Genomic DNA, 60,948 nt, shown 5'->3' with positions numbered 1-60,948 from the left:
CGGGGTCAAAAAGACTCCTTTACACCTTGGGGTATTTCCGACGGGATTAACAACTGCCCACCACCGCCTCCTACACGTGCTCAGATCCTGGGAAAGAAGGGAAAAACAAAAAGGGAAACTGCCAGGACTTAAGATGTCTGCTCAAAACCACTTCGATTTCCCAGGAAGGGCCTACCCGCTACCAAAATGTCCGTCCGCAGTCCTAACGTCACTTGGTCGGCTAGATCAAGCTAGAAAGCCATTGCGCTCCAATCAGGTCTTAGCCCCCTCACCCACTGCCCTTGATTTGCGTCACTTCCGGTGGTGCAGCAGCCATTTTGTCAGTCGCCAGCGGATCCCGCGCGCTGGAGAAGTGCAGTTCCTCTTGGTTACCAACTCGTCAGTTCTCCCTCCACGGTGCGGGCGCCCTCGAAGAGCACTCACCACAGACACAGCCAGTCCTCCCTACAGTGCCGCCACTGCTGTTGCATCCGCCCGGAACTAGTGCGCTGTCTTCCTCCCTTGCCACTGACAGGCGCCCTCGGGGAGCCGCCGTCAGCGATGTCAAGCGAGGAAAGCTACCAGGCCATCCTGCGCTACCTGACGAACGAGTGCGAGCCGTACGCGCCGGGCACCGAGGGTAATGTCAAGCGTAAAATCCGCAAGGCGGCCGCCTGCTACGTGGTGCGCGACGGAACGCTGTATTACCAGCGGAGGCAGCGGCACCGCAAGACCTTCGCCGAGCTGGAGGTGGTGCTGCAGCCCGACCGGCGCCGGGGGCTTATCGAGGCTGCGCACCTGGGCCCGGGCGGCACTCACCACACCCAGCATCAGACCTGGCACGACTTGTCCAAGACGTACTGGTGGCGAGGTAAGACCTCGCCCGCGGTAAGGGGGGAGGGCGGGCGGCTTGCTCCCAGAAAAGGCCCGCAGCCAGAGGCGGGCCTGTCTGGGCACCCGCGAGTGTGAGGGTCCGGCACCCTCCTCCCGGACGCCGCTCGCGGGCCCAGCCTAGCCCGTGCCCGGCGGCGGAGCAGCTGCCAGGCGGAGCCGAGAGGGTGGGGGACGCGAAAGGAGCCGCACTTCCCACAGGAAGGAGGCCGGGGAAGCTGGGGGCGGGCCCTGGCCCGGGGTGGGGCGAAGGGGGCTTCGCCGGGGGCCGGCCCAGCCGCGGGGAGGGGCCGGGACGCGCGGGGTGCGCTGGGCCCGCCTCCTTCGGCGGCGCGGGAGGCGGTGGCTTCTTCCCTTTGCGGACGCTTTTGGGCGGCCGTTGCAGGTGCAGTGTGTGTGCGTTTAAAAATTCTGTTTGTGCGGATGGTTTGGGAGCGGCGCGGTCCGCCCAGAGCCCGGCCGCTTTCTGCAGTGCGTTCCGCTAGGGTGTTGGCCAGCGGGTTTGAGCTTCTGCTGATCCGCTTGCCGGGGTTCCTCTTTGTGCTACTGCGGCGTGAATAAGGAATCATACAGTGGTGTGCAGAAGTGATTTCGAGTGACTGTGTGGAAACAGTCATTTGAGCCTAGTTTTTAGGACAAGAATTTTAAAAGCAGGTACTCTCAATTCTGGGTATTTTAATATTCTTCCGTTTGCCGTAGTGAAGAGCGATTTGGACACTGTGAGGCACTGTGTATACCCCAGAAAAGATGAGGTTTCTGGGACTGTTATGGTTCGGGAGTGTGGCTTTAAAGTTTGACTCCTTGGGAACCAGGTTAGGGAAGGAGAGAAAGGGTCCTTCGGGTTTTTGTTTTTGTTTTTTACCGTCCTCACTCTCCAAAAAGTTGATGAATATTCAAATCGTTTATAATTTGTAAAAGTTTGCAGGCCTATAGAATAGGTTTCGTCAGGAACGATTCCGTATGGTTCTGCAGAAATTAACTTATGGAACTTAATCTGTGAGTAAGGAAGTTAGACTACTGAATATGAACTTTTCTGGACAGGTCTTTTTGCATCTTAAATAATTTCTTCGTGTTTTCAAAAACAGTCCAGCTCTCTATATTCTTCTTAAAAGCTTTTCCTTATTTTATATTTTAAACCAATATCTGACTTAAATTCCTATAGCGACATGACTGAAGGGTAAATATGGAGTAATTGCTGCATTTTGTTAGGATTGATTTGGTCAGACATAGTTTTGTTGAACAAATGTCTCAGGTTTAATATTTTATGACATGTTAAAACGATAATTATAGCTAAAGATAACACGGATCAAGCTTTTACATGCAGGCATAGTGCTGAGCACTTAATTTATTTTTACATAGTATTTAATCCTCATCAAACCTTGTAAGATGGAAACATTTGTCTCTGTTTTACAGATGGGAAAACTAAAAGCACCAGGAGCTGACCTTTGGGATTTCAAACTTTTCTTAATCACTATTATATGGTGCTAAATGGGCTTAGTGTTCAGAATTTTCCTTCCCTAAATTGATTATCTGTGAGTGATAATCTAATCCAGTATTTTGTTTGTTTGATTTTTGTTTTAGTGTGCAGTGTCTTAAAAGACAAAAAAAAAAAAAAACCTGAGACTGTGTTGATGTTTATTTTTTTTAATGAGAGATACATTTGTGGATAAGTAGACTTTTGAAGTCCTTAAATGTCCAGAACAGCTGTTCTCTAAATTTGGTACTAAACCCCTGAACAGGGAGGCCCTGAGATCCTTTCAGAGAATCCCCAAAGTCAAAATTATATTCATAATAATACTAAGGCATTATTTGCCTTTTTACTTATTGTATGACAAGTATACAGTGGCGTTTTCCAGAGGCTACATGACATGTGATAATATGGCAATAGATTGAATGCATATATGATAATCTGTCTTCTGTTAAACCACGCATTAAAAAGACTTGCAAAAGGGGCTTCCCTGGTGGCGCAGTGGTTGAGAGTCCGCCTGCCGATGCAGGGGTCACGGGTTCGTGCCCCGGTCCGGGAAGATCCCACATGCTGCGGAGCGGCTGGGCCCGTGAGCCATGGCCGCTGAGCCTGCGTGTCCAGAGCCTGTGCTCCGCAACGGGAGAGGCCACAACAGTGAGAGGCCCGCATACCGCAAAAAAATAAAAAATTTAAAAAATTTAAAAAAAATAAAAAAAAGACTTGCAAAAATGTAAAGTAGCACACTTTTCTCACTAATTTTTTTATGTTTTGGTAAATAGTATTTTTCGTATAAATGCTATTTTTGTTAATATGTAATGGATTTATGATACTATTTTATATCATTATTTTTATTATTTTAATATTTTTTCATTTAAAATGAGAATTCATAGCATCAGAGAAGTTTGCCCTCGATTATTAGCTATTCATTTTGATGTTTATTACATTAACACTTTGCTCATTTTACTTGTTTGTTATAGGCCTATTAAAATTATCAACACTGGGGACTTCCCTGGTGGTTCAGTGGTTAGGACTCCACGCTTCCACAGCAAGGGGCGTGGGTTCGATCCCTGGTTGGGGAACCAAGATCCCGCATGCTGCTTGGGACTGCCAAAAGGAAGAGAAAAAAAAAATTAACAACGCTGCATAGACAGAAAAATAAACATTCTTGGACCTGGAACTGATAGCTGATAAAACATTCTTAACTGTCAGTTTTTAATGTGTCATACACTACAAATGGACCCTTTTTATAACAAACATACTCCAAAGCCCTGTAGATGTTTATCTGGGAATTAATAAGATCTAATCAGTGTAGATGCCAAGAAAAAAACGATTCCAAAGTCAGGGGTAGTTTACTGGGATTTATTATTTATGCTGCTTTTTCTAGAATGTTGCCATCATAAGCAATGCCATTATATCCTGGTAATCAAGCAAGTTTGTAGCAACTTCACTTGTTTGAGCACAGTGAAAAACTGGCTCAGTGCCTAAAGTTGACATATAGCAAATTTATTTCAGAACGTAAAATGTTAGTAGATAGTCTCACTCTCTCAACCCCTTATTTTATCCTGTATTATAGTTGTATGCTGGAGTTTCAAAATAAATGACTCTCTCCCCTGCCTCAGTCAAATGCTGACTTACGGGGATCTACAATTAATGCAAAATGTGAAGAGAAAATTAAATTAGTAGGAAAAAAGATTAAACTACGAAAATTATGTAATAGGTTAAATTAGCCACCTGCAGAGGTTCCTACCCTAAGAACTGATTTGTTTTATGGGGATAAATTGATGCTGACATTATCTAATCTAGAAGAGGAGGGTGTAATTTCTGAAAACCCAGCAAGAACTGGGTCTATGTTAATACAGCTATAACTGATCACTTTGTAACCTCTTTGAAAAAAAAAATCTGAATGACTAATATGTGTGGAGAAATAGAAATAGGAGCCACTATTCTCTGGGCCTCATCACTGATAGGGAGGGAGGGAGGTTCTTGAACAGCTAACAGGAGCAAATTGTTCAATTTGGCAGATCTCCGGAGTAAGGGTTCTCAACCCTGGACAGTTTTGCCTCCCAGGGAACATCTGACTATGTCTGGAGACAATACTGGTTGTCATAACTGGTGGTGGTGTTTGAGGGGCTGCTCTTGACGTCTGGTTAGGTGGAGGTCAGGAATGCTCCTAAACATTCCACAGTGCACAGGACAGGACAGTCTACCCACCTCTCCCTGCCCCACAAAAAGAATCATCTGGCCCAAAATGTCAACACTGCTGAGGTTGGAAAACGCTGCTCTAGAGTGAGAATCTGTTCCTCGAGTTGTTTTATCAGAGGTTGTTTACCCACTAAGTCTATGCTCAGTAAAGAACCTTTTAATGCTAATTTGGTATTTTATGTGGACTTTCTTTTTGGGGGGAGGGGCTGCATTGGGTCTTCGTTGCTGCGTGCGCTTTCTCTAGTTGCGGCGAGTGGGGACTTCTTTTGGTTTCAGTGCACAGGCTTCTCATTGTGGTAGCTTCTCTTGTTGCGGAGCACAGGCTCTAGGCGTGCAGGCTTCAGTAGTTGTGGCATGTGGGCTCAGTAGTTGTAGCACATGGGTTTAGTTGCTCCGCAGCATGTGGGATCTTCCTGGACCAGGGCTTGAACCTGTGTCCCCTGCATTGGCAGGTGGGTTCTTAACCACTGTGCCACCAGAGAAGTCCCCTATGTGGACGTTTTTATGGAGGTTGACCATTGAGCATCATTTAATGCTTACGTAGTAGTTACCTTGTCTCAGACACTGTTCAAAGTGATTTATAAATATTAATATTTTATCATTATAACATGCTGTGAAGGTAAGTGCTCTTATCCCCATTTTGGCACAGAGAGGTTAGGTGACTTGGACATGGTCACAAAGCTAGTCAGTGGATTCAAATTTTCCTGCATAAAGTAATTTCTACCCCTTGTGGTAATTACCCACTCTTAAAATAGTAAGTTAACTACCTTTACACATTTATGTCTTTTCAGTGATTAATTTGAGTCAGATTCTTTCAGCTTAATCAGCTCTGGGCAAGCTAAAGAGGTCAGGTTCATGAATCTGTAAAGCTAGATTTAAGATGCATCCCATCAAAACACTAACACTAGAGTTAAAGAACTCCTAAAATATGATAGGATGATTTTTTTCAGACAGTTGATCGACTGTCATACGTTAATATCTTTTTTTCTATAAATTTATTTATTTTTTCATTTTTGGCTGCGTTGGGTCTTCGTTGCTGTGCAGCGAGCGGGGGTTACTCTTTGTTGTGGTGAGTGGGCTTCTCATTGCAGTGGCTTCTCTTGTTGAGGAGCAAGGGCTGTAGGCACACGGACTTCAGTAGTTGCGGCACGCGGGCTCAGTAGTTGTGGCGCTTGGGCTTAGTTGCTCCGCGGCATGTGGGATCTTCCCGGACCAGGGCTTGAACCTGTGTCCCCTGCATTGGCAGGCGGATTCCTAACCACTGCACCGCCAGGGAAGTCCCGAGAATATAATTTTCCGAATTCATTAGTCCAGTGTGTACTTCTTTTAGTAAGTATGGGATATCATACAATTTGAGGAATATTGCTTAAATACTATCTGAAGGTTGATGTGCAAGTAATTTGGTATAATTTATCATCTTGAAACTCTTTTCAGGAATTTTCTATATACCTCTGTATCATTTTAGCTAATTAACAGCCTTTTCATTGGCATTTTACTTGGGGATTGTGGGGGAAGAAGTTTCTGTCACAGGGATTGATAAATGTGTTCCTGGGTAAGTAGCATAGTATCCTGAAAGTCACATGACTTCTGGAGGCCCACTTATGCAGTTTACTAGGTGTGACTTTGGACAGGTTACCTCTTAGGGCTTCATTCTCCTTGTCTGTAGAATGGGAATTAATTGGTCCTCCCTTACAAGTATGATGGAGAGGGGGGAGTGTGTGTTAAGTGTTCCTCCCTGCTTCCTACCCCATCCCAACATATTGAGTTGAAAGTTGAAATTCAAGGAGCTTCCCTGGTGGTGCAGTGGTTGAGAGTCCGCCTGACGATGCAGAGGACACAGGTTTGTGCCCCGGTCCGGGAAGATCCCACGTGCTGCGGAGCGGCTGGGCCCGTGAACCATGGCCGCTGAGCCTGCGCGTCCGGAGCCTGTGCTCCGCGACGGGAGAGGCCGCAACAGTGAGAGGCCCGCGTACCGCAAAAAAAAAAAAAAGAAAGTTGAAATTCAAAGTAGGGTTTTATGAGTGGCTCGTGTATAATCAACTTTTGATAGATTGTGTATACTGTTATTTAATAAAACTCTAAAAGCTCATAGCTTTCAAAGACAAGAGATATATTTTACACTCATTACAAGTTTTGGTTGTGGTCCTTTTCAGGTTGCAGATTGGCTCCACCTGTTTTTTTTATCTACATTTCAGGCTAAAGGGCAGTATCCATCTGGAACATGCTGCTCTTTGACAGAGGGGACATAAGTCAGGGAACCGATGGGAAACATTGCTTCTTAAAGCTTCTGGTGACACATGGTATCCATCATATTCATTCATATTCCATTGGCCAAAGCTAATTGCATGGTGAAGCCTGATGGTAGTAGGGTGGAGAGTTATTAGCGTGAACCACATTATTATATTACTGTTTATGAAGGTCAAAAACAGTTGAATATTGGCAATTTCATATAGTTCCTATTGCATGAGTGAGTTGAAACTCACATGGAGGTGGATGGTGCTACATAATCATACAGCGAGTAAATGAATAACTAAGAGTGAACAACAAAACAGTCTACTTCGGCATGGAGACAAATTGTCATTATAACATATCTTTGAAAAAAATGTATCTTAAATTCTAAATAATTCACTCTACATACTTTATGGGCATGTGTGTGTCTGTATACATGCACTTGAATATACATTAGTATACACAGATTAAATAATGAACAGTATAATCTTCAGTTTTCACATGAGAGCAGTATTAAATTTAACTAGTTAATTTTTGTTTCATTGTAGGTATATTAAAGCAAGTCAAAGATTACATTAAACAGTGTAGCAAATGCCAGGAGAAACTAGATCGATCCCGTCCTATATCAGATACTTCAGAAATGTTGGAAGAATTGGGACTAGACCTTGAATCTGGAGAAGAAAGTAATGAATCAGAGGATGACCTGAGCAACTTTACTTCGCCTCCAACTACAGCTTCCAAGCCTGCAAAAAAGAAGCCAGTATCCAAACATGAACTTGTATTTGTAAGTGGAACTTTCCATTCAGCTTAACATTGGTAACTAGTGTGTTAGTATTTATAGTCTTAACTGAATTTTTTCTTAAACCACTAAAACTGCTTCCCTTTTGGCACTGTCATTGTCATGTTGTTATATGCCCTAAAAGTTTGCTAATACTGCCTCTTCCTTAATCATAAGTATTCCTGTTGTTTCTTCTCATCAGAATGTAACTTGTTGGTTTGTTGTTAATTACTCCTCCTCTCTTCTTTTTAATAGTATATTGGTACAGGTAGACAGAATACATTTCTGGAAGTAGTCTCTGGGTCATGCAGCAAGGTAAAATTAAGCTGACTAGGTCTTTGTTTTTTGCCTGCATTAGTTTCTTATATCATCAAATAAATTTCTGACTAATAAGAGGAGGCAGCAAGAAGTGAGATGCAGATTTTCATTGGATCAAGTAGAATGAACATAGCAGAAGATAGTGAGAACAACGTATCTTTTTATTGAAATACATAGGTAATAAAGAATATCAGGTTATTTCTTCATATTAGTGGAATCTTTTACAAGGGAATAATATGTCTTGTTTTAAATTCTGTTAAGGGTAAAAATACAGATGATATGTAATGCAACTCTTGGTCTCAAACTTATTTTGATAGGTTGACACCAAAGGAGTGGTGAAACGTTCTTCTCCAAAACATTGTCAGGCTGTCTTAAAACAGCTGAATGAACAGAGACTCTCTAACCAGTTCTGTGATGTTACTTTGTTAATTGAAGGAGAAGAGTACAAAGCTCATAAATCTGTTCTGTCAGCTAATAGCGAATATTTTCGAGATCTTTTTATTGAAAAAGGAGCTGTTTCCAGTCATGAGGCAGTGGTGGATCTTTCTGGTAAGAATTTTCTGATATTCTTGTTTTTTGTTAATAAGTATATACTGGAAGAGGGGTGTGTATATCTTACAAACTCAGGTTTTATGCTCAAGTGAGAGAAGCCCACTTACAGAAACAGACTAAGCTGAACTGTAAGGTCCTTCCTTTTAGTAGGGTTTCCAAGACAGAGTTATGAAAAGGCTGTCATTTCCTATCACTATCCGTTAGCGGAGATGATTGTAGCAGTAGTAGAATTTCTGGGATTTACACTGTTAAAAACAGTTTGAGAGAAATCCATAATTGCACCAGTGTTATTACACTAAGTAAATATATTACTTTAAAATTGACTGCCTGAATCTTATGTTGTGCAACATGAAATTGTAGAGCACTTATGTAGGTCTGTTGTTTTTCATTTTTTAAGATTAATAATCGTCATTCATTAGATTCGATAATCAAATTGTCAATATAGAATAATCAGAATTCCAGATGTGGTTTTTTCGTTTCTTTGGGGCTGCTGCTGTTGTTGTTATTATTATTAAATGAATAATTTGACTTTCTTTTGGCCTCACTAGAATTTATGTATTGGCTTAGGAGTCAACAAATGAAAATTTAGGAAGCATTAAAATAGGTAACCTTATTTGTACATTTCCTCATAATATTAATTTGCTGTAATTCTTGAATTACTGACACCACTGTGTGAAATGTCATTTCCCCTTTCTTAAACAAAAAAATGACTTTATCCAGATATATAAATACTTACCTAGTTAACCACTGATCCTTTTCTACCTTATACTTGTTAAAACTCACCTTCTCTGGAAAGACAAATTCATATATTTTTCCTTAACAGTAGCTATATGTTTAATTACTAAAAAATATTTCTGAAGCATCCATTGTTTGCAAGGAACTGGCCTGGGCTATGGGGATACAGTGGTGAACAAAAACTTTTACAGAGCATAGAGTTGCATTACATCCTAGATTCGTGATATTTACTTTGGTGACTCAGAGGAGAAAATACATCTTATTCTGGGCCATCTGAATAATAAAACCTATCACAAGTGTAGTCTTGATGTGTTAGCTTTGGAATTTTTTCCTTATCTTTCATGCATCTTTTTTTTTTTTTTTTTTTTTTTGGCGGTATGTGGGCCTCTCAGTGTTGTGGCCTTGGGCCCAGCCACTCCGCGGCATGTGGGATCTTCCCAGACCGGGCACAAACCCGCGTCCCCTGCATCGGCAGGCGGACTTTCAACCACTGCGCCACCAGGGAAGCCCTCATGTATCTTTTTTTTTTGCTGTATGCGGGCCTCTCCCACTGCGGAGCACAGGCTCCGGACGTGCAGGCTCAGCGGCCATGGCTCATGGGCCCAGCCGCTCCGCGGCATGTGGGATCTTCCCGGACTGGGGCACGAACCCATGTCCCCTGCATCGGCAGGCGGACTCTCAACCACTGCGCCACCAGGGAAGCCCCTTCATGCATCTTTTATGCATCTGAAGCAGAAAGAAGAGTGTGTTGCTCTTTTCCAGTTTCTCAGCAGCTTATAATAGCAAATGAAATGTCTGCCCCCAAATAACTGCAGCACAGCATTCTATTATTCCAACAAAATATCTCATTTATTCTTCATTCTATATGCTTATTTTTATATATTGTTCAGCAAATATGGTGTAAACCAATAGCAGGTGAAGTAGACATTGTTAAAAATTTTGTTTGATTTTTAAATATTTAGTAGACTAATTATAAAATATGTGTAATGTATAAAAAAGCAATGATAAATGACATCTGTTTTCTAATTACCTAGTTTAATGGTTGTTGAATTCATCAGTATTTTCCTTTATGTTGTTTATGCTTTAAAAAAAAATTCTTCCCTACTCAGTCGTAAAGATATTTTCATATACTGCCTTATAGTTTTCCTTTCATATTTAACTTTTAATCTATTTGGAATTTTTTTTTTTGATGGTGTGAGATAGGTGTTTGATTTCATTTTTTCCCATTTTGTTTCAGAACCATTTAGTGAAAACTCCCTTCTCTTCCTACCCATCAGCCATGCAAATTCTCTTAAAAAACACATTTTCACATGTTTGGTACTGATTATAAGCTTTTTTCCAGTCTATTGGTTGTCTCTTCTCACACTATTATTGCTTGGTCTTAATGACCTTAGCTTTATAATAATGAAAGTCTCCCACCTTAATTATTCAGGTGGGTCTTAGTTATCCATAACTCTTTGCTGTTCCATATAAACTATTAAAGCAGCTTGTCTGCTTCCATAAAAAGAAGAAAAATGTATTTTGTTAGGGATTACATCGAATTAATAAAGTTTTAGAGGTTTTTCCATAAAAGTCTCACACATCTTTTGTTAGATTATTCTAAGGTAGTTTATACTTTTTGATACTACTATAATTTGTTTTCTTAAAATTATATTATTTCTGATTTATTTTTGGTAACTGTTGATTCTATATACAGTAGTACTGAATATAGAATCAACAAAGTAGTACTGTATATAGAGTACTGTATATAGTAGTACTGTATATAGAATCAACAAAGAATCTATAGATAAATGTCTGAATGACTACTAGTCATTCAGACATTTATCTATACTCTTTGAGATTTTCCATATAAAACAAATACTGAATATATTAATATATTATCTGCTAATAGTAATTTTTTTTTCCCTACCTTTCCAGTCCTTATATTTTGAACTTTTTTTTTTCTCACTTTACAGTGCTGTTTAGGACTTCAAAAGAACCCCAGCAGTTAAATAGAGGTAGTGATAGAGGGTTCATTTATTCCCATGGTAAAGAAAGACATGGGAATGCTTTTTTTTCTTTTTTAACCATGAAGTATATTATTTGGTGAATGTTTTAAATAGATAACCCTTTACCCCCTTTAACATTAAGGAAATTCCCTCTGAAATAGGTGTGGACTTACCACATACTTTTTCTGTATCCGTTGAGACCATCTTTTTTTCATTAACGTGGGAAATTACATTGGTTTACTAATGTTAACTCAATTTTTCATTCCTGAGATAAATCCAGTTTAGTCATAATATATCATCTTTTGTACAAACTGCTGTGTTTGGTTTAGAATGCTAATATTGTTAGACTGTTTCCAAGTGTATTCATGAGTAATTTTCCTTTTTCACACTGTTTCTGTCATGTTTTGATATCAGAGTTGGTTTAGTCTTATAGATTGTGTATTCCCTCCAATTTTTTACATTCACTGAAGTAGTTACTATGAGATTAGAATTATTTGTTTCTTGAATTTTTGGTAGAATGGTGGCTAAAATTGACTGGACTTTTGGGGGAAGATTTTTAGGTACTAATTCGACAAGTTTAATGGTTAGGGAATTCTTTAGGTTTTCTATTTCATCTTGAGTAATTTATAGAAAGTTTTGCCATAATATGTCCATTTCATCTAAATTTTCAAGTTTCTTGGCACAATTTTTGTTGTTGTTGGTGGTGGTGCCACGCGGCCTGTGGGATCTTAGTTCCCGACCACAGACTGAACCTGGACCCTCGGCAGTGAAAGCGCAGAGTCCTAACCACTGGACTGCCAAGGAATTCCAGCACAAAATTTTTTAATGTTCTCTTCTAAATGCCTCCAGTGACTGTAGATTTGTCTCTTTCATTCCTTCTGCCTTCTCTCTCATTTCTGAATTTTTTTTACTAGAGGTTTACTGACTTTTTAAAAAAAAAGTTGGCAGACTATAACTTGTAGGGTGGCCCACTGCCTGCTTTTGTAAATAAAGTTTTATTGGGAGACAGCCACACCCATGTATTTATATATTGTCTGTGGCTGCTTTTGAGCTTACAAGGGCAGAATTGAATAGTTGCTACATAAACTAGTGACCCACAAAACCTAAAATATTTGCTTATCTTGCTCTTTACAGAAAAACTCTCCTAAGCCCTATGCCAAAGCATAATTTTTTAAATGTTAAAAACCTAACTTTTATGCAAATACTATAGTACAAGGTTTTATATGATTAATTTAGGAAACCAGTAAGATGTTAAAACTGTTTCTAATAGAATTCTGAAGAAAAGAATTGTATATATTGTCTTTCAACCAGAGGAATGAATTTGCTCAAAATGAGTTTGCTAACAGATTGGTTAATACTCTATAGAGAAATGAACTGTAAGTTTTGGAGTTATATTTCCTACCCTGATAGAAAAAGCTTCTTAATCTTTCACATTTCATTTGCATTTGCAATTACTTTTCTGTAAATTAATTTTTAGAGTTATAAAATAATCTAGTCAATAGCAGTCAATCAGTGGTGCCTGCTCAACACTACTTTTTTAAAAATTTTATTTATTTATTTTGGCTGCGTTGGGTCTGTTGCTGCGCGTGGGCTTTCTCTAGTTGCAGCGAGCAGGGGCTACTCTTTGTTGCGGTGCGCGGGCTTCTCATTGCAGTGGCTTCTCTTGTTGTGGAGCACAGGCTCTAGGCACACAGTCTTCAGTAGCTGTGGCATGCGGGCTCAGTAGTTGTGGCACATGGGCTCTAGAACACAGGCTCAGTAGTTGCGGCACACGGGCTTAGTTGCTCCACAGCATTTGGGATCTTCCTGGATCAGGGCTTGAACCCGTGTCCCCTGCATTGGCAGGCGGGTTCTTAACCACTGTGCCACCAGGGAAGTCCCTCAACACTACTCTTAAAGAACACCTGACTACAAGGATATATTATACAGAACAGAAAATATAGCCAATATTTTACAGTAACTATAAATGGAGCATAACCTTTAAAAATTGTGGAACACTATGTTGTATACCTGAAAATTATGTAATACTGTACGTACACTGTACCTTGATAAACAAAAACCCAATATTTTTGCCTGATAACCAAATTTTTCTTTATTGAAGTAGAGTTGGTTTACACTGTTGTGTTAATTTCTGCTGTACAGCAAAGTGATTCAGTTATACATATATATATACATTCTTTCTTTCTTTTTTTTTTTTTTTTTGTACGCGGGCCTCTCACTGTTGTGGCCTCTCCCGCTGCGGAGCACAGGCTCCAGACGCTCAGGCTCAACGGCCATGGCTCACGGGCCCAGCTGCTCCACGGCATGTGGGATCTTCCCGGACCGGGGCACGAACCCATGTCCTCTGCATCGGCAGGTGGACTCTCAAGCACTGCGCCACCAGAGAAGGCCCCTATACATTCTTTCTTAATTCTTTCCATTATGGTTTATTACTGGATATTGAATATAGTTCCCTGTGCTATACAGTAGGACCTTGCTGTTATCCATTCTACATATAATAGTTTGCATCCGCTAACCCCAAACTCCCACTCCATCCCTCCACCACTCCCCCTCCCTGTTGGCAACTACAAGTCTGTTCTCTATGTCTGTGAGTCTTTCTGTTTCGTACACAAGTTCATTTGTGTCATATTTTAGATTCCACTTAAAACTGATATCATATGGTATTGTCTTTTGCTGTTTGACTTACTTCACTTAGTATGATAATCTCTAGGTCCAACCATGTTGCAGCAAATGGCATTATTTCATTCTTTTTTATGGCTGAGTAGTATTCCATTGTATATATATGTACCACATCTTTATCCATTCATCTGTCAGTGAACATTTAGATTGTTTCTATGTCTTGGCTATTGTAAATAGTGCTGCTGTGATCATAGGGGTGCATGTATCTTTTTGAATTATAGTTTTGTGTGGATATATGCCCAGGAGTGGGATTGCTGGATCATATGGCAACTCTATTTTTAGTTTTTTGAAGAACCTCCATACTATTTTCCATAGTGGCTGCACCAATTTACATTCTCACCAACAGTGTAGGAGGGTTCCCTTTTCTCCACACCCTCTTCAGCATTTGTTATTTGTAGACTTTTTGGTGGTGGGTGGGGCGGTGGCACAGCATGGCTTGCGGGATCTTAGTTCCCTGACCAGAGATTGAACCAGCAGCGGTCCTCAGCAGTGAAAGCACAGAGTCATAACCACTGGACCGCCGAGGAATTCCCATTTGTAAGCTTTTTTTTTTTTTACATCTTTATTGGAGTATAATTGCTTTACAATGGTGTGTTAGTTTCTGCTTTATAACAAAGTGAATCAGTTATGCATATACATATGTTCCCATATAGCTTCCCTCTTGCGTCTCCCTCCCTCCCACCCTGCCTATCCCACCCCTCTAGGTGGTCACAGAGCACCAAGCTGATCTCCCTGTGCTATGTGGCTGCTTCCCACTATCTATCTATTTTACGTTTGGTAGTGTATATATGTCCATGCCACTCTCTCACTTTGTCACAGCTTACCCTTCCCCCTCCCCATATCCTCAAGTCCATTCTCCGGTAGGTCTGTGTCTTTATTCCTGTCTTACCCCTAGGTTCTTCTTGATATTTTTTTTCTTAAATTGCATATATATGTGTTAGCATATGGTATTTTTCTTTCTCTTTCTGAGTTACTTCACTCTGTATGACAGACTCTAGGTCCATCCACCTCATTACAAAGAGCTTAATTTCGTTTCTTTTTATGGCTGAGTAATATTCCATTGTATATATGTGCCACATCTTCTTTATCCATTCATCTGATGATGGACACTTAGGTTGTTTCCATCTACTGGCTATTGTAAATAGAGCTGCAATGAACATTTTGGTACATGACTCTTTTTGAATTATGGTTTTCTCAGGGTATATGCCCAGTAGTGGGATTGCTGGGTCATATGGTAGTTCTATTTGTAGTTTTTTAAGGAACCTCCATACTGTTCTCCATAGTGGCTGTACCAATTCACATTCCCACCAGCAGTGCAAGAGGGTTCCCTTTTCTCCACACCCTCTCCAGCATTTATTGTTTCTAGATTTTTTGATGATGGCCATTCTGACTGGTGTGAGATGATATCTCATTGTAGTTTTGATTTGCATTTCTCTAATGATTAATGATGTTGAGCATTCTTTCATGTGTTTGTTGGCAGTCTGTATATCTTCTTTGGAGAAATGTCTATTTAGGTCTTCTGCCCATTTTTGGATTGGGTTGTTTGTTTTCTTGTTATTGAGCTGCATGAGCTGCTTGTAAATTTTGGAGATTAATCCTTTGTCGGTTGCTTCATTTGCAAATATTTTCTCCCATTCTGAGGGTTGTCTTTTGGTCTTGTTTATGGTTTCCTTTGCTGTGCAAAAGCTTTGAAGTTTCATTAGGTCCCATTTGTTTATTTTTGTTTTTATTTCCATTACTCTAGGAGGTGGGTCAGAAAGGATCTTGCTGTGATTTATGTCATAGAGTGTTCTGCCTATGTTTTCCTCTAAGAGTTTGATAGTTTCTGGCCTTACATTTCTGGCCTCTGCATCTGTTGAGATGATCATATGGTTTTTCTCCTTCAATTTGTTAATATGGTTTATCACATTGATAGATTTGCATATATTGAAGAATCCTTGCATTCCTGGAATAAACCCCACTTGATCATGGTGTATGATCCTTTTAATGTGCTGTTGGATTCTGTTTGCTAGTATTTTGTTGAGGATTTTTGCATCTATGTTCATCAGTGATATTGGTCTGTAGTTTTCTTTCTTTGTGACATCCTTGCCTGGTTTTGGTATCAAGGTGATGGTGGCCTCGTAGAAGGACTTTGGGAGTGTTCCTCCCTCTGCTATATTTTGGAAGAGTTTGAGAAGGATAGGTGTTAGCTCTCCTCTAAACGTTTGATAGAATTCACCCGTGAAGCCATCTGGTCCTGGGCTTTTGTTTGTTGGAAGATTTTTTTTTTTTTTTTTTTTTTTTTCAGTACGCGGGCCTCTCACTGTTGTGGCTTCTCCCGTTGCAGAGCACAGGCTCCGGACGCACAGGCTCAGTGGCCATGGCTCACGGGCCTAGCCGCTCTGCGGCATGTGGGATCTTCCCGGACCGGGGCACGAACCCGTGTCCCCTGCATCGGCAGGCAGACTCGCAGCCACTGCACCACCAGGGAAGCCCTGTTGGAAGATTTTTAATCACGGTTTCAATTTCAGTGCTTGTGACTGGTCTGTTTATATTTTCTATTTCTTTCTGGTTCAGTCTCAGAAGGTTGTGCTTTTCTAAGAATTTGTCCATTTCTTCCAGGTTGTGCATTTTACTGGCATAGAGTTGCTTGTAGTAATCTCTCATGATCATTTGTATTTCTGCAGTGTCAGTTGTTACTTCTCCTTTTTCATTTCTAAATCTATTGATTTGAGTCTTCTCCCTTTTTATCTTGATGAGTCTGGCTAATGGTTTATCAATTTTGTTTATCTTCTCAAAGAACCAGCTTTTAGTTTTATTGATCTTTGCTATCGTTTCCTTCATTTCTTTTTAATTTATTTCTGATCTGGTCTTTATGATTTCTTTCCTTCTGCTAACTTTGGGGTTTTTTTCTTCTTCTTTCTCTAATTGCTTTAGGTGCAAGGTTAGGTTGTTTATTCGAGATGTTTCCTGTTTCTTAAAGTAGGATTGTATTGCTATAAACTTCCCTCTTAGAACTGCTTTTGCTGCCTCACATAGGTTTTGGGTTGTCGTGTCTCCATTGTCATTTGTTTCTAGGTATTTTTTGATTTCCTCTTTGATTTCTTCAGTGATCAATTCGTTATTAAGTAGTGTATTGTTTTGCCTCCATGTGTTTGTATTTTTTACAGATCATTTCCTGTAATTGATACCTAGTCTCATAGCGTTGTGGTCAGAAAAGATAATTGATACAATTTCAATTTTCTTAAATTTACCAAGGCTTGATTTGTGACCCAGGATATGGTCTATCCTGGAGACTGTTCCATGAACACGTGAGAAAAATGTGTATTCTGTTGTTTTTGGATGGAGTGTCCTATAATATCAGTTAAGTCCATCTTGTTTAATGTATCATTTAAAGCTTGTGTTTCCTTATTTATTTTCATTTGGATGATCTGTCCATTGGTGAAAGTGGGGTGTTAAAGTCCCCTACTATGAATGTGTTACTGTCGATTTCCCCTTTTTTGGCTGTTGGTATTTGCCTTATGTATTGAGGTGCTCCTATGTTGGCTGCATAAATAGTTACAGTTGTTATATCTTCTTCTTGGATGAATCCCTTGATCATTATGTAGTGTCCTTCTTTGTCTCTTCTAATAGTCTTTATTTATTTATTTTTTTTTGCGGTACGCAGGCTTCTCACTGTTGTGGCCTCTCCCGTTGCAGAGCACAGGCTCCGGACGCGCAGGCTCAGCGGCCATGGCTCACGGGCCCAGCCGCTCCGCGGCATGTGGGATCTTCCCAGACCAGGGCACGAACCCGTGTCCCCTGCATCGGCAGGTGGACTCTTAACCACTGTGCCACCAGGGAAGCCCTAATAGTCTTTATTTTAAAGTCTGCTTTGTCTGATATGAGAATTGCTACTCCAGCTTTCTTTTGGTTTCCATTTGCATGGAATATCTTTTTGCATCTCCTCAGTTTCAGTCTGTATGTGTCCCTAGGTCTGAAGTGGGTCTCTTGTAGACAGCATATATATGGGTCTTGTTTTTGTATCCATTCAGCCAGTCTGTGTCTTTTGGTGGGAGCATTTAATCCATTTACATTTAAGGTAATTATTGATAAGTATTGTTCCTATTCCCATTTTCTTCATTGTTTTGGGTTTGTTATTATAGGTCTTTTCCTTCTCTTCTGTTTCTTGCCTAGAGAAGATCCTTTAGCATTTGTTGTAAAGTTGGTTTGGGGGTGGTGAACTCTCTCAGCTTTTGCTTGTCTGTAAGGTTTTAATTTCTCCATCAAATCTGAATGAGATCCTTGCTGGGTACAGTAATCTTGGTTGTAGGTTTTTCTCCTTCATCACTTTAAATTTGTCCTGCCAGTCCCTTCTGGCTTGCAGAGTTTCTGCTGAAAGATCATTAACCTTATGGGGCTTCCCTTGTGTGTTACCTGTTGTTTTTCCCTTGCTGCTTTTAATATGTTTTCTTTGTATTTAATTTTTGACAGTTTGATTAATATGTGTCTTGGCATGTTTCTCCTTGGATTTATCCTGTATGGGACTCTCTGTGCTTCCTGGACTTGATTAACTATTTCCTTTCCCATATTAGGGAAGTTTTCAACTATAATCTCTTCAAATATTTTCTCAGTCCCTTTGTTTTTCTCTTCTTCTTCTGGAACCCCTATAATTCGAATGTTGGTGCGTTTAATGTTGTCCCAGAGGTCTCGGAGACTGTCCTCAGTTCTTTTCATTCTTTTTTCTTTATTCTGCTCTGCAGTAGTTATTTCCACTATTTTATCTTCCAGGTCACTTATCCATTCTTCTGCCTCAGTTGTTCTCCTATTGATCCCTTCTAGAGTATTTTTGTTTTTTTGTTTGTTTTTGAGGTATGCGGGCCTCTCACTGTTGTGGCCTCTCCTGTTGCAGAGCACAGGCTCCGGATGCGCAGGGTCAGCAGCCATGGCTCACGGACCCAGCCGCTCTGCAGCATGTGGGATCTTCCCGGACCGGGGCACGAACCTGTGTCCCCCGCATCGGCAGGTGGACTCTCAACCACTGTGCCACCAGGGAAGCCCCCTTCTAGAGTATTTTTAATTTCATTTATTGTGTTGTTCATCGTTGCTTGTTTCATCTTTAGTTCTTCTAGGTTCTTGTTAAATGTTTCTTGTATTTTCTCTATTCTATTTCCAAGATTTTGGATCATCTTTACTATCATTATTCTGAATTCTTTTTCAGGTAGACTGCCTATTTCGTCTTCATTTGTTAGGTCTGGTGGGTTTTTATCTTGCTCCTTCATCTGCTGTTTGTTTTTCTGTCTTCTCATTTTGCTTATCTTACTGTGTTTGGGGTCTCCTTTTTGCAGGCTGCAGGTTCATAGTTCCCGTTGTTTTTGGTGTCTGTCCCCAGTGACTAAAGTTGGTTCAGTGGGTTGTGTAGGCTTCCTGGTGGAGGGGACTAGTGCCTGTGTTCTGCTGCATGAGGCTGGATCTTGTCTTTCTGGTGGGCAGGTCCACGTTTTGTGGTGTGTTTTGGGGTGTCTGTGGACTTACTATGATTTTAGGCAGCCTCTCTGCTAATGGGTGGGGTTGTGTTCCTGTCTTGCTAGTTGTTTGGCATAGGTTGTCCAGCACTGTAGCTTGCTGGTCATTGAGTGAAGCTGGGTGCTGGTGTTGAGATGGAGATCTCTGGGAGATTTTCACCATTTGATATTATGTGGAGCTGGGAGGTCCCTTGTGGACCAGTGTCCTGAAGTTGGCTCTCCCACCTCAGAGGCACAGCACTGACTCCTGGCTTCAGCACCAAGAGCCTTTCATCCACATGGCTCAGAATAAAAGGGAGAAAAAGTAGAAAGAAAGAAAGAGAGAAAGAGAGGAAGGAAGGAAGGAAGGATAAAAGAAAATAAAGTAAGGTAAAATAAAATAAAGTTATTAAAATAAAAAAATATTTAAAAAAAAATTTTTAAGTAGAAAAACAAACAAAAAACTGGTCGGATAGAACCCTAGGACAAATGGTGAAAGAAAGCTACACAGACAAAATCTCACACAGAAGCATACACATACACACTCACAAGAAGAGGAAAAGGGGAAAAAATAATAAATCTTGCTCTCAAAGTCCACCTCCTCAATTTGGGATGATTCGTTGTCTATTCAGGTATTGCACAGATGCAGGGTACATCAAGTTGATTGTGGAGCTTTAATCTGCTGCTCCTGAGGCTATTGGGAGAGATTTCCCTTTCTCTTCTTTGTTCTCACAGCTCCCAATGGCTCAGCTTTGGATTTGGCCCCGCCTTTGCATGTAGGTCGCTGGAGGGTGACTGCTCTTCGCTCACACAGGACGGGGTTAAAGGAGCCGCTGATTCGGGGGCTCTGGCTCACTCAGGCCAGTGGGAGGGAGGGGTACGGAGTGCGGGGCGAGCCGGCGGCGGCAGAAGCCAGCGTGACGTTGCACCAGCCTGAGGCTCGCTGTGCGTTCTCCTGGGGAAGTTGTCCCTGGATCCCGGGAACCTGGCAGTGGCGGGCTGCACAGGCTCCCGGGAGGGGAGGTGTGAATAGTGACCTGTGCTCGCACACAGGCTTCTTGGTGGCGGCAGCAGCAGCCTTAGCGTCTCATGCCCATCTCTGTGGTCCGCGCTTTTAGCCGCGGCTCGCGCCCGTCTGTGGAGCTCCTTTAAGCGGCGCTCTTAATCCCCTCTCCTTGCGCACCAGGAAACAAAGAGGGAAGAAAAAGTCTCTTGCCTCTTCGGCAGGTCCACACTTTTTCCCGGACTCCCTCCCGGCTAGCCGTGGTGCACTAACCCCTTCAGGCAGTGTTCAAGCTGCCAGTCCTCTCCCTGCGCTCTGCTCCAACTGAAGCCAGATCCTCAGCTCCCAGGTGAGCTGACAAGCCTCTCGGGCTGGTGAGTGCTGGTCGGGCTGGTGAGTGCTGGTCGGCAACGATCCTCTGTGCGGAAATCTCTCTGCTTTGCCTACTGCACCCCTGTGGCTGTGCTCTCCTCAGCAGCTCCAAAGCTCCCCCCGCTCCGCCCCCCACAGTCTCCGCCAGTGAAGGGGCTTCTAGTGTGTGGAAACCTTTCCTCCTTCACAGCTCCCTCCCACTGGTGCAAGTCCCGTCCCTATTCTTTTGTCTCTGTTTATTCTTTTTTCTTTTGCCCTACCCAGGTACGTGGGGAGTTTTGTGCCTTTTGGAAGGTCTGAGGTCTTCTGCCAGCGTTCAGTAGGTGTTTTTTAGGAGTTCCACGTGTAGATGTATTTCTGATGTATCTGTGGATAGGAAGGTGATCTCTGCGTCTTACTCTTCTGCCATCTTTCCCCTCCGAGCACCCATTTGTAAACTTTTAATGATGGCCATTTTGACCAGTGTGAGGTGGTACCTCATTGTAGTTTTAATTTTCACTTCTCTAATAATTTAGCAATGATGAGCATCCTTTTTTTTTGTTTGTTTAATATTTATTTATTTGGCTGTACCAAGTCTTAGTTGCAACATGCAGGATTTTTAGTTGTGCCATGCAAACTGTTAGTTGCAGCATGTGGAATCTAGTTGCCCAACCAGGAGTCAACCCCAGGCCCTCTGCATTGGGAGTGTGGAGTTCCAGCTCCTGGACCACCAGGGAAGTCCCTTGAGCATTTTTTCATAAACTTATTGGCCATCTTTGTGTTTTCTTTGCAGAAATGTCTCTTTAGTTCTTCTGCCCATTTTTTGATTGGGTTGTTTGTTTTTGTTGAATTGTATGAGCTGTTTGTATATTTTGGAGATTAAGCACTTGTCAGTCACATCTCTTGCAAATATTTTCTCCCATTCCATAGATTGTCTTTTCATTTTGTTTATGGTTTGCTTTGCTATGCAAAAGCTTGTAAGTTTAAGTCCCATTTGTTTATTTTTGCTTTTATGTCTATTACCTTGGGCGACTGACCTAGGAAAACATTGGTACAATTTATGTCAGAGTATGTTTGGCCTATGTTCTTTTCTAGGAATTTTAGGGTGTCATGTCTTTTTTTTTTTAATAAACTTATTTATTTTTGGCTGCATTGAGTCTTCGTTGCTACGTATGGGCTTTCTCGAGTTGTGGCGAGTTGGGGCTACCCTTCGTTGCGGTGCACGGGCTTCTTATTGCAGTGGCTTCTCTTGTTGTGGAGCACAGGCTCTAGGCACGCAGGCTTCAGTAGTTGTGGCATGCAGGCTCAAATAGTTGTGGCTCACAGGTTCTCGGGTGTAGGCTCAGTAGTTGTGGCGCATGGGCTTAGTTGCTCCGCGGCGTGTGGGATCTTCCCGGACCAGGGATCAAACCTGTGTTCCCTGCATTGGCAGGCGGATTCTTAACCACTGTGCCACCAGGAAAGTCCCGCCCCTTTTATTTTGATTAAAATGTTTTCCAGAGTGTGTGTATGTGTACATAAAAAGGCTAGGAGTAAAAACAAAATATCAAAATTATCTTGTGGCAATAGGATTATGAGTGGGTTTTTTTTTTTTTCCCCCGGTACGCGGGCCTCTCACTGCTGTGTGGCCCCTCCCGTTGCAGAGCACAGGCTCCGGACGCGCAGGCTCAGCGGCCATGGCTTACGGGCCCAGCCGCTCTGCGGCACGTGGGATCCTCCCGGACCGGGGCACGAACCCGTGTCCCCTGCATCAGCAGGTGTACTCTCAACCACTGCGCCACCAGGGAAGCCCCTATGAGTGGTTTTTTTATCTTATTTTCTTTTGTGTTTTATAGCATTTTACAGTAAACATTTGACTTGTATCTTTGGGAAAAAATGGTTTTTGATATTTAAAGTTACTTGGAGCAGAGTTATTTCTTTCATGGAAAATTTTTCTTATGACTTCAACTTAGAAATTAAAAAGGTACTAGGTAAAAGACCAAAATACATTATTTTGTTGGTATCTGTTGCTTTTTTTTTAAGAAATATTCTTTCTTACCTCAACCTTATTTAACCCGGTTTCATAATTTGTAGCAGTATTAATATGACTTTAGCCTGCTTGATTATCAGCTTTCCTAGGAATGGCTGAATTAGCTATGATGGTCATGTTGATGTGTAGTCTCCCCAGCTTTCAACCTGAATCCTAATAGATCTCACAGTTTAAGGTTTCCCTGTATGCTTGTTACTTGTTTATCCACTATTTGCCTATATAAAAGGACCACATTTTATGTATCTTGAGTCAAAACTGAAAAACACAGCAAACATGAGTTTTTTGGTTTTGGGGGTTTTCTGGCCATGCTGCATGTCTTGCGGGATCTTAGTTCCCTCACTGGGGATTGAACCCGTTCCCCCTGCAGCAGAAGCGCAGAGTCCTAACCACAGAGCCAGCAGGGAATTCCCAAACATGAGTTTTTAAAAGGTTGCTTTGGCTCCCTGTATTTTAATAAAATATCTCTTAAGATAAATTATTATATGAGAAAAGCAAGGCACAGAAAAGTATGTGTAGTATAACACCTACTATAAGAAGGAGGCATAAGAGTATTTGTTTGACTGTATAAAGACTCTAAAAATCTGTACAAATTCTTAATCATTCTGGTCATGGAGATGGAGTTGGACTTTTCACTGTGTAATCTTCTGATATTTGAATCATGTGAATTTTAAAAATAGGTTTCGAAAGTGAAGTACTGAGAACTTAGAAATAAACTGATCTTATTTTCTCACATAAAATGAGAACCTAATACCTCATGTGTATAGTAATTGTCTTATTCCTTAGAACAAAGATAAGCAAACTATAACCCAAAGGCCGCCAGTCCTCCTTTCCCTCCCTTTTTCTGAATAAAGTTGTATTGTACCATAGCCATGCCCATTTGTATACATATTATAATATATGGCTTCTCTTTCCAGCTACAATGGCAGAATTAAGTAGTTGCCACAGACACTTTATGGCCTGCAATCTTTATTATCTAATTCTATACAGAAAAATTTTGCTGACCCTCTGCTGTAGACCTTGTTTTAAAGTTTTTAATAGTAGAACCCTCTGTTTACAGTCAAATTTTTATATGGACTTCTATTATTAAAATATACAGCTGTACTTATTGCAGTGAGGTTAGGGGACAGGTTGGTTGAACCCTGCCTACTCACCTGCCTCCCTCTCTTTTTTTACCCTCCATTCTCCAGCAGATGATTCTTGAGGGGAATTTGAGGAACCCCCGGGGTTCTAAGGAGTACATTTTGAAAATGACTGCCTTACAACAACTCTTTGAGGCAGTAAGTGTGATATTATTTTCTATTTTAGGTATTGAGAGACTCGGCGCATAGAAGTTAGTTAGTCAAGGCTTAATAAGCAACCAGAACTCAAAACAAATCCAGGGTATTTAATTGCAGAATAAATGGTCATATTTGCCTTTATATTCTATTTTATATTGTCATAATTATACGGTAATTGTTTCTACAAGGTGTTTTAGTGGTGATTTGACTTTTTTGTCTTTCATCTTTCTTGTTTCGCATAGGCTTTTGTAAGGCAAGCTTCCTTCCTTTACTGGAATTTGCCTATACTTCTGTGCTAAGTTTTGACTTCTGTAGCATGGCTGATGTAGCCATCTTGGCTCGTCATCTTTTCATGTCAGAAGTTTTAGAAATCTGTGAAAGTGTACATAAACTAATGGAAGAGAAGCAGCTAACAGTATATAAGAAGGGTGAGGTACAAACAGTTACATCTACACAGGACTTACCAGAACAAAATGGAGGTACAGCACCTCCTGTGGCTAACAACGAGGGAACCACAACAACTTTATCCACTGAACTTGGGGATTGTGAAATTGTACTGCTGGTGAATGGAGAATTGCCAGAGCAGAATGGAGAGCTAGGACAACAGCCTGAGCCCCAGGTTTCTTCACAGACCGAAGCTGCTCTGTCACCTGTAGGCTGTGTAACTGATTCCCATCCTGAAATGGAGTCTGTTGATTTAGGAACAAAAAACAGCCAGACAGAACTAGAAACTTTAAACAGCAGAGAAGATGGCACAGTCTCTAATACTCATCCTAAGCTTTCAAAAGAGAATGTAATCAGTAGCTCTCCAGAAAACAGTAATATGGGAAATGATACAGCAACAGAGGATATCTGTGCTGAAGATATCTCAGAGCATAGGCAGAAGCTTGGCCAGTCTTTAAAAGATCAGGAAAATCTAGTTGAACCGACAGCACAGACAGACCATAGTCCCGATGATGATGATACTTACAGAAGCAGGCTTCGGCAGCGTTCTGTTAACGAAGGAGGATATATCCGACTACACAAAGGAATGGAGAAGAAGCTGCAGAAACGGAAAGCCATTTCCAAGTCAGCAGTTCAACAGGTATGATGAAAAAAGAGTTTACCTTTGTAGTTTTAGCTTTAAGTTGAAAACATTCTGCAGTTAAACTTATGGTGATAATTATCTTGGGGGGAAGGGGAGTGGATGCAGGAAAGCAATTTAATGTTTTAAATACCAATATTAAGATAATGTGAATTTGAGATAGTTAATTTATTTAGATTGTGTTTTCTGTTCTTTAATTAGGTGGCTCAGAAATTAGTTCAAAGAGGAAAAAAGATGAAACAACCAAAAAGGGATGCTAAAGAGAATACCGAAGAAGAAGCATCCCATAAATGTGGGGAATGTGGAATGGTTTTTCAGAGACGATATGCTCTTATAAAGCACATACTGAAACATGAAAGAGCTAGAGATTACAAGTGTCCAGTAAGTATCTGGAAAGCTAATTATAGATGGCTATAATTTCATTATAAATAGAATCCAATTTACTGCTTCATTTTTATCCTGCCATTTGTGTTCTCTCTTCTCTCTGTCTCCCTTACATTGCCGTAAGAGTTATCTTCTGATTTGTACATGTCATGTTCTTGCCAAAAAATATTTACCTCTGCTGCTTCTTGATACCCTAGTAAGACAACAGTAAAACGATCTTTTTAAAAAGCTCATAGAAAGGAAAAGAACAGGAGACCTTAGCAACTAAATTCTGGATTCTGATAAATAGATGGAGTGTTTTTTGTTTGTTTGTTGGCTGCCCCATGCGGCATGCGGTATCTTAGTTCCCCAACCAGGGATAGAACCTGTACCCCCCTGCAGTGGAAGCACAGGGTCTTAGCCACTGGACTGCCAGGGAAGTCCCTAGATGGAGTCATTGATTCAGCAGATTTGAAAGGGCTCATTCCCAGGCTTTCAGTGTGGAAAGCTAAGAATCAATCTAAATTGTATTGCAGAACTACCAAAAGGCTCAGAAATTAATGGTACTAGCTACCTTGAAAGTAGAGATGAGTCTGGTTGTTAGAAAGTCTGTTTTGGTTTTTTTTCTGGCTGCGTTGGGTCTACATTGCTATACATGGGCTTTCTCTGGTTGCGGCTAGCGGGAGCTACTCTTCATTGTGGTGCGCCGGCTTCTCACTGCGGTGGCTTCTCTTGTTGCAGAGCATGGGCTCTAGGTGCGCAGACTTCAGTAGTTGTGGCGCACGGGCTTCAGTAGTTGTGGCATGCAGGCTCTAGAGCACAGGCTTAGTAGTTGTGGCACACAGACTTAGTTGCTCCACAGCATGTGGGATCTTCCTGGACCAGGGCTCAAACACGAGTCCCCTGCATTGGCAGGCGGACTCTTAACCACTTTGCCACCAGGGAAGTCCCTAGAAAGTCTTTCTAAGAAGTAAGTAAATCACTACCACCATGCCTTCAGCCAAAGATTCATCTTCTACTCTCTGAAAAAGATAAAACCCACCACTGCTCTAGGGAACACTGTGAATAATGAGGGTGAATGTACTATATACCAAACAAGGGAAGGTAAAAGCATATATACTGAATATTGAATCCTTTCAAGCTCTCTTTCCCTACTCAAGTTCTAGAATATTAACAACCAAACCCTTAATCTTAAAATAGAAGGATTTCTTAAAGGTGAGAAATCCGAAGTCTGATAACAAAAGATCTAAAGATACTGCTCATTAAAGCCTGTGGTTAATAGTTTACTCCTCTGCTTACACACAAGTTCCAATCGGTTTTTAAATGTCTTATTTTGAAATGTGAATAGACATCAGGTATACAGACTCACAAATATTTGAAGCAAAAAAACAACTTTGAGGAATCCAATACTATGCAGTTAAAAGAAAACTCAAACACCCCCCCACACATAACCCAAACCACAAACTATGATTTATATTAGAGATAAATAAAACAATTACATCAGTAAAACAATAACCATGTACTGTGTTTTTAAAAGGACACATCAAGAGAACAGAAGAGTTTTTCTTAGGAATAAAATACATAATAACACATATAGAAAAGTTAGGAAATACAATTGACTAAATCACCCGGAAAATAAAGCAAAAGACAAGGTAAAAATGGGAGTGAAAGAAATTTTAGAGGATTGGTCTAGGTTGTCTTCTAATATCCAGATAATTCCAAACAGCATAGAGAGAAAGAAATCACTAATGCAATGAAAAAAAATTTGAGAACTTGAAAATAGAAGTTTCCTTGTTAAGAGGGTGCGTTGAATGTCCAGAATCATGGGTGAAAATAAATCTATACCAAGATGTATTATGAAATTTCAGAATCAAGGTACAAAGAAAATCTTATAAATTACAAGAGAGAAAGGATAAGGGTCAGAATAGCTTCAGGCCTTTCAGCAGCAACAGTGCAAGTTAGAAGACAAAGGCACAATATCTTTAATATTATAAAAGGAAATGATTTCTAACTTGGAATCAGTATTCAAACTATATTTATGATGGTAGAATAAGAACAGTTTCAGACATGCAAGGTCTGCAAAGTTTTACCTCCCAAACTCCCTTTCTCAGGAAGCTGTCGGCAGAGGTATTCCTCTAAAATGAGCAAGACATGGGAAACGGGAAACATGGGGTCCAATCTGTAGAGTCCAAGCGTGGGAAACAACCGCCCCAGTCTGGAACACCAACGTAGTGCTTTGACAGCGATCTCCCACAAGGTGATGTTTTAAACCTTCTCCCAATAGACAGTTGAGAGAAAGGTTTGATGATGAATTAGCAGTAAATACAAAGATAAATAAAACAGAAAAGGAAACGAAAGGAAAGGAAAGAGACTCATACTGTCTGTATGGTCCAGCTGTAATAACATGTATGTCATCCAGATAATGTAAGCACTGAAATTGATCTCATCAAAATGATCATAAAGCTGTATTGAGAAAGTATGGTAATGGGAAGGATCATGTACGTGTAGAGAGTGGAGAGGTAAAGGAGAGGGTCACTTCCTATTATTCATATTACTCAGAATTACAGAGATAATCATTAAGAAAGAATAAAAAAAAGTAGAGTAGTGAACCAAGAGGCCAGTTTTACTTATTAAAAAAAAGTTTTGTAGATCATGACTATAAATAACTCTGATTTTAAAATAAAGAACAGAAGCTTTCGGGAATACTCAACAAGTACAGGGTAAAACCCAAGGACTATCACAGTTTTATCTTCCTACTTTTTCCAGCCCCTATTTTTGCTCTTCCTAACAACTGTTAGTACTCATATAATAATAGTATTCTTGTCTTTGTCTGTGTCTTACCATTCCTTCAACACCCAGCCTCGGTGATGATGCCTTTCCTTATACTCTGATTATTCCCTCTTCCTAAGTATTGATCTTTCACCTATTTACATATAAATCCTGTTTTTGTGGTTAGATTATAAATCTTTGCAGAGTAGAGGCTGGGTCTGTCCCTTTCATTTCTATAGTGTGGTACCTAGCATATTGTCTTTTACATAGTATATATGTTTATTGAGTGATATAATTGTAACAAAGATATGGAATGTTGAAGTACAAGTTGAGTTTCACTTAACATTTGTGATGGAAATACATTCAGGCAGAATTTTGTTTACTTTTTCTTTTAGTTGTGTAAGAAACAGTTTCAGTACAGTGCCTCCTTGAGAGCACACCTTATTCGACATACCAGGAAAGATGCACCTACTTCATCCTCTTCCAGTTCTGCACCTAATGAGGCATCAGGATCATCATCTGAGAAGGGCAGAACCAAACGCGAATTTATATGTTCGATATGTGGAAGGACATTACCTAAATTATATTCTCTTCGAATACATATGTTAAAGCACACAGGGGTAAAACCACATGCATGCCAGGTAAAGCCATTATATTTATTTTGTTATTTAAAGAAGATTGGAACATAACCGGTGATAAGACTGGTTGATTCTGGCGTCACATCACTTTGGTAAAATGTCACAGGAGGTCCATAACTTTTTCAGTTTGTTGCCTAGGTCAAGGGTGATTCCCAGTTCTGTTCTTTAATTTGGCTGAAGTTGTAACTTGAAATTAATCTATTTAGGATGTTCGGGAAACTTGCTAGGAATTAGAGCGATACAGGGTGAGAATAACCAATTCATCATCTCAGTCATCCCTTAACGTTCAGTAGGACCAACCTGGCTTGGGAAGGAACCTGTGAGTTAAACACGTCTTAGTAGAAATTCTGCCTAAGCTATGTGTCCTTCTCTAGAGCTGAAGACTAAATGCCAAAATGTGATTCCTGGGTAAAGAATCCTGTGATAAGCCAGCTTTGGGCTATTTGCAACGGTGAAAAATTTCTAGTAGCACCTATAGCCTTGCATATAAGGATGACCCACTATTTTTATTAATAAACAGTTTTGGAACCAGTGAAATTTTTAACGTTTTTCTCTCTCTTTCGTTTCTTAAGCTTCGTATTATAAGAAAAAAGAATGTAAGAGAGTAGAATAAACCCTCATGTACTCTTCACCCAGCTTTAATAGTTATCAACACATAGTCAATTGTGGGATTTTTTTTTAATTTTTATTGAAATATAGTTGATTTACAATGTTGTGTTAGTTTCAGGTGTTCAGCAAAGTGATTCATTTATTTATTTATTCATTCATCCATTCATTCTTTTTTAGATTCTTTTCCATTATAGGTTATTACAAGATATCGAGTGTAGTTCCCTGTGCTATACAGTAGGTCCTTGTTGGTTACCTGTGGTCAGTTGTATTTTATATGTACTGTCTCTCACTCCCTTACTTCCCCCTCCCTTCAGTTATTTTGAAGCCAAGTCCTAAGCATCATTTTATTCATATATTTAAAAACTAAGTGTTAATTCGGCCTCTGGTCTTCTGGTGTAGCACTACTCAAAATGTGTGGTCCATAAAAGATAAGTGCAAAGATGGAGAGTAGCATGTAGAAACTGTCATGGTAATTTGATACTGTGACATTTTCATTGTGTTTAACAAAAATCTCTCCCTAATAGATTGGGGAAAGAAAAAAACTGGTTCTTCAACATAGAGAGTTTAAGAAGCACTGTTCTAGTTGGTATAGCAGGAGTTGAGTATATTGTTCTTGATTAAGCTCCCATGTCTCTTTTAATATAAGATATATTGTTTACCAGTCTCACAAAGGACAGTATGAGGTTTTTTTGCATACTGTTTTGAGTTCTTCTAGTGATCTCATGGGTGTAAGAAAAATAGCAATATTGGTTAACTACTGAATCAGAAGATGATCAGCCAGCTAAAATCCTTGGCCCTTGTATCAACTTTAACTTTGTCATTTTGTTTATAATTTAAGTTTTTAATTTAAAATAGCATAGTAGATTCTGTGTCCTCATTCTTCAGAAACAGCCCTTATCTCTTTTCCTGTTTTACTGGTTTAAACACCTGTGCTCTCTTAGGTCTGTGGAAAGACTTTCATCTACAAGCACGGTCTGAAATTACACCAGAGTCTCCATCAATCACAGAAGCAGTTCCAGTGTGAACTATGCGTTAAGTCATTTGTTACCAAACGGAGTCTTCAGGAACATATGAGTATTCACACAGGTAATGAGAAACTTATATTGACATAGTTACATGTTATATACTATTAATTTACTAGTATATTGATTATGCTGTAAGATGACTGTATGTGTGCAGTTTTTTATTAATGAGAGTAAGGTTTTTTTTGTTTTTTTGTGTTTTTTTTTTAGAGTAAAGTTTAAAAGTTGTTCTTATAATCTAGTTTTAGAGCTATCTTATTTGTGTAAAAATTTTGTTTCAGTCAGTGCAGAAAAATGTGTACTGAGTATTAAATCCAGGCACCTAAGGAAATGGTCTTGCTTTTAAAAAGTTAAGCAGTAGACAGATGTAACTGTCAGCATGGTATGTGGCTTATAATTTTATTAGAACTTTTAGTCCACATATACTTATTTTCAGGTGTTTAAAGCAGTTATGTGGAAAATGGCTGATGAAGGGTAGATAATCTGCTCTAGAACTTGTATACAACTCTACACTGTTATAATCCAGATGATCATGCAAGCCTGTCACATTCTGTGGGTAGTAGTAGTAGCCTCTCTAGTACTCTGGTTGAGAGAAAATAGGGATTTTGACATAGTTTGTTATTCTTAGAAGGTGGATGCCACATGTTACAGCTTCCGTGCCCACTTGATAAAATAACTTCTGAAATACAACGTAAAGCATTCTGTTGGAAGAGCACCTGATTGCTGGATTTGTGACATGGTTTTTATTTTTTATAGGAGAGTCCAAGTACCTTTGCTCAGTTTGTGGAAAGTCTTTTCACAGGGGCTCTGGGCTCAGCAAGCACCTAAAGAAACACCAACCAAAGCCTGAAGTTCGAGGCTATCATTGTACTCAGTAAGTATTTAATATGTGAACCATTCAGTTAATTTCCTTGTGTTCTTACTCAGTTTATTTGAAAGTTGTTTCAAAAGAAAATATTTGAGGTGACTATAGTTGATAACACTGTATAATATGATTGAATTTTGCTAAGACAGTAGGAACTTGAATATTCATATGTAATTATACACAAACGTATATATATGTGAGGTGATGGGTGTGTTAACAAGTGGGAGGATTCCTTTCACAGTGTATACATGTACTGAATCATCACAGTATACACTTTAAATATCTGACAATTTTATTTGTCAGTTACACCTCAGTAAAACTGAAAAAGCAGAATACTTGAAGATAATATTAAACTGTTATTTGTTTACTCTTGATTTTATCAGTTTGTTTTTGTCTAGATGTTCCTATTTATTTATGTAACAGTTTTATTTAGACACAAATTTCATACCATACAAATCACTCATTTTAAATGATTTAAAGAAGTTGTTCAAATGTGCAACCAGTTCTTTCCTACAGTAGGGACTGTAGGAAAGAAGGGTCCCTTGGTGCCAGCCAGAGATTCTTCCTAGGCAGTTCCTCGGAAGTACTTGGCCCTCTGCTTATTTCTCCCTTCTTCAGATTCCTTTTTCCCTCTTTTCATTTTCCAAAGCCTCTTGAAATCTTTTTTATAATTGAAGTAAAGTTCATAGAACATAACATTCATCATTTTAAAGTGTTCAGTTTAGTGGCTTTCAGTACATTCACGGTGTTGTGTGAGCATCACCACTAATTCCAGAATGCCTTCAATACTCAGGCCAGGCAGTTTACAATTCTGCCTTGGTCTTCTCTTTCTGTTTGTGCAGAGTCAGCCATTGGTGAGAGTATAGAGCCTTTTCGGGTCTTTTCTGAGCATGTGCCCAGCACTGGGCAGATATTTGGACTTCTAGATTCCTGGGAATATGTGAGAGTTTTTCAAAGCTCTCATTCCCCAAAACATCTCGGTCTCCAGCCTTTTCCTCACAGGCTTTTGGTTTGGATATTGTTTACACCGAACTGCTCTTCCTTGCCCCAGCAGCTGTGGCTAATACATTTGCCTGTAAGTGTTTCCAGCCATCTGCTCCTCTGTACTCCCCACCCCTCCCCGAGTCCTCAGCCCTGGAAGAGTTAGGGTAAATACAAGCAGACCCTTTGAGGGGTAACCTCAAGAAGTCATCAGATAGCTCAGAACAACTACAGCTCTGTGAGAATAAGTTCCTCTGGTACTAGGGACCCGTAGCAGGAGTGCAGTCTGTCTGCTGAGCTGAGGAGCCCGGGGATGGGGCCAGGGTGAGTTGAAATGCCACAGAGCTCTCTTACCAAGATTCAGCAATTGCTTTCTTGATTAAATATTTACCTGGTCACTGTAAACTTTTAATTAGTTTCCAGAGGTCCAGTAAAATTGATTCTGACAGTTTTTGCCCATTTGTTTACTGCTTTCATGTAGGGATGGGCTTTTGGAGTTACCTACTCTGCCCTATATGCTGATGTCACTCTATAATCAGTCTTATTTTAAAACAAAGATAGTTTATTATTCATACATTTTTAGTTGCAAGTATAAGAAAACCCAATTTAAACTGACTTGAGGGCTTCCCTGGCTTAGTGGTTGAGAACCCGCCTGCCAATGCGGGGGACATGGGTTCGAGCCCTGGTCCGGGAAGATCCCACATGCCGCAGAGCAACTAAGCCTGTGTGCCACAACTACTGAGCCCACGTGCCACAACTACTGAAGCCCGTGCGCCTAGAGCCCATGCTGCACAACAAAAAAAGCCACCACAATGAGAAGCCTGCGCACCACAAAAAAGTAGTAGTCCCACCTCAACAAAGAGAAAGCCCGCGCATAGCAACAAAGACCCACACAGGCAATAATAAAAACAAATAAATAAATTTATTCTTAAAAATTTAAAAATAAAATAAACTGACTTGAATGAAAGTCGAATCTAGGAGTCTGAATAGTTTAATGTAAACTGGTTTCAGATTCATTAGCACTTGATGTCTCTGAGACTCCGTATGGACAAGGCAGTGGCAATGATTTCAGCCTTACATCCTCTCAACTCCCAGATTGTCAAGCTGCTTTTCTCGTAGTTCCTATAAAAGCCCTGAGGTTCGCTACCATTGGATCTGGTTAAGGCATTTGGTTTTCTGTGAATCGATCACTATGGCTAAGAGAATGCTGTGCTCTGATTGACCTAGGCCTAAGTCAGTTGCTCCATCCTTATGGTCAAGAGTGAGGCCTACTTCCAATAGATGGACAGAGACTGGGAGAGGGTGAAAAGGGATGTAAAAAGGGGAGATCAGATGGGGTTGAGGAGGAGACAGAAAATAATAACACCTATGATAACCCTTGGGAGCTGTGCAGGATTCTTTCTAAAATGTTTCTAGTACTCTGCAGCTAAAAGAACTTAAGACCCTGTAGCCTTGATGCAAGATGGGAATAGTAAGAATTGTTTTTGTTTTGAATTGGGATCATCTTGTGGAGTTCTAGAAACCCAAGAATATACTGAGTTCTTGGAAACTTCTTTTAAAAGAATAAGATGATCCAGTTGGGTGAATGAACTTTGTTATTGCAGATGTGAGAAAAGTTTCTTTGAAGCTAGAGATCTTCGCCAGCACATGAACAAACATCTTGGTGTGAAGCCATTCCAGTGCCAATTTTGTGATAAGTGCTATAGTTGGAAGAAAGATTGGTATTCCCATGTGAAGTCTCACTCTGTCACTGAGCCTTACAGGTGGGTAAATCTGAGGAGGATCTAAACTTAAGATATAAATGTACTTGGATTAATTATTATGGATTCTGGTGCTTTGGAAAAAATAATTTGGGGTTTTCCTTTATTTTAGGTGTAATATATGTGGCAAAGAATTTTATGAAAAGGCATTGTTCAGAAGGCATGTAAAGAAAGCTACCCATGGAAAAAAAGGAAGAGCAAAGCAAAACCTGGAACGGGTGTGTGAACAATGTGGAAGAAAATTCACTCAGCTGAGAGAGTATAGGAGACACATGAACAACCATGGAGGTAACTATACTTCATATAGTTTTATATATATATATATAAAACTTTCAGTAGAATAAAAGCCAGTCCAGTAGTGATTCTCCTTTTACCATTCCTCTTGCCTATTATCTCGCTTTCCTTAATAAGAGATTAATCCCATGTTGTGGAAGATTTATTCAAGTGATAGAGGTGATCCTGAACCTGACTACCTAATTGTTGTGTAGATAGATAGATTTCTGTTTTAGTGAGCTTAATACTCTATATCAATATTTTTATGCTGGAATGGACTACTTGAAGTTTCTGGTTTTTTATCCTAGGATTATAGGATTGCTGTGAAGGCTAAAAGAGACTATTCACAGAACCTCAGGATTGTCTCTCAGTAACTTCTATCAATAGGAACATCTTTAGAGAGATTATATCCAGAATCTGCTTTATTCTAAGAGAAACCATTTGGTTCTAAATAAAAGACCGCCATAGTCAAGATAGAAACGTTTATGGGCTACTGTACTTAAAAGAAAAGCATTATTTATCAGGCAGCTGTAATATATTTTGGTACTTGGACCTCACCACACATACACCTCTCTTGTTTCTTTTTTAATAGGAGTTAAGCCATTTGAGTGCTTAACATGTGGAGTAGCTTGGGCTGATGCCCGATCTCTAAAACGCCACGTCAGAACACATACAGGTGAACGGCCCTATGTCTGTCCGGTATGTAGTGAAGCCTACATAGATGCTCGAACACTCCGTAAACATATGACTAAATTCCACAGAGATTATGTGCCTTGCAAAATTATGCTGGAAAAAGATACCCTTCAGTTTCATAACCAAGGAACTCAAGTGGAGCATGCTGTTAGCATCTTAACAGCAGATATGCAGGAACAAGAAAACAGCGGTCCTCAAGAACTTGAAACTGTGGTAGTGACAGGAGAAACTATGGAAGCTCTCGAAGCTGTTGCAGCTACTGAAGAATGTCCGTCAGTATCTACACTTTCTGACCAAAGTATTATGCAAGTGGTTAACTATGTGTTAGCACAACAGCAAGGACAGAAGCTGTCTGAAGTTGCAGAAGCTATTCAAACTGTTGAAGTAGAGGTGGCCCATATTTCAGAAACAGAGTGAATGTAGTAATCGAGATGAACAGAAGGGACATCTCACATAAACTGAACTCACAGAACATTTGTTTACAGTACTATGTGGCTGTCTGCCTAGAGTTTGTACATCAAGGCTCTGGGCTGTTTTGGTGGTGTTTTAACATTTCTAAACGGTTTGTCTGGCTAATGGGTTCTGTAGAAAAGTCCATTTACTGTAAAGAAATTGAAAACAAATCTGTTTGATGGCAGTGGATTATCATGGTATACTTTTTATGAATTAATGTTTATAAAGAACTGTACTAAATAAATTAAAAACCGTACAGTTTCATTTGCATTTTGACATTATTATATACTTTGAGTTTAAAAGGCTGTACTAATTGGCTTTTCTTCTCTTTTATTCTCAAAATATAGAGGTTCTGTGATTTCATTTGCCTTGTTTATGGTTTAAAAATTCTAATATAAAACGTTTTAGTGCGATGCATAAGTATATTACATTTTTTTAAATGCTTCAGATCTGTGATTCTTGACTTACTATTTATTTTAACCCCTTATAAAGTCAGGGATTCTTTATTTTAAAGCACTTAATGAGTTACATGTTGTAATCAAGTTTGCACAGTGTACTTAATCTATATGGGGAACCCCTAAATGAATAGCTGATTTTTTTAAATGCCATTAAAATGCATGAAATGCCTATTAAAGCCTTACTCTACTATCCTTCAAGGCAAGTAAATTGACCATGAGCAAAGAACATTGTTATTAAATTGTTGATGGGAAATTTCTCCATGATTACATAAGATGATAAATGGGAAAAAAGTTAAAACTAGGTTTGGTATGTTTGCAGCTTTTGTATCATGTTTAATTGTTCAATTTTGTTGAAGAACTGCAGTTTAGAAGTAGGATAGCAATATAGACATCTACAGCGGTCCTGTGGATACCATGTAATTGTTAAGTAATTTCAGAATATTGAAAATTCTTCAGCCCTCATTACAGTATACTACTTAAAGAAATTGATTATGGCCCACCAAATTATTAAAATTAAATTCTTTTTAAAAGTTGCCTGAAAGTTAAATTAATTTGTGTGTTTGATTTTTAAATTCCCACCTCTTTAAGCTATCCAGTTTTCTCGTTTTTCAAAATAGCCATGGGGAGATGCCACATTTCTCTCCTGGGAAACTACCACTCAAGCTGTAATTGTTAAAATTAAACTTCTAAGTATTAGAAGCTAATATAAGTTGTAAAATTAAGATACGAGCAGATCACATGTAAGTCATTCCTAAAGCACAAGAAAAGAATGTGCCTTGATGTACATATATTATTAAGATGCGTATTCCAGTTTACTTTAAAAGTGGCTTAAAAGATGAAGAATAAATGTGATGCCATGCATGCATTGTACCTGTATATGTAATATTTGCATTTGCAAATTTCCCATTGTTTTGATAGCTGTGTGGCTGACTTTCAATTTTAAGTGGATTAACATACAGTCTGTAACTTTATAATGGCTGCTTGTTTATCATATCTTTCAGTTAATGAAAATGTATTTCAACCTGACAAAAATTTGGAATTGTGTCTTTATGTTCCCTTGTCACCATTGTTATTAGATTTAGTTAATTGTATAAGACCCATTAATGTATGTCATAAATATGTAAATAAAAGATGTTGAATCTTGTTTAAGGCATAAGCTTTGGAGTTGAGCTTGTCACTGTTTTCAGCTCATAAATCAGTTGCTGTTATTTGATATGTTATTGAGTTAATCCGTTTGTTTGTTTGTTTGTTTTGCGGTAAGTGGGCCTCTCACTGTTGTGGCCTCTCCCGTTGTGGAGCACAGGCTCCGGACACACAGGCTCAGCGGCCATGGCTCATGGGCCCAGCTGCTCTGCGGCATGTGGGATCTTCCCGGACTGGGGCATGAACCCGTGTCCCCTGCATCGGCAGACGGACTCTCAACCACTGCGCCACCAGGGAAGTCCGAGTTAATCCATTTTTAAAGGGGAGGAGAATTGAACACATTAAAAAATAACCATTGACAGAACACATAATACTATTAAGACTTATTACACTTAATCTTACCACAAAATTAAAAGTAGTACAATTAACCGCCATCTTTGGATCATTTAAATGTGTTTAGAGAATTACATAAATTACGTGTAGAAATAAGTGTTAAGGTTCCAAAAATTCAGTTTTATATTTCCATGGGGAAAATTATTTAGTTTATAATAATTCATTTTTAGAAGCACACGTTGATTTGTTGTTGTCAGATGACTTCCTTCCTGATTAAATCTGCTTGTTACTGCTGTTTTATTAAAAGCCATTGGCTGTTTACATAATTTCACAAGGTTACCTAAACTGATAAATTTAGAGTTAATCCAGACCTTCAGTGTCTTGTCTTTTTTAAAATAATAGCTTTGATATAAACTTCATGATGCTTCCCACTCATAATTGAATCAGGAAATTTAAACCTATAATCTTCATGGAGGTTCCTAAACAGGGGTTTTACATCTGTTTGGAAAATAAACAAAAAAAGTCTTTGTCTCCCCTGATCTTATAAATGTATAGTTATAGTTTGTAAAGGCTTAGAGCAAAGATGCAAAGATAACTTGTTTAATTATTTTAAATATACCAGTCTTATAGTCTATTATCTGAAGTTTTGAAGTTGAATACTGCTGTTTATTGGATTTCTCCAGAGTTTTATAAATGTTAGAGTATAAGCGCATCTCCAGTAGGGCCTTATCTTTGGAATCCTGTGCCACCTGCCTACGTTGAAAAAGGGTCCTCCCAGATCAGTTTTATGTTTGCTTTTGTTAGATTGTTCCAAGAGTATCAATGGCTAGGCACTATTTTCATATTAATTTCTCAAACTCTGGTTTCCTAGACCAGCAACTGTAAATTTGAACTTTAGACCAGTGTGAGAACAAGGTCATTGTTCTAAATCTTAAAGGGAGGCTGTTTGCCCACCTCGTGCCCAGTCTGGGACAGACAAATATCTTTGCCTGGGTTGGTGAATGGAGTTTTTTTCTGGCTTGTTCTTTCACTGAAGGTGTAGCTCTTCAGTGGTTCCAACCCGGCTTTGTGTGGAATTCTTAGTTCCGATCTCTGTGGACCTAAATCCTGATCTCTTGTCTCCTTTGGGCTTTCAAAAGCCAGCGCCTTTGAAACTGGCAGTCCCATCTATCACAAGGTTACTACAGTTTCAACTCAGTTTCCTCTGATTTGGGGACCCTAGGACATTTCGTTTCTTAAAGTCTTAGTACTACGATTTTCTTTTTTTTTTAGTTTTTATTTATTTGGCTGCGCCAGGTCTTGGTTGCGGCCTGCGGGCTCTTAGTTGCAGCATGCATGCAGGATCTAGTTCCCTGACCAGGGATTGAACCCAGGCCCCCTGCATGGGGAGCGTGGAGTCTTAACCACTGGACCACCAGGGAAGTCCCACTATGATTTCAAAGGAGTTTGTTCTAGCAGCGATTTATAGGTTAGTCTTTTCCAAATCCTGGAAAACAAATAGTGTTGTTTCTTTAAATATTTTTCTCCTCTGGTTACTTCTTTATTTCTAAGAGAAGGTTTTATTTCTACCCTCAATACCTGTCTCATTCTCTCCTTTTTCTCCATTCCTGATAACCTTATGGGAGTTGCTCAACTTCATCTTTAACTGTTTTTTTAATTGAATTATCTATTGAATTCATTTTAAAATTTGTATTTCTTATACTAGCATTTCCACTTAGTTCTTCATACGTGCTTATTCCTGCTTCTCTTTTCCACTCTTTCCTTGTTGATTGGATTTATTGTGCTCATTTGAATTCTTACTGTGTTCTGTGTGCTCTACAAAAAACATTACTTTCTGTGAATATACCACAACTTTACCTTTCTACCACAGTTAGATGTTTGGGTTATTTTCAGTTTGGGGTTATGAAGAATGCTGCAAGGCCCATTTTTATCCTCTTGGTATATATATGAACATGCATTTCTGTTGCGTACATAACTAAGAGTGGAATTTGAGTCATTTGGATTTGAGGATGTTCAACTTAAGCAGATAATATCGAAATATTTTCCGAAGAAACTGTGCCATTTTACACTCAGCAGTGCTGGTTGCTTCACATGCTTGCCAAGTACTGTTGGTCTTATTACTTAGCACTCTGCAGGGACTTCTAGTACAATATTAAATAGCTGTTGTGTTTGCCATCTTTGTCTTTTTCCAGTCTCAGTGAAAATCTGAGATTCACATGGTGGGCTAGATGGCTTCACCATGGGGGCTTATTGCCAGAAAAAAAAACAACCATGTGATTAAAGGGTTGAAATTTTCTGCCCCACCCCCTGACCTCCAAGGGAGGGGAGAGAAGCTGAAGACTGAGTTCACTCACTATGGCCATTAATTCATTAATTTAACCAATTATGCACTGTATATAATGCAACTTCAACAAAAACTTGAAGAGGCTCAGAGAGCTTCCTGGTTGGTGAGCATATTGATGTACTGGGTGGGTGGCACACTCCAACTCCACAGGAACAGAAGCTCCAGCACCCCTCCCTCCCGGACGTTGCCCTATGGGTCTCTTCCACTTGGCTATCCCTGAGTTGTATCCTTTATAATAAAATTGTAATTGTAACTTTAGTGCTTTAAGTGAGCTCTGTGAGTTGTTCTAGTGAATTATCAAAGGGGGGGCTCCATAGAAGCCCCTAAATTTATAGTTGGCCAGGCAGAATTGCGGGTGGTTTGGGGATATCCAAGACCTGCTGTTAGCATCTGAAGTGGGTGCAGTCTTGTGGAATTGAGGCCTTAACTCATGGGGTATGTGCTAACTCTGGGTAGTAATGTCAGAATTGAATTGTAGGACACCCAGCTGTCAGAGAATTGGTGCTGAAACATTCCATCCACGTAGAGGATTGGTCTGAATCGGAGTGTCAGAGATCAAGTGGGGTTAGAGGGGGTGATGTCCATGTGGGAGGTTAAGGCAACCTAGGCAATGGGAGATTGGTTATATAGAGAGGATGAAATACGTAAACACTAAGGATATTGAAAACCAGCATTTTTGCTGTCGGAGAAGGGCGTCGCAAAGGTAGAAAAGGAGATGATGAAATGTGAAGTATTGGTTAAACTGGTAGTTGTCAGACACAAATGCTATGTAAATGTGTGTATATGTATATAAGTGTTTGTGTATACACGCATGTATTCTCTAGTTGTTTATTGAGATGGCCTGGGAGCAGTGATACCCACCAGAAATGATTACACCTATTACTAAGTATTGGTTTCTAAAAGCCATTCCCCAATAGAACAAACTAGGGCTTCTTGGGGAAATGGCTAATTTCAGGGCTGGGTCAGGAAAAGTACAAAACGAGTCTGGAAAATCTTCTGTCAGAAAGCAAGTTAGATGCTCAGAGAATGATGGGGACATGTCAACAGGGCACAGAAGTCCTCGAAGGGACTTCTACTGGCCAAATCATGGCAAATTGAGTGAGCATAATAATAATGAGAGTAACAGATTATACACCATCAAAGAAAATAGGAAATCGTAAGTCCACTATCAGGAGTCCTTAAAACCATCCCCAGGTTCAGTGATTCACTAAAAGCACTCACAGGAACCAGCAAATACACACACTCATGGCTATGATTTATTACTGAGAATGGATATAAGACAAAATCAGTGAAGGGAAAAGGCAAAGTCCAGAGGAAACAAGCGTAAGTTTCCAAGAACCCCAGTGGAGCCATGCTTAATTCCTCCAGCAATGAGTTGTGACAACACACGTGTGGAGTGTTATCTATCAGCAGGCTCATTAGAGATTCAGAACCCAAAGTTTTTACTGGTGCTGGTCACATAGGCACCCTCTGCATAGCACATTCCAAAATTCCAGACTCCGGGAAGGAAAGCAGTTGTTCAGCATAAACCACACTGTTTGCATAAGGAGTTTAAGCACAGAGAGCCACACTTTTTAAGAAAGGTTTTGTATCAGTGTAGGGAACTGTTTACCAGTCAAGTTTCCAATTGCCAGCCAAAGGTCAAACTTTGGCCTTAACAGTCCTCCTAGCAGGACTCTAAGGTAGCAGGCTCAGACCTGCTATATTAATCTTTTCTTCACAAACAGTAATACAAATAAATGAAAGAATAAATTGAGGGACTTCCCTGGTGGCGCAGTGGATAAGACTCTGCTCCCAATGCAGGGGACCCGGGTTCGATCCCTGGTCACAGAAGTAGGTCCCACATACCTGCCGCAACCAAGAGTTTGCATGCTACAACTAAAGAGCCCACCTGCTGCAACTAAGATCCAGTGCAACCAAATAAATAAATATTCTTTTAAAAGGAATAAATTGTAAAGTTGAAGAGGAGCAGGACATTTCCATATTTCCCCCACAAAATACTTATTAATATTACAAAGGAGAGGGAGCTGTTACAGTGGAGGATTCCTGGACTGAATGTCAATATTATGACATAGTGTGAGTGTGTTTTGTGTTTGGTAATTGCAATCATTGTTGCTTTTGTTGTGGTCATCCATTTACAATGCTTGGTGTCAGTTTATCTCTTGTAAAAATAAAATACAGTGTGTGTGTGTGAGTTGTGAAAAAAAAAAAGAAATGTACACTTAAAATGGGTGAGTTTTATACCTCAATAATTCTTTAAAAAAAAGCTATTTGGAGGTCTAAATAAAATACATTAGCTTATAAAAAAATATTACAAAGGAGGAAAGAGAAACTTCATGAGGGAGAAGTCTGACAGACACCTTAATCAAGTAATCAAAGTGATCATGGTCAGTAATAGGATAAATCAAAATTGTGTACCACTTATATAGAATGCAATTAGAAGAATATAACATCATGTGATATTTCTGTCAAAAATGCATAACTTTAATCATGAGGAAGCATTAGACAATCCCAAATTGAGGGATATTCTACCAAGTAACTGGCCTGTGATATTCAGAAGTGTCAAGGTCACACACACACCCACACACACAAAGACTGAAGAACTGTACCAGATTAAAGGTGACTAACCAGACATGACAACAATGCAGTACATGATTCTGAACCAGATTATTTTGCTGTAAGGCAATTGGTGAAACTTGAAAGCGGTAAAAAGATTAGATGGTGGTATCCTATCAATGTTAATTTCCTGGCTGTATGCAGTTACGTAAAAGAATGTGCCTATTTATAAGAATACTTAATTCAGATGTGACGTGGCATCAGGTTGATAAGTTACTCTCAAATGTCTCAAAAATTATTCTACTTGTAATTTTTCTGTAAGCTTGAGATTGTTTCAAGATAAAATTATCTTTTAAATGAGTTGGAGGATTGACTTCTGGTACAACAGATGAGGTACTCTGCTGATATGTTTCCCAACGAAACTGTAAAATTGTGAAAACAAAAACAACCATTTAAGGGATCTGTAAATAGTCCTAAGGGCAAACAGCAAATGAGGAACATCTGTTCAAGAAGAATCTATGAGAATTCATTAAGAAAGGCAAGAGTCTGTGGTATTTGCATATGATATCACTTATATGTGGAATTAAAATATGACACAAATGAACTTATTTGAACTTATTTTCTGTTCAAATGAACAGAAAAAGACTCACAGACATAGAGAACAGACTTGTGGTTGTCAAGAGGGAGGAGAGGTGGAGGAGGGAGAGTGGTAGTTAGGGATAGTATATATAGGATGGATAAACAACAAGGTCCTACTGTATAGCACAGGGAACTATATTCAATATCTTGTAATAAACCAGAATGGAAAAGAACATGAAAAAGAATGTATATATGTATGTAAAACTGAATCACTTTGCTGTGCAATAGAGATGAATACAGCATTGTAAATCAACTATACTTCAATAAAATAAATTTTTTAAAAAGTGTCTGTGGTGGGTTTTTTAATATTTATTTATTTATTTATATTTGGTTGCACCAGGTCCTGGTTGCGGCAGGTGGGCTCCTTAGTTGTGGCATGCATGTGAGATCTAGTTCCCTGACCAGGGATCGAACCCGATCCCCCTGCATTGGGAGCATGGACTCTTAACCACTGCACCACCAGGGAAGCCCTGCGCCTGTGGTATTTGAACAAAGACCACTCCTTCCCTTCCCTGTCTCAGCTCAGTAAGGTGGCAACGCCACGCCAGACTGCTGCATCCTAGAATATCAGGCTCCCTCTCCCATCAGCTCCCGGTTGGAGGGTGGTCCTCCCAGGAAGTCCAGGCCGTCAGTTTTTCTCATCCTTTTCCCAGCTACCTGTTGCTGAGATAAGGCCTGAGCAAGTGTGGTTGAGAGGTTCCTTCTCAACCAGGAAGGAACCTCTGGGGGTTCCTTCTTCCACCCAGCCCCCACCTGTGGAACAGAGGTTCTACGTTGGGCCAAGTGAGCTGAGAAGACAGAGGTCCTGCCCGCCCTTGTCTCTGTTCATGAACTGGCGGTTCCGTGACAGGAGAGGAAGGCCGAGAAGACCTCAGGCTGCAGCCACCTCTTGGCCAAGAACTCAGCTTGCAGAGAAGGGGTGTCACTCAGAAACTTGCCATGGTCTTCACCTCCAGTTCCAGAATCCTGGCACAGACTTTGCCTGGAAGTAGAAGCAGACTGTCGAAAGCTCCTAATCTCTTCCCAAAGGGCTGACTGCATTTGCAACTGAGTCTGAGGATATTGAGGCCTATTGAAGCAATTGAGAGGAGACTCAAGATATAGGATAAACTGTAGGCCTGCTGGTTTGTAGGAGAGAACTAGGGAAAAAGACAGCTGAGGGGAACCCTCTTGGAATCAGAATGAATATCAAACACTGACCTCAGAAATTATTATTGCAGGGACTTCCCTGGTGGTCTAATGGGTAAGAATCTGTCTTGCAACGCAGGGGACGCATGTTTGATCCCTGGTCGGGGAACTAAGATCCCACATGATGCAGGGCAGCTAAGCCCATGCACCGCAACTACTGAGCCCATGGGCCACATCTAGAGAGCCCACGCACCACACTAGAGAGAATCCTACACACTGCAATGAAGAGCCCTCGTGCCGCAAATAAGACTCGACCCAGCCAATAAATAAATAAAATATTTTTTAAAAGGAAATTATTATTGCAAAGGAACCAGAGTTTGACTGGATTAGCTTGTTTGAACACCAAATTATTTCTCTAATAATCTAATCCCAGGGTATTATTCAAAACAAATGAGCAATTAGCCAGCAATTAATGGAGTTTAACAGCTCATGTGATCATGGAAACAGAGGAAGAGAACAGTACTAAAATAACTGTCATCCCAAGGTGACTTGGCATACTGAGAAAAATCAGAGGCTTAGACTATTGGAGGGAAAATAGACCATTAAAATAATCCAGCTATTCACTGAACAAACAAACAAGCAAAAAACAATAACCAAGCCTTGGGAAGGGAGAGGGGCATGGGATCAGTACCCCGACTTTCTACAATATGTTATCTAAAACGTCTAGTTTCCAACAAAAAATTACAAAGTATGCAAAGAAGCAGGAAAATATTCCCCATACACTGGGGGGAAAATAGGCAACAGAAACTGCCTGTGAGAGTAACCACCTGACAGATTTAAAGAAACAGAACTAAAGAAAGCCACTGTCTTAGTCTGTTTGGGCTGTCATAACAAAATACCACAGGCTGGTGGCTTAAACAACAGAAATTTATTTCTCACAGTTCTGGAGACTGGTAAGTCCAAAATCAAGGTGCTGGCAAGGTAGGTTTCATTCTGAGTCCTCTTCTCTTGGCTTGTAGGTGGCTGCCATTTTGCTGTGTGCTCGCAGGACCTCTTCTAGAGAGAACATTCTGGTATCTCACCTTATTAGGACAGTTATTCTATCTGATCAGGACCTCACCCTTATGATCTCCTTTAACTGTAGTTACTTCCTTTGAGGCCCCATCTCCAACTACAGGCACACTGGGAGTTAGGGATTCAACATATGAATTTGGGTTGGGGTGGGGGTAGCGCGGACACAGACATTCAGTCCATAGCAACAGTGACTAAACAAGCAAAGGAAGGTGTACCTATATCACCTCAAATAGAGAATAAAGAAAAAGGAAAAAAAGAACCAAATAAAATGAGTTGAAAAGTAAAATAACTAAAAGAAAGGAACTTCAAGATAGATGGACAGAGATCATGCAAACCAAAGAACAGAGAGGAAAAATGATGAAGAAAATGAAGAGCCTCAGAGAAATGTGGGACATCATAAAATGTACTAATATATACATAACAGGAGTACTAGAAGGAGAGAAGAGAGAAGCAGAAAAAAATTTTTTTGAAGAAATAATAATTGAAAACTTCCAACATTTATTGAAAAATAATAACCTACACATCCAGGAAGCTTAATGAACTCAAATCAGAATAAACAGAAAGAGGGGACTTCCCTTGCAGTCCAGTGGTTAGGACTCCACGCTTCCACTGCAGGGGGCTCGGGTTCAATCACTGTTTGGGGAACTAATCCACCAGGCTGCGCAGCGCAGCCCCAAAAAAAGAATAAACATAAAAAGATCCACAAACAGACTCATCATACTAAAAATGCTGAAAGTCAAAGACAAGGAGAAAACTGTAAAAGCAGCAAGAGAAAAACAACTTGTCACTTACAAAGGCACCCCAATAACAGATGACATCTCAGCAGAACAACAGAAGACAGAAGCAGTGAGATAACTTATTCAAAGTACTCAAAGGAATAAACTGTATACCAAGAACCTTACATCCAGAGAAGCTATGTTTCCAAAGTGAGGTTACTTTACCAGATAAACAAAAACTGAGAGAATTTGTTGTAACAGACCTGACTTTATAAGAAATACTTACAGGAAATTCTTTAGGCCAAAAGCAACTGAACTCAGATGCTAATTCAGATTCACATAAAAGAACAAAGAGCACCAGTAAAGGTAGTTATGAAATTTTAAAAAATAAATTTATTTATTTTTTGCTGTGTTGGGTCTTTGTTGTGGTGCGTGGGCTTCTCATTGTGGTGGCTTCTCTTCTTGCAGAGCACGGGCTCGAGGCACGCGGGTTCAGTAGTTGTGGCTCGCGGGCTCTAGGTGCGTGGGCTTCAGTAGTTGTGGCATGTGGGCTTAGTAGTTGTGGCTTGTGGGCTCTAGAGAGCAGGCTCAGTGGTTGCGGTGCACAGGCTTAGCTGCTCCGCAGCAATGTGGGATCTTCCCGGACGAGGGGTCGAACCCGTGTCCCCTGCACTGACAGGCAGATTCTTAACCACTGTGCCACCAGTGAAGTCTGGTAGTTCTGAAATTATAGCAGGTTGTATGCACAATTATTCTCCTTTATTCCCTTAATTGATTTAACAAGCAGTTGTATAAAGTAATGTGTAGAATGTATTACTGAGCCAATAACATATAGAAATGTAATATATGTGTAAAATATATGCCAATAACAACACAAAGGAGGTAAGAGCAAAAAGGTATTGGATAAGGGAGTGGCTGTGGATGGTAAAGTAATAATTATATTAATGTATTGTCGGGTTGTAACATTAATAGATGTAACAAGTGTAACAGGACCACAGAAAGGGGGACAAGGGAACAGAGTAGAGCTATATAGGATTAACGTTTCTATATATAACAAACTAAGCCAGTATAAATCTGAAGCTCATTCTGATAAGTTAAAGTGTATATGGTAAACCCTAGAGCAATCACTAAAAACAAAAAAGAAAAAATCATTAAAGAAATTAAAATGCTACATTGGAAAATATTCACTCAATACAAAAGAAAGCAGTAAGGGAGGAATAGAGGAACAAACAAACAAACAAAAAACCCGACATATAGAAAACAAAAGTAAGGGTCTTCCCTGGTGGCGCAGTGGTTAAGAATCCACCTGCCAATGCAGGTGACACGGGTTCGATCCCTGGTCCAGGAAGATCCTACATGCCGCAGAGCAACTAAGCCCGTGCGCCACAACTACTGAGCCTGCACTCTAGAGCCTGTGAGCCACAGCTACTGAGCCTGTGAGCCACAACTACTGAAGCCCGCGCGCCTAGAGCCCGTGCTCCACAACGAGAGAAGCCACTGCAATGAGAAGCCTGTGCACCGCAACGAAGAGCAGCCGCCACTCACCGCAACTAGAGAAAGCCCACATACAGCAGCGAAGACCCAACGCAGCCAAAAATAAGTAAATAAATAGATAAATACATGTATATATAAAAAAAGAAAAAAAAGTAAAATGGCATACAAAAATACAACTACATCAATAAAACATTAAATGCAAATAGACTGAACAATCCAATCAAAAGGCAGAGGTTGTCAGGCAGGATTAAAAAAAAAATAAAACCATGATCCAACTGTATGCTGTCTACAGGAGACACACTTTAGATTCAGAGATACAACTAGATTAAAAGTAAATGGATGGGGACTTCCCTGGTGGCACAGTGGTTAAGAATCCGCCTGCCAATTCAGGGGACACGGGTTCGAGCCCTGGTCCGGGAAGATCCCACATGCCGCGGAGCAGCTAAGCCCATGTACCACATCACTGAGCCTGCGCTCTAGAGCCCACAAGCCACAACTACTGAGCCTACATGCCACAACTACTAAAGCCCACGCGCCTGGAGCCTGTGCTCCGCAACAAGAGAAGCCACAGCAATGAGAAGCTCGTGCACCATAATAAAGAATAGCCCCCACTCGCTGCAACTAGAGAAAGCCTGTGTGCAGCAATCAAGACCTAAAGCAGCCAAAAATAAATAAATTAATTAATATCTCTGTATGAATGTGGATTTGCTATTTCTTCTGCTTTTAATTCTGGCAATTTTTGCTTTATACAGCTTGAAGCTATTATTAGTTGCATATTGTATAGAATTGTTTTCCTGGTGAGTTGAACCTTTTATCATTATGAAAGGATAAAGTAAAGTGCCTCTGGTAATGCTTCTGGATTTAAGTCTTTTTTGACTGAAATTCAAAGAGCTACATCAGTTTTTTTGGTATTCATGTGGTACATTTTACCATCCTATTGCTGTCAACCTGTTCATATCCTCATACTTAAGGTATGTCTGTTGTAAACAGTATACGGTTGTCTTTTTTCTTTTTTTGGCCACTCCATGCAGCATGCAGGATCTTAGCTCCCTGACCAGGGATAGGACCCTTGCCACCTGCAGTGGAAGCATGGAGTCCTAACCACTGGACCACCAGGGAATTCCCTATGGTTGTCTTTATAAAAAAAACGTCCAGGCCATCAATCTTTGTCTTTTCATGGGAATATTTAGTCCAGTTATAAAACATGACATAATTACTGACATATTTGCATATAAATCTGCCATTTTAGTTTGCTTTGTTTTCGGTCCTGCCTGTTCTACATTTCTTTTCCTTTTCTGTCTTTTTATGTTTTATTTTTACTTATTTTTACAAAAGTACTTATTTATTTATTTTGGCTGCACCAGGTCTTAGTTGTGGCATGTAGGATCTTTAGTTGTGGCATGCAGGCTTCTTAGTTGCAGCATGCATGTGGGATCTAGTTCCCAGACCAGGGATTGAACCCGGGCCCACTTGCATTGGGAGCGTGGAGTCTTACCCACTGGACCACCAGGGAAGTACCTACTTTTCTGCCTTTTTAAAACACTCCATTCCCCTCCTCCCGTTAGCTTGTGAGTTATGTATTCTTTGAACTGTTATTTTAGTAGTTAGCCTAGACATCACATTAAAGTTCTTGGCACAATGTCTTCTACTTCACAGGCATCCACTTCATGCATGAGCTGTAGGCTGTGTAAGTTCAGATACATATCAACCTTTTCAACAGATGTGAAAACAGAAAAAAGAGGCAGATTTATCAACTCCCACACCAATGGTACCCAATACAATTAGGCCTCATGTTGACCCCATTTCCCCTTGAAAACCCTCTGTGGATTTTCTGTCATCATCTGCTTTCCTAAATTCTGGCTGGAGGTTTTTCTTAAACTTTAAAAGTTATCCTGTATATATTTGTCAATTTTTTTCCTCTTTAACATCTACCATTCTCCTAGGTACCTAGGTCCAGACCTCTAGTCATCTGGATGCTTCCATTTCTTCTATCATTGATTCAACCACTGAATTCCTTAGCAATGTCTCTGATCTGTTACTTCTATTACATTACCGCTAATTAATGTTAACATATTACTCTAAGATTTTATAAACTCATGCATGTAGTGTATTACCATTATCTTGGTTTCCTAGCTCCCATGCTGGCCCTGTTTTCCTTTCTGCCTTACACACATTACTTCCAGATTAATATCTGAAATTGCTCTTAATCTTGAAGCTTCCGAGTTTTCTAATGACTCTATGTCCATAGCAAGGAAATCACAATAGGAATGAAAGTAACTAACTCTGTATGTGAAAAGAGATCACTGTTATCAAAATATTTCTCCATTTCAGCATGGTGGCACTACCAGCAGCCCTTATTTTAAGGGTTGGCACAGCAGACTTCCCTGGTGGTCCAGTGGTAAAGAATCTGCCTTCCAACGCAAGGGACGTGGGTTCAATCCTTGGTCAGGGAACTAAGATCCCACATGCCAAGGGGCAACTAAGCCCGTGTGCGCCACAACAACTGAGCTCCTGCACCTCAGTGAGAGAGCCTGTGTGCAGCAAACTACAGAGCCCACGCGCCACAACTAGAGAGAAGGCTGAGTGCTGACAACGAAAAAAAAGATCCTGCATGCCTCAATGGAGATCCTGCGTGCCGCAACTAAGACCCGATGCCCCCCCAAAATAAAGAATAATAAAATAAAATTAAAATATATTAAAAAAATAAAAAGTTGGCACAGAACAGCAGCTGCTTCTTAAGTTCCTCTACTGGAGAAAGCAAGGACTGTAGTAAAATTCATACTTAAGATTCCCAGTTTTCTTCCTTGGAGCATCTCATAGTCAGTGCCCACTGTAGAATTCAAATGAGATAGAATGAGAAGAAACACCTGTTTATAATTACCTGGGAAAGGGACATTTTCATTTCAAAGTGGCCCTTTGAGAATATAACTCCACTTAAATCCTGTTTTGGGAAACTTGCTGGTATGGTTATGTATGTAACTGTCTATACACAGATTAAATTAATATTCACACACCGCATTACGACAGTGTTGTTAGAATATTTGGGGAGTTTTTTATCCAACTCAGTATTATTTATATTTATGGTTAAGAGACATACCTTGTGAATCTGAGTCAAACCACTGCTCACATCTTTTTTTTTTTTTTTAAAGAAAACTTTATTTTTTTAAAGAGCAGTTTTAGGTTCATAGCAAAACTAAGTGGAAAAGTAAAGTGTTCCTATATACCCCCCTTTCCATTCTCAATTGCATCTTCAGTTAGATTTGCTTTAATGATTTGCAAGTATTTTATCATCTAATTAGTACTTACTTCCTTTCCATATTACTTTCTTTGCAGTACTTGATGTAAGTGTCCTGCCACTTGTTTTGATCTCTTTTCCTTAAAGTCAGGATATAATATATATTCCATAAATACTTAGAAACTTTGTTTTATTTTCAGTCATGGTTACATGGGTAAATTCATAGTTTCTATTGATCTAACCAAGTTTTACATCAACTGTGGTTTAATCATGGAATTCTAAAAGCAGAAATAAAATAAGTAACTCCAGGTGTGTGACTAGCATGAGATCAGGACAATGCTGGATTCTGAGTGAAATTCATTTGTGGTGTATTTGGATGACATACCAATCAGTGATATAGATGCACCAGCATTCAGAGGTAACTCTTCTTGCAGTAAAGTTATAGTGCTCATCCTTGATATTTTACATAGTACACAACAGTTTTTTTTCCCCTAAATACTAAGCAATGTAAATTCAATGGATACCACAGATAAAATGCTCCCAAAGAGGACTTATATTTAGAAAAAACCCCAAAAATATTTATAACAGCACATTTGTATTATGTTTTAAAAGTACAAGATGTGAATAAGAGTTCTATGTCCATGTGCAATAATTGAGTGGGTGTCTATTGCGATGTAGCCCAAGGTCTTTGGTCTGAAAAAGTTCTCACGTATCTGAAGCCCTAGCATGACAGTTAATTTGCCTTAGAGATACCTCTACTCCCCACTCAGTTCTCCAATTATCAAAGTAATGTAGGATCAATGTAGGAAATTTGGAAAGTATAGGAAAATGAAAAGAAGTAAAAAGTGAAAAACTAAAACCAATAATTATTGCTAACTAACAATGGATTCTTGTGGGGGTAAAGGGCTACAAATCGCCAGGGACTTTTCGTGAGCAAGTTGAATAAGGAATTTCCAAAATTTGTCTTCAGTGTGGTGATGGGCAGCTTGGTGTGCTGTTCTTCCCTGCAGCCAGCAGCTGTACCTCCTCAAAGATCTGAATTTCAGCCTCTGGGCCCCTCCTCTAAGATGTTGTCTTTTGCTTGTTCACTTATTCCCTTAGCCCTGCGGGTGGTGGTTTCTTCCTGCAGTTGCTACTTCTACTACACCGGAGAGTTCTCATGTTAATTCTATATATTACAGTTTCCCCTCATTGATAAAATGCTGAAAGAGCTTTCAGCAAAATTCAACACCTATTTCTGATAAAAGTACTTAAGAAAATTAGGAATTGATGGATATTTTTAACATGATAAAATATGTAGTCCTAAAGCCAGGATCTTATTTAATAGTAAAATGCTGGAGATATTTCCACTGAGAAAAAGACAAGGATACCCATTTATTCTACTACTATTCAGTACTGTATTAGTGGTATTAAGCAATGCAATTAGACAAGAAAATAAATCGAGGCACAAAAATTGATAAAGTAAAGCCATCTTTATTTGCAGGTGATATGATGGTACACCTGGGAAATTCTTGAGAATCGATGATAAAACTCAAACAATAAGGAGTTTAGTAAGATAGCAAGACACAGAATTAACATACAGAAAATTGTCTTCATATCTTAAAACAATAACCAGCACAAAATGATAGAGAAAACCTCATTTCAATAGCAACAAAGATGATTAAATATTGAGGAAGAAGCTTAACAAGAAATAGGCAAAACCCATATGAGAAAAAATTTAACACTCCCCCAAAACACAAAAGCAGACTGCTTCCTATTAGGATGGCTTAATATCATACAGATGTGTTAACTAAAATTAGATCTTGATCTCACAAATGCACAAGTATATATTCCAAATGGATCAGGAGTCTGTTTAAATTTGAAAATGAAACAATACAAGCACTAGAAAAACAAGGGTGAATTTATCTTTAACCTCAGTATAGAGAAAGGCTTTCTAACTATTAACAAAACTGAAAGGCAACAGAGATGAAGAAAATTCACTACATTACAAAAAAAGGAAGCTTTTTGTATTACAAAGAACACCATAATCAAAGCCGAAAGACAATTAATAATAAGGATAAACTCTTTATAACATATGTATAAAGAGTTAATATATGACAAATTCTTAAAATTTGAGAAAGGACCAAAAACCCAATAGTAAAGTGGGAATGAAATAAACAGACTATTCATAAAGATATTCAAATGGCCCTTAAACATATGAAAAGATATTCAACCTCACTCATAGCTAGAGAGATGCAAATTAAAACTATTCTAACATGCCTTTTTTTTTTAATTAATTAATTAATTTATGGCTGTGTTGGGTCTTCATTGCTGCACGCGGGCTTTCTCTAGTTGTGGCGAGCAGGGGCTACCCTTGGTTGTGGTGTGGGGGCTTCTCATTGCGGTGGCTTCTCTTGTTGCGGAGCATGGGCTCTAGGCACACAGGCTTCAGCAATTGTGGCACGTGGGCTCAGCAGTTGTGGCTCACGGGCTCCAGAGCGCAGGCTCAGTAGTTGTGGCACACAGGCTTAGTTGCTTTGCGGCATGTGGGATCTTCCCGGACCAGGGCTCGAACCCGTGTCCCCTGCATTAGCAGGCGGATTCTTAACCACCGCGCCACCAGGGAAGTCTCGTGCCGTTTTTTTAAACCTATCAGATATGGCAAAAATTAAAAAGCATGACAAACACATTCTGCTGGCAAGGCTGTGGGAAAAGGCATTCATATATTTTTGGTGGGAAAACAAACTGGTACAATCCTTTTGTAGGAGAATTTGGCAATATCTAATACGAGTAGATATGCACTTATATTTTGACCCAGCATCCTACTTCTGGGAATTTACCTGAAGGAAGATACACCCCAACGAGAAAATACACCTGCACAGGTTATTTGATTACAGCATTGTAATGGCAAAACATTGGAAATGACCTAAATGCCCATACAAGAGTAATTGCATTGACTATGGTATATTCACAATGGAGTACTATGTAGCTGTTAAAAATTTTTTTGAGAAAGATCTCCATGAACTAGTATAGTTTCCAGGGTATACTATAAAGTGAAGAAAAAAAAAGGATAAAAGAATAACTGTAGTATATTACATTTCATGTAAGATAAAAGGAGAAATAATAAACACCCATCTATTCATTGATTTAAAAGGAAACACAGGAAGGATAAACCAGAAACCAGAGATGGATTACCTATAGGGAATAGGTGTAAACAGGATAGAAAGGACAGGAGGAAGAGAATGAGGCAGAAATAGGGAGGAGTTACACTTTTTGTATCGTTCCAACTTTTAGACCTATGCTATTTCACATGCAAAACAAATTAACAATGAGCAGTAATTCATTATGAAACACAAACAAAACCAAACTGCATTACAAATGAGTAATACAATCATACTGAAAGGGGGAGCAAAGAACTAACCTACATAACTTTGTAAAATAGTATTTTGATTATGTACTCTTAAGACTAAAAAGGAAAGGAACTACATACAAATACTGCACTCTGGTTAGTTTTTCATAGGGAAATATATGAATTAATTCTGAAACTTTATGTGTATTCTAGAAATTAAGCAAATAAGTGAACAGATTATACATAGTCAGATTTCTTACTGTTGGACAAGAGTAGTAAGTAGAGAAAGGAGGAAGACTAGAATGTATCTGGTGTTGGTCTGGTAATGGAAGTATATGAACTCATGGAGATACATACAGTATACACATACATACACACACACACACATATAGATCTAGAAATTGATATAGATATATATACATACATATTCTAGCTCTGTCAAGTAGGCTAGAAGCAATGACACTTCACAACCAATGAGTACACTTAGTGCAGATTTTGATTCTAAAAGGAACCATGGATGTTTAGAGAAATCACTGATTCCAGGGTTAAAGAAGAGAAAATATGAGTCCAGAATATCTCCTGGTGCCAGAAATTAAAGATGTATTAAAAAAAAAGAATGGGGACATGTCAAAAAGACACAAGGGTCAATGGGGAGGGGTTTATGTGGGCAGATCTGGGACATTTTGAGTAACAAAATATATGATAGTAGTGCATTATAACCTATAGAATAACATAAGAATACACAGGCCCATTATCAATACAAAATTGAATAAAGAATGGAGAAGGAAATTTCCTCACAGAATTTGAACTACAAAAAATAGAAGATGAAAATAGAAAAATCATCATTCGGCAAATCCTACACTAACAATTGTTTCAGTAAAGAACCATGGGGCAAACACCCAAAAAACAAAAACCATGAATGTCTGCCAATTAGTGGGCAAAAGTATGAGAATATGATACTTACAAGAATTTTCCCATAAGATACTAATTACAAACAGAAAATTTACAACTTTGACATTGTATATATCTGGCAGATACCACCCTAACCAAGTGATCAAAATTAACATCACACTGGTAAGAGGACAAATTGACATCATGTGCTTGCTGATATACTGAAGACACATCCGTTCTGTCTTATTTTTGCCAAAAATGCATAAACTGAATTTGTGAGGAAACATTAGGGAAATCCCAAATTGGGAGATCTACAAATAATTGGCCTGTACTTTTCAAAAAGTCTAAGGTCATAATAGACAAACACTGAAGATTCCCAGATTAAAGGGGTTTAAGAGAGATGACAACTAAACAATATGTGATAATGTAGTGAATCTTCAACTACGGAGACATTAGTGGAGCAAATGGTGAAATTTGAATAAGGTCTGTAGAATAATAGTGTAAGGTGATATAATATTTTAATAATGTTAATTCCCTGATTTTGACAATTGTCCTGTGGTTGTATGTTATCATTTGAAGAACATGGAAGTACTTCACTATATTTTTGCAATGTTTTGAGTCTGAAATTTTTTCAAAATGAAAAGTTAAAAAAAATTAAAAAGTATCTTCATCTCAGCAGGGAAGTAACTTGAACAATCCCTCCACAGTATATCAAGCTAACCCTGATTATTAGCGTTAAGAAAAAAACATTTGAAATTCATAGCCTTCATTTGTAATTAGTCTAACTAGAAACGAACCTTAATTTTAAAATGTAGTTCGATCTTTTCATTTACTCACACCTGACCTATAGGGCAGCAGCATTATAAACATTAAGAAAATATTTAGAGATAATGGATGGCAGACACAAGTAAGAGAATACCTTCTAACACTTAGGGATTTTCAAAGGTATGCCTCAGCAGGATTTTCTACAGCACATTAATAGATGATACTTTGGCAGTAGAGGAGAGGGAGGATTTGGACTAGGTCTTTTTCTAACCTGAGATACTGTAATGTTCTAGAACTATGTGCTAAGTTAGGTAGACTCCAAAGAGCAATTTAAAATCTCCCATTACTCTGGCCAACAATCTGGGCAAGAGCACCAATAACATCTGTCTCTTCTTTGTTTAAAACAAACCCAGCAACAATTAAGTGTAACAGAAAATAAGAACACTGATAGAGTTGGACAAATTTATTGGTATTTTAGTAAAGACATTCATCTCAGTCGTTTTGGGATGTTATTTCAACATAAACATTAAAATGAACAAAAATGGGAAGTTTGCCTACGTTAAAGCAAGTTAAATTCATGTATCTTGATATAATTAAACCATGTAAGTAAGAACTAATCGTTCTATATACATTTCCATTGTTTTACTTGGGGCTTACTCTAAACTCATATGCAAGTGAACAAAGTATTAGGAATATATACAGGCTGCTTCTCTGGAGTTATTACCTATTAAAAGAGCTCAGAGAGTAGTTATCACCAATTAAACAGTATGAAGCTGCCTCCAAATCTAACATTGTAAGAGTTTTCAAGGAAATCATTATACTGTATGTTTCTTTTATGTGTGACTATGCTTTTAAAGATGTGTTTAACTGTCACATTAAAAAAAGAATTCATATACAATACAAAAATACAAAATAAACACAATCCTACAACACAAAGATTAACAAAGTATATGTGGTCAAAGATTCCATAAAATATGTTTAAAGATGCATTTTCTTTCCTTTTATTTTCAGTATCTAAAATGTGCTTTTAAAGAGGCCACTGGTTAATATGTATACAGTTAAAAGAAACAATATTATTGTGCTAAATAAGAATTCCTGTAATAAGTTCAAATCAAATTGGATTTCACAAGTTAGTAACATAAATGCTTTGATAAAGTTACAGAAAGTGCATCTTTCTTATTTTCCATCTTCATACAATGTTGCCTTTTTTTTTTTGGTGTTTATATCCTTTAAAAAATAAGAACAGCCAAATATTTAACTATTATGTACATTTAAATTTTTGGTGGTGGTTTGTTATTTTAAAAGAAACAGCTTCCTTATGATTTGCCTGAAGATCTGGTGGAAATACTTACAGGAACTAGCTAATAACAAAAACCAAGAGAAGCACATTCAAAATACTGATTTACTTTGGTAGCAAATGGTTGTTCTTTGAAGACTATCAAAGGTAGACAAGACCCTTTAAAGTGAAGTGGGCTATTTTAAATACTCAACAGTTTACATAAAATTTTAAAATGTTCTTTTTAAAGAGCTAAGCATCTGTATCCACTGATAGCAATGCAATAACTAGTTTATGATGATTCGAAACAAAACAAATGCCCATTAGGAAAAAAAAAAGCTGTATTTTAATTTTTATCTAATTTACTTTCTCAGTCAATAGTCCAGCAACATTTTCCTCCCAATACAATACTCCCTTCTCTATAAGGCTGTTCCTGGGAGCCAGACTTTAGGTTAACAAGGGAGTTAAGTTAGAGAGTAACTGCCTACAGTTTAAATAGACAACTTTTTGCTTCCCTCTTAATGTGCTAGTAGTTGTGTCTAAAAAAATATGCAATTCTTAGAAAGGTACCATTTATGATTTTTTTAATCATCTATAACCTTTGGAAACTAATCACGTGAAACTACAAAATTAGCAAATGTCTTGAAATCTGTATATAAAACATAAATTACCTCTAATTTCAAATTCTCATTTATTAGTGTACCAATCTTTAAAAAAAGAAAAAGAAAAAAAAAAGGCGGCTCCAAAGATAGTCTTATACCATTCTTTAAAAAAGGAAACTGTTCCTTTTAACTTTACACCCACCCCATACCCCAATTTCAAAACACATCATTTAATTGTCTTGGTCATGGACATTTCCAAGATGAGATTTTATATTTCGCTCCCATAGCTTCTGGTTATCAGAAAACCCATGCTTTCCTTTATTGAAGGAATTTGGTCCTGCTGATGTTGGTGTATCCCTGTGTTAAAAGAAAGGAAACTTATTTAAAATGTTATATAATGATTTTCGGGCTATGTTTTTAACTCATTCAAAACACATTTGTTTAGCACCTATTATAAATGCAGGCCAAACATCAGAAGCCTCTACAGATCTTTTTAAAAATACCCTTTACACAGACCCTGTCCTAAAATTTCAGATTCAGTAGGCCTCAGGAGAAGCCAGGTAAATCTGTAGTTTTAACAAACATCTAAGGTGATTCTGATATGCAGCAACCACTATAGTGGCAACCACTATAGTTTTAAAAACCGTTGCTTGTAACCCATTAACAGGGTCATTAAATCAATTTGGTGGTGGCTTGCCATCAGCATTTATAAAAAATGAAACAGAAGATGTCATTTTATGAACTCCTGTTTCAGTTTTAAATGTTTAGATATATGAAGATATATGTATCCTGGGTGTTTAGATTTGGTTATAATGCCAGATGTATTTACTTTAGGTCCCAGTCCGAAAGGGAGGCAGGCAGACAGCCACTGGGACAGTTCCCGTTTGAATCATAGATGAAGTCTGAAGACTGATGCTTGAAGACTCAGCACTTAGTTCTTTGGGAGAATATATACATTTGGTAGAAGTGGGGATATAGTATAGGTTGTTTTGAAGCCCAGCTTTCTTATTAGCCTCGAAGTTATCCATTTACACATACAGAGACAGGAAACTGAACATCGTGTTAACTTGAAATTTATGTTATTTTCACAATAACAGAAACAATGGAGGAAAATTTTTAAATGTTTTTGTCTTCTTTTTATATTTGGCATTTAAATTACTAAGGAAAATGGGACACATACAATCAAGATTAAGTGGTGGGAATATCTTAAGTGAGATGAGTGAAAGCCATTTTTTTATACCTGAAAAAAACTTTTAAATTTTATATCAGAAACATTTCTCATAACTGTTTATTTGAAAAAATTTAGATTACATGTATCTGAAAAAAAATAGCATTAAATTATCATTATTTTTTCTTTTCTTAAAATACTAATTTTCTTTTACCAGGAGAGTAATCTCAGAAAATAAAACTCTTTTGCCCAAATATGCAACAAAAGCTTGAACACTAATAGATTATGTGCAATTTATTCTTGCTCTTAATTCACTATAATTTTCTACAATATTATACAAAAATTATAATACCTTCCAATATTCTTCATCCTCATCTTTGCTTCTGGAGGCATTTCCTCTGGTTCACTCTGGAGAAAAATGTAAGACAGAAACAGAGATGACTGCATGTAGATAGAGCTGACCCTTGAACAATGCAGGAGGATTAGAGGCACTGCCTCCACAGTGCCACAGTCAAAACCCCGTGTGTAACTTTATAGTTGACCTTCCATAGCCACGGTTCCACACCTGAGGATTAAACCAACCTTGGGAGAGTGTAGTACTGTAGCACGTTACTGAAAAAAATCTGCATATAAATAGGCCTGTGCAGTTCAAACCTGTGTTGGTCAAGGGTCAACTACATTAAAATCACTTGATTACCAATAATGCTAAATTTTATATCTAAGTCTGAAATTTTGGTGAAAGGAGAAAATCATTTATCTTAACTACAGTAAATAAAACCCTCATGCTTCTAGTGTGCTGATTCTGCATAAAGAAAAAAAATTTGGTAAAAACTCGATATTCTAGGGACTCCCCTGCCGGTCCAGTGGTTAAGAATTCCGTGCTTCCATTGTAGGGGGTGCGAGTTCGATCACCGGTTGGGGAACTAAGATCCTGCATGCCGTGCAGCGTGGCCAAAAAACAAACCAACAAAACACAAGAACAAAAAAACCCCCCAAAACAAAAACAAAACCCCCCAAAAACTTGATATTCTAGAACTAAAACTATTTGTTTACTAGAAGCTACACATTGTGTTAAATGCTTTAATATGCACTGTCTTTGAAAACCCTAGCAATCCTACAAGGTGGGTATGAGTATCATCATTCACATTTTGTAGGTAAGGTAAACAAGGTTAACTTGTCCCAAGTCACAAAACAGCTAGATGCCAAAGCAAAGGCTCTTAACCATTTTACTGTATTGCTCCTTCTCAAAAATGTCTCCTTTACTGAAAAGACATCTTGAAAGCTCATTCTCTACTACTTTTCCATAGTTACAGCTCGTGAAAAGATATGTGACAAGTGTCTTTTAGATGTTTTTTAAGTATAAATGTTACTGGTGAGCTAAATATTATTTTTTACACAGTCATCTGCCAAGATCCAGCTTAAAGGGATTTCTACTGGTCAAATCTGAGACAATTTGAGCATTATAACGTGTTGAATAGAGCCTACACTTATAAAAGCTCTTCCTTACAGTAAGAAACACTAAACATAGAAGGGATGAAAGAATGAAAAAAAATCAGCAAACATCATAATAATTGATTCCGGTAAGAATCATCAATGAATGTTAACACTCAGGAGTGAACACTTAAGAAATTATGTATTTTCACATATTCTTTTTTTAAATTTTATTTATTTATTTATGGCTGCGTCGGGTCTTCGTTGCTGTGCGCGGGCTTTCTCTAGTTGCAGCGAGAGGGGGCTACTCTTCATTGAGGCGCACGGGCTTCTCATTGCGGTGGCTTTTCTTGTTGTGGAGCACGGGCTCTAGGCACACAGGCTTCAGTAGTTGCGGCACGTGGGCTCAGTAGTTGTGGCTCGCAGGCTCTAGAGCACAGGCTCAGTAGTTGTGGCGCACAGGCTTAGTTACTCTGTGGCATGTGGGATCTTCCCGGACCAGGGCTCAAACCCGTGTCCCCCGTACTGGCAGGCTGATTCTTAACCACTGTGCCACCAGGGAAGTCCCCTCCACATATTCTTAAAACATATGCCCACAAGATAAATTTTAATTATAAAAGATAAAACAGTAATTTGACAGTAGAGAAATCTGGCAGACATCACTTTAACTAAATGATCAAAGTTAACACTGCCAGTAATGGGATATACTGACATGTGCTCCTGATATGATGCATTGAGAACTTGGCATCACTTCTGTGGTACGCCTGCCAAAAGGAATGTGAATCTAATCATAAGGGAACATCAGACAAATCCAAACTGAGGGACGTTCTACAAACTAACTGGCCTGAACTCTTCAAAAATGTTAACGCCATGAAATACGCAGAAAAACCCAGGAGTTGTCCAAATTAAAAGAGAC

General features: G+C 39.1%; 2 protein-coding genes across 3 annotated transcripts in view; one reads left to right on the top strand and one right to left on the bottom strand.

The window, feature by feature from the left end:
* The first annotated feature begins 300 nt into the window (after nucleotides 1–300).
* ZBTB11 (zinc finger and BTB domain containing 11) lies at nucleotides 301–37,755 on the top strand. 2 transcript variants are annotated; one of them, XM_030861067.2, is made up of 11 exons: nucleotides 301–850; nucleotides 7,318–7,553; nucleotides 8,183–8,414; nucleotides 24,184–25,025; nucleotides 25,227–25,406; nucleotides 28,553–28,798; nucleotides 30,346–30,490; nucleotides 31,183–31,300; nucleotides 33,877–34,035; nucleotides 34,145–34,320; nucleotides 34,898–37,755. In XM_030861067.2, the coding sequence occupies exons 1-11, from the start codon at nucleotides 541–543 to the stop codon at nucleotides 35,413–35,415; spliced, it is 3,162 nt and encodes a 1,053-aa protein (XP_030716927.1). In that variant the 5' UTR covers nucleotides 301–540; the 3' UTR covers nucleotides 35,416–37,755. The 2 variants fall into 2 exon arrangements, with proteins under 2 accessions (XP_030716927.1, XP_030716929.1); XM_030861069.2 differs by lacking the exon at nucleotides 301–850 and adding an exon at nucleotides 1,222–1,255.
* A 14,273-nt stretch (nucleotides 37,756–52,028) lies between these two features.
* PCNP (PEST proteolytic signal containing nuclear protein) overlaps nucleotides 52,029–60,948 on the bottom strand; it is an 18,476-nt gene continuing 9,556 nt past the window's right edge. Inside the window, exons 4-5 of the mRNA XM_030861065.3 lie at nucleotides 58,954–59,009; nucleotides 52,029–57,790 (exon numbers count right to left, since the gene is read on the bottom strand). Coding sequence (XP_030716925.1) covers nucleotides 57,664–57,790; nucleotides 58,954–59,009 — 183 coding nt within the window. The 3' untranslated portion in view covers nucleotides 52,029–57,663. The remainder of the gene's footprint in view (nucleotides 57,791–58,953; nucleotides 59,010–60,948) is intronic.

The sequence above is a fragment of the Globicephala melas genome, chromosome 4 (genome assembly GCF_963455315.2).
Source record: "Globicephala melas chromosome 4, mGloMel1.2, whole genome shotgun sequence".
Lineage (NCBI taxonomy): Eukaryota > Metazoa > Chordata > Mammalia > Artiodactyla > Delphinidae > Globicephala > Globicephala melas.
The sequence above is the reverse complement of the archived record's forward strand: the minus strand, read 5'-3'. Positions and strand labels throughout refer to the sequence as shown.

Bases quoted from the DNA above. Each gene is read 5' to 3' on its own strand.
- ZBTB11 (XM_030861067.2), top strand. From the start codon at position 541: ATGTCAAGCGAGGAAAGCTACCAGGCCATCCTGCGCTACCTGACGAAC. The intron at 30,491-31,182 runs GTAATGAGAAAC...TATTTTTTATAG, and splicing joins ACATATGAGTATTCACACAG to GAGAGTCCAAGTACCTTTGC. The intron at 34,036-34,144 runs GTGGGTAAATCT...CCTTTATTTTAG, and splicing joins TCTGTCACTGAGCCTTACAG to GTGTAATATATGTGGCAAAG.